This window comes from Zingiber officinale, chromosome 4A (assembly GCF_018446385.1).
Source record: "Zingiber officinale cultivar Zhangliang chromosome 4A, Zo_v1.1, whole genome shotgun sequence".
Taxonomy (NCBI): Eukaryota; Viridiplantae; Streptophyta; class Magnoliopsida; order Zingiberales; family Zingiberaceae; genus Zingiber; species Zingiber officinale.
In genome coordinates, this window is record NC_055992.1 from 94,763,700 (window position 1) to 94,834,856 (window position 71,157).

The following is a 71,157-nucleotide window of genomic DNA, read 5'->3' on the forward strand; positions in this document are numbered from 1 at the left end:
TCTACCTAACATCTCCACTATAAATGTTATATCTGGTCGAGTACAAACTTGTGCATACATGAGACTTCCCACTGCTGACGCATATGGGAATTGCTCCATCTCCTTTATTTCAAGTTCAAGCCGTAGACACTGCTACAAGCTGAACTTGTCACCTCTTGATACAGGTGTGTCACAGGGTGTACAGTTTTGCATACCATACCTTATAAGTACCTTTTCAATATAGGCTTGTTGTGAAAGTCCAAGAATACCTCTTGAACGATCACGATAGATTTGTATGCCTAAAACAAAGGATGCTTCACCAAGATCTTTCATTTCAAAATTACTAGATAGAAATGACTTGGTTTGATGCAGCATACCCTTATTATTGCTCGCAAGCAATATATCGTCCACATTCAAAACAAGTATAACAAACTTGCTCCCACTGAACTTGACATATATGCACTGATCAACAGGGTTCTCTTTAAATCCAAATGAGATAACCACTTGATCAAATTTCCGGTACCACTGACAGGATGCCTGTTTTAAACCATAAATGGATTTCTTTAATCTACATACTAGGTGCTTTGAGTTATTAGACTCAAAGTTCTCTGGTTGCACCATATATATAGACTCCTCTATGTCTCCATTGAGGAATGCAGTCATTACATCTATTTGATGTAGCTCCAAATTATAATGAGCTACAAGTGTCATGATTACTCTAAGGGAGTCTTTCGTCGACATAGGTGAGAAAGTCTCCTTGTAATCAATGTCTTCTTTTTGAGTGAATCCTTTGGCAACAAGATGAGCCTTATACTTTTCGACATTACCCCTTAAATCCCGCTTGATTTTAAATATCCATTTGCAACCAACGGGCTTCTTTCCTTCAGGCAATTCGACAAGTTCCCAAACGTCATTGTCCGTCATAGACTTCAACTCTTCTTACACGGCGTTAATCCACCTTTCAGGATCAAAGCATTGTTTGACTTCTTGGAGAGATGTAGGATCACCTTCTAACCCTATGTCAAAGTCATGCTCTTGGAGATAAACATAATCACGAGAATTCGTGCTTCTCCGTTCCCTTGTGGATCACCTTAAAGGCACTTGTATTTGAGGTGGTTGAGACATTTGCTCATCAATATGAAGCAATACTTCAATTTCAGTGGCAGGTTCCTCCAATTGTATTGGAGATGTCATGGGAATATCTTGGTTCACTACGCTTACTGGATGTGTGATACCCATAATGTGAGGTATGGTAATCATACCGCTACTTATCGCACTAGTAGTAACCATAGGAGGATTGTCATCGCATTCCTCAAAAGATATTTTCCTGATTTTATCACTTCCATTATTCTCAATGAACTTGACATTTTCCATTTCGAAGAAGGATCTATTAGAGGGATCATAAAATTTATATCCTCTTGACTTTTCAGAGTATCCTACAAAATTACAGCTAACCGTTCTTGAGTCCAGTTTCCTTTCATTAGGCTTGTAAGGCCTAGCTTCAGCTGGACAACCCCAGACATGTAAGTGCCTAATGCTAGGCTTCTTACCCGTCCACATCTCAAATGATGTTTTAGTTACTGCTTTACTAGGTACTCTATTGAGTAGGTAAACTGCAGTCTTGAGTGCTTCACCCCACAAGGACTCTGGTAGAGAAGTGAAAGCCATCATATTTCTTATCATATCTTTTAGGGTTCGATTGCAATGCTCAGCTATACCATTCTGACTGGGTGTACCAGACATGGTATATCGAGGTAAAATTCCACACTCAGCAAGGTAATTCGCAAAAGGTCCTGGATGTTGTTCACCTGATCCATCATATCGACCGTAATATTTACCTCCACGGTCGGATCGGGCAGCTTTAATTTTCTTACCTAGTTGAAGTTCAACTTCGGCTTTGAAAATTTTGAACATGTCCAAAGATTGTGATTTCTCATGAATAAAATACAGATAGCCAAATCTGGAATAGTCATCTATAAAGCTAATAAAATATATGTGTCCATTCCAAGATGCCTTAGGGAATGGTCCATAAATATCCGTATGTATTAGCTCCAAAACATCACTACAACGACTAACCCCCTTATTCTTTTTGTTAGTGGTCTTCCCCTTGATACACTCTATGCAGACATCAAAGTCTGACATATCAAAAGAATCGAGAATTCCATGTGACATTAACATTTGTAGACGTTGTTTGGATATATGTCCTAAACGCCTATACCACAACATGGAAGAATTTTCATTAGTCAATTTACGTTTCATACCTATACTATGCATTATCACGTTGTCAACTGTAGGAGTAAAGATATTCAATTTATAAAGTTTATCAACCAAGGAACCATTGCCAACCAACACTAAATTTAAGAAAATACTAAAAATTTCATTTCTAAATGAACAAGAATAATCTGATTTATCCAAACAAGAAATTGAAATTAAATTTCATTGAAAAGACGGTACAATAAATGTATTTTCTAAATCCAAAAAAAATTGGTTCTTAAACAAAGCCTAAAAACACCAATAGACTCGACTTTAGCCTTCTTTCCATTTCTGTATAGATGTATCTTTTACCATCAAGCGGAAGTCGGCTCCTGAGACAACCCTGCATAGTAACACTTATGTGAGTAGTAGCACCGATATCTATCCACCAACTGTCAGTAGACACAATAGCTAGATTGACTTCCGAACTAACAAAGTTGAGAAGTTTACCTTTCTTTACACGCTAGTTGGCGTACTTGGGACAGTCTTTCTTCATATGACCTTTCTTCTTGCAAAAGAAACAAGTGGATTCCTTATTCTACTTTTTGTGCTCCTTATGGTCATTGCCTCCAGAATTTACAGTTTGTTTTCCTTTTCCTTTGTTGTTGATCCTCTTTTGTTTCTTGCTCGTACTTTGAGAACCATATGCTAAGTGAGCATTCTCAGATGTCTCAATCTTTAGACTCCCCTCCTCTTGCACGCATTGAGCAATAAGCTCATTTAATGTCCACTTTTCCTTTTAAGTATTATATGATATCTTAAAAGGAGTGAACCATGTAGGCAGAGACATCAAGATGAAATGCACTAACATACCCTCAGACATATCGAGTTTTAGTGCTTTCAGATTTGTCGCTATATTGGACATCTCCATAATATACTCCCTTATGTTTCCTTTACCATTATACCGCATGGTTACTAACTTCGTAAGAAGTGTGGTAGTCTCGACCTTTTCATTTGAGGTGAATCAGTCTGCTAATTGGTCTAGGAAACTCTTAGCATTTTCTCCCTCTGTTATTGAGCCCTTTATTGGTGCCGGTATGGAAAGCTTCATGATACTCAGACACATGCGAGTTGATTTCTCCCACAGCTGAAATTCAGCCCTCTGCTCTATAGTGCTAGCACTAGTCAGAGGCGCGGGACGATCATTTCTTAATGCATAGTCTAAGTCCATGCAGCCTAAGACTACGATTACGTATTATTTCCATTCAGCAATCGAACAAGTTAGTGTTGGGATGTTATTAATGCTGGCAGTTACAGATTGCACTGAAATTAAAGAGAGAAATTTATTTAAGTTCACAATTTTACTAAAGTCAAGAACATATTAAGTAATATAAAATTATGCAAATAAAATAAAATTTTAAATGCATATAAATGAGCTCTTTATGAGATACCAAGTATAACATAATGTGCTTTCCTTTGGGCCGACACATTATTCGTTAGCAATACTCTCTAATATAACTCAAACTTTAGTTGGCCACACAATGTGCCTTCCTTTGGGCCGACTCATTGTGCGCATAATATGATACTTTATATGAGTTATATTTTGGTCCATAGTTTACAACGACCTTAATCAGCCACATAATATGTCTTCCTTTGGGCCGACATATTGTGTGCATGATCTGAACAAAATAATATTTTGTTCTATAGTTGTAAGCTACTTTATGCATATATTTGGCATAAAAATAACCTTCCTTTGGGCCGATTACTTTTAGCATAGATATACGTCTATCAACACAAAATGCATTAAACCTACCTAAGGTGCCTTCCTTTGGGCCAACACATAAGTTCAACTTAGTAGCATGTTGTGTAGATAGACTCAAGAAAATGCTAGGAACTTAATTTGAACAGAAATTACTTAATCAGCCTTAACAACAGAAAATTAGACTTATTAATCGATTGATACCTTATGATAATTGATTATCCCAATCAATTTGAAAGCCTATTATACGTGACTACATAATTATATATAATCCTCCCTTAAGAAGCTTAAGCTTCTTTTAAGTTATGTAATTAAATAGTATTATTTAATACTATTTAATCCCTTAATTATTTTTTTTCGTTTACTGTTTCAGGTTGTTGAAATAACCAACGAAAACAGTTTTTTTTGCTTCATGTTTGAAACAGTATTTGTTTTTTAGCGAACATTGTTTCGTTGAAACCGTGAAATCGATTAACAATAAATTTAATCGAATTGATTTTAAAAAAACTTAATTGAAACAGTAAATAATCAATCGATTAAAAATAATTTTAATCGATTGATAATTAACGTAGTCACAAGTTTAAGACTGAGAAATTATTTAAGAAAAATTCTTAATCAATTTCTATCGATTATGTTCGATGTTTTAGGCTTGGTAATCGATTGGTCGACTAAACCAATCCATTAAACCATTGCTACATGGAAGATCCAACCTTTCCTAGATTTTTTATACAAAAGATTTCGATGATCAAATAATTGTATTATATTAGGAAAACTTAATCTAGCATATAAATAATAAATCGACAAAAAATTTAAACTTTATTGCCAATGAAAACGACGAAACAGAAACTTTGCTCTCATACCAATTGATGGTTCTCGTAAAACCTAAGCCGCATGAATTCTAGACAATCAAAGTAAGAATTTGAATAGGAAAAATAAGAACATATGAGCATGAATCTTCGTTTCATCGAGAACACGGCATAAGGAAATAAATACTGTAATTACAAAGAACTTGAATGTAGCGGAATTGTCATGGTTCTTCGTGCATAGCTCATCAATCTAACAATCCTGCGGAAGAAGAAGGAGGAGAAGAAGGTTGGCCTTCCGGAGGAGTTAGGGTTGACGACGCCGGATTCTCTTCGTCAATGGGGAACGAAGAGACGTCTCAAGATTTCCCTAATCCTCTGGGGACCAACCCATTATATGGTGCACATCTATTATCATCCCATCGATGATAATAGATGTGGACTATAAATCCATATATACTAAACATCTATTATCAGCAAATAGATGATAATAGATGCGGGACTATAGGTTCTACACATATGAGATTCACATCCAATTACCCGGAACCCACTAGGCATAAGTTAGATCACTTTAAAGGGTTCAGATCGTATTCACGTGTGCAACTTACAAATAAGCCCACCAAATGAGGATAATTATATCCAACACCGTGGACCTATTGATGAGTGATCCACTAAAATACCTCTTTATGCTCTGCAACCGAAAAGGTAAGCCCCTGAAAAAGGAAATCAAGTACAATGAAAGTCGGAGAAGTGTAACACACTACACTTCTCGTATGCAGAAATTAAGTACAATAAAAGAACTTTGGTTACAAAATAATGTTTGAAGTCGATCAGCTTGAGCTCAATGTTTGGTAGGCTTCCCGACGAGCGTAGTAGAGTCGTAGCAGGACAGTAGCAGAAGGCCGGAGCAGTTGGAAAGTCGTTTGGACGTGTAGAAACTCGTATAGAAGATGATATTGAAGCTTAGCTTGAGAGCCCTTTATAAAGGCAATGGAAGGCGCTTTCAATGCCTTTGAAGGTGCCTACAATGCAAGAACTTTGATCCAAAACTAGTTGGCTCTTATCCGCGACAAGGTCCAAACTTTATCTTGCAGAAGACGCCTTCTATAAACAATGCTAAGGTGTCTTCCATCACTTGAAGGCGCCTTCCATCCTCTGGAAGACGCCTAGAGTACTATTCACCCAAGGTTTTTTGTGCTTTTTTTGTCCTACAAAATGTGTTAGTCCAAAACTAAAATACATAACCTGTAAAACAAAGTTGGCATAGTAATAATGAGTAATAATTAGTGCATGTCCTCCTAGGACCAAGAACTAATCAAAGTCTCAATTTAGGGATCCAAAATGAACCTAAACTGGACCGACGTCTATTGTCGCCTCAAATCGTGGGCACATCCTCACTGAGTCACTCTCCTCTAGTGACTTACCTTCACTTACTAACTTATAGTCGATTGACTCGTCTCATAACCCACTAGGTCTTCATGCCGGTTGTCAAGTCTCATGGGCCCAATTGGACTTCCTATCAAATATCCATTCGGCCCATTGACCTATTTGGACTTCCCTCCAACTATCCGGTCTCGTGGACCTAGATTGGATTTCGGCCTGGTGTCTGGTTAGACTTATCAATTCCCGCACACTTGACAAAATACTTAGTTCACAGAGATACCTAACTTTACTCACTTGTCATTTATCAAAAACTGAATTAGACCGTTAGTACAAATTGCACCAACACTTCTGTGTAAAACTACTGTGCGTGCTCTTACTCTGCGCTTCTTCTTCACAATCAAGTTGCTCCATCAAGAAGTGCCAACAGAGCTTCATCTCCTACCTATTGTCATAATAATTTTTAGTTAAGCATGAATTGTTTTACTTTCTAAAAGATAGTAGTGTGTTACTATCTTTTCATTTGTACGAATTGCTTCTTTCCGAAGGTTTCAGAAAGAAGAGTTCTAGTGGATTACCCATCAATGCGATCAAAGATTACGGGTCTTGGAGTAGGAGTTGACATAAGCTCCGAACCATGTAACTGAACAAGTCTTATTATTTTTTGCTGCACTCTTATTATGTTTACGATACAAAAGAAAAAGTTTTAACAAGCGTTATTCATCCTTCTCCCCTTTATCACTTCTTTTCGACCCATCAATTAGTATCAGAGCACGTCGCTCTGAAATTACTTAATAGTTTTTTGAGCAATTAAAAAAAACATTTTAAAAAATATTTTCTTTAGCTATAGATTTATTTATTTTTATCTCGCACTACTAATCCCAAGACAAGAGTCTTGAAATTTTTCTTCTGTTAATTCTTTAATTGTAAGAATGTCGAACTCTTACCAAGAGGGCTACAACAATGTTCGTCTCCCACTATTCAAAGGGGAAAACTTCAGCTACTAGAAAAACAGAATGGAGTGCTACCTTAAGTCCGACATCGAGCTTTGATTCACTATACTAAAATGATACACATCTCTAATGGAAGTTGGAAAGCCATTAGAACCAGAAGACTGGACTCCTCCAATGATCAAGAGGGCACAATTGAATTACAAAGTGATTAACACCATCCAATGTGGGTTGACTATGGAGAAACAGAACTGAGTCGGGCCCTACGACGATGCAAAAGAACTTTATGATCACTGGTAAAACTACATGAGGGAACCAACAAGTCAAAGGTTAATAAGAGAGATCTTTTATTAATGATTTATTTAATATTAAAATGCTTCTTGGAGAGATGACCACCCAACTGCACGCACTACTCAAAGACATTCTCAACGACCTCCACCTGGAGAACCACGACAAAATAAGGTATGCTCTAAACGCCTTCTCTCGAAACGCTTTGTGGGCATCGATAGTAGATGCTTACAAAGTTTCTAAGGATCTTTCAATTATTAAATTAGACGAATTATTTTACGAATTAGAATTACATGAGCAGTCTAACCTGAGCCAAGTCGAGAAAGGGATTGCCTTCTATGCAGGACCAAGCAAGGAGACAAAATCTAAAACCAAGAGTAAGGGGCGAAACCAGGCTTTTATTCCAGGAGGGGTTAAGTTTAAAACAAATTATCATTTTTTATATGAAAAAATTTGTTCCTAAAAAAATTAATGCATCATATTATATAAATCATAGTGATAATATTTCAACAAAATATAAAAACAAATAATTACAAAAATAAAAATAGATTAAAAGAGTATAAAGAGAACAACTATATAAGGCAACAAAAATACAATCAATCAAGTTCATTAATACTATATTTTATTCTATGAGACTTCTCATCAAAACCACTAAGCAATCAGTAGACTAGCAAAGTCAGTGAAAAAATGGAGGAGAAGAATGATTAAGAGTTATCACAAAATCTATGGTATAAGCTTATATTATATTTGGGTTTTTTTTGGAATTTGAGTTAAATTTGAAGTCTTGGATATGGAGAAAAAGATATAGAGTGGACTAGTTAAAAAATTTATAATAGACTTTGAGTATTTGGGATATGTAGTATACCCCTATAAGGAGGGGCTACCGGACTAGCCTGGGCTAAAGCCTAGGCTTGCCCCGTCTTATGGCTCGCCATTGCCAAGAGTGAACCAGAAAGTCAGTCAACTCAAACTCAACAAATGAAAAAGAACTGGTCAACATGGTCTGAAGATTACTAACAAAGAAAAAGTTCAAGAGGAGCACCAAGAAGTATCGGTCAACCTAACTTAAAACAAATCAGAAATAATTTGTTACGGATGCAACAATAAGGGGCATTTCAAACACTAATGCCCAAACCGGAAGGAGGAAAAGTCTAAGTTGACAAGAAGGAAGAAAGCTCTCCAAGCGACGTGGGACGAGTCATCTTCTGAGGAATCCAACGCGAAAGAACCGAAGCACTCGAGTTATCTTGCCTTTATGGCAAGAAACAAAAACTCCGAGTGCGAAGAAGAGTATGAATCCGAGACCGAGTCCAAGAGAAATCATGGCTCCATATCCGTTTCCGAAAGTCCCGATATGGTAACTTTTTATTCCAAGTCAAATTTACTTAAAGTAGTAAAATGTTTGTTTAAAAAATTGACAAAATCCGAGGAACAAAATAACTTACTACTTAAGGAAATTGACCATCTTAAGGAGCAAGTTAGCTTGATTCACTTGACTAACTAAGTTCAAGTAAGAACTTAAACTCAAGTTGCAAAACTTAAGGAAGAAAATTTTGAAAGGTCAAGTGGAGCGACTCAAGAAAATGTTAGAAAAGTTCGAATTGGGATCCAATTGTCTAAACATGGTACTTGGATCGCAACGAGACTAGTACAATAAATTCAGATTTGGCTATGACCCAAACAAAGTCAATGAACCATATCTGTCATTAATTAATCAAAATATTAGAAATCAAGTCCAAGCATGAGTTCCTAAATCATGTTTAACCAAACCAATTAAACTAAACTAATATTTGATCCCTAAGAGTCAAATTCATTTCTTAAATATACTATATCTAAGCTATAACTTAGGGGGAGCAAATAGAAAGATTGTTCAACCTACTTGATTGACTAAATATGCATGCTTAGGCTTAGGTTACTTTTCTGTTTAGTTTAGAACAGTTAGTTAAAATGGTTTACCAAATCTTAATAACATAGCATCGGAATGGATTGAGATGATAGTATGCTAAGAAAACTTTACCGAAGGCATATCTAAGCTGAATCATGTGTATTCTACCTGGTGCACTAGACCTAGTGGATCTAGTCGAAGCTACACTAATCAAATATGAGCTAGTTAAACCAAAACCTAGTGTTAAATTCTTTGGGTAGGACTATTTTATAAAGTATTTAGAAAGTGGTCCACTACTGATACATAAAAAAGTCATATGTCTAGCCACTGACTGAAAACTTATCCTCCAGAAGCTTGCTTGATTAATCCAAAGCTAAGTTTGAATTTAATATGAGTTGAACAACCTTTTTAAAATTCTTAATAATTTAAACCAAATTAAAACTTAATTTAAACTTAGTTAAATTAATTTTAACTAAACTAATTTAAAACTAAAATAAAAAACAAATTAAAACTTAATTTAAAAAATAATAAAAAACTAAAAACATAAAAATTTAAACTTAAGTAGAAATTAATTAAAAATTAAAAGAAATTAATTTAAAAATTAAAAGAAATTAATTTAAAATTAAATTAAAACTTAATTATTTTAAAATTAAACTCAATTAATTTAAAGTTAAATTAATTTTAACTAAACAAATTTAAAATTAAAATCACGAATTAAATTTAACTAAAATTTAAGATTTAAATTTAAATTATTTTAAAATTAATTAAAAATTTAAAACTTTTTAAAAACTAATTTAAAAATAAAAATAAATTTAAATTTAAATTAACACTTAATTATCTTAAAATTAAAATTCAGTTAAAATTAATACTTAATTAAAATTAATTAAAAAAATTTAAAACTTAAATTTTAATTAAAACTTAAACCTAACTTAAACTCTAAGTAAAATTTTAAACTAAATTAAAAAATTAAAAGATAAAAAAACTAAAATTTTAAACTTAAGATTTAAACACTTAAAATTCTATTAACCAACCCTTGATCTAACTCCTACATTATATATAGGAATCCAAATTTTTTGTCAAATGGAGTTTGGACAATAGATGCTCAAGGCATATAACTGGGGATCGACACAAATTCACAAGTATCAAGTTCAAAAAACTATTATCAGTTGTCTTTGAAAACAATGACAAACTAAAGATAATTAGTGCTTGAGAAATTCAACTACAATCGAATATATCAATTGGGAAAGTATTGCTCTTTGAACATTTTCATTATAACTTGTTTAGTATAAATCAATTATGCGATTCTGGATTTAAAATAAAATTTCTATCTTCTGAATGACTAATAAGTTACACTAAATTAACAAACATATTATTGAAAAGATTTAGAGATAACAATATTTACTCAATAAATCTACCAAAAGCCTCACCCAAGTGTCTTTTGACACACAATAAGAAGAAACATGGTTGTGGTTTAGGAAATTAGCTCACACCCATGTTAGAAATTTACTAATATTAAACAAAAATAATTTAGTTAAAAGTCTACCTAAATTAGGAATCTTTGAAAATAAAATCGATAACTGTTGTTAATAAGGAAAATAAATTAAATCAACACATAAACTAACTAACTAAAACATAACAAATAAAATACTTGAATTATTACACTTAGACTTATTCGACTCCCATGGAGTAAAATTATTAAATGAAAGTCTTTACTGCCTAGTTATAATAAATGATTATACCAAATATACATGGGTAAAATTCTTAACTTATGGAGATAAAACTTTTGAAATATTTAGTAATTTTTACAAACAAATAGAAAATGGAAAAGAAAATTAAGAAAATTAGAAGTGATAATAGAGACGGGTTTAAAAATCAAAATTTTACAAACTTATGTCTAAAAAATGATTATCATCATGAATATTCATGCCCCAAAACCTCACAAAAAAATTGACTAATAGAACGTAAATTAGAAACTTACAAGAAGCTGCAAGAACAATACTAAATGAATATAATTTACCTAAATATTTTTAGCCTGAAACTATTAATACAACTTGTTACGTCCAAATAGAATTATAATAAACAAATTTCTAAATAAAACATTATATGAAATTTATTTTAATAAAATCCCAAACATAAAATACTTAAAAGTATTTTGATGCAATATACATATTTTAAATCTTAAAGATTACTTAGGAAAATTTACATCTAAAACTCAACAAGGAATTTTCCTTGGATATTCATCTACAAGTAGAGCTTATAGGGTTTATAACAATTCCACTCTAAAAATTAAAGAAACAACAAATGACATTTTTGCTGAAATATTAATAACAATTTAAATAACAAAATAATTAATCTTAAGAAAAATAAAAATCAATCTAATTCTACAAATCAAGAAGAAGAAGAACTAACACAAAATGAAGAGATACTAAAAACGAACCCAAGAACAATACATCTAAAGCTTGATCATTCAATTGAACAAATAATAGGAAATTCCGAGTTAAGAGTTCAAACCTGATCATCCTTTAGGAACTTAAGCCAAATAGCCCTAATGTCTAAAATTGAACCCAAAACCATAAACGATGTATTGTTTGAGCCTGATTGGGTAATTGCAATGCAAGAAAAGTGGGGTTAATTAGAAGGAAATCAGGTTTGAGACCTAGTACCTCCACCAAAATGTAAGTTGATTATTGACACTAAGTGGATCTTTAGGAATAAATTAGACGACAAAGGAGAAATCATTAGGAATAAAGTCTGACTAGTTGCCAAAGGTTCAGTCAAGTCGAAGGACTCGACTACGATGAGACTTATTGCCCAGTAGTTGGCTTGAATCCATAAGGATGTTGCTAGCATATATAACACACAAAGGATTCAAGTTATATTAAATATATGTTAATCTACATTCCTAAACGGGCAAATTAAAGAGGTCTATGTCGTTGGTGCAATATCCCTAGGTCAAGGTTGACCTAGTTAACTAAGCTTGAGTTGGCTCAAGCTTTAGTCTTGATGTTTGGATTTTGATGTTTGACAATACATGGAGATTGCATATGCAATCGTCCAATTGGAGAGATTGTTGGAGCAATTCTCCTCTGGTCAAGGGATGACCAGTTTGATGTGAAGAAGAGTCAAGTAGGTTAAGGTTGACCAGATATTTGATTGGAAAGTCCTAACTGGAAGTTAGGCAAGGATAAATTCTGGTGAGTGAAGCCAAATGAAAGTCTCGGTGAGTGAAATCGGGCAGTGGGAAAATCCTAGTAAGTGAAGCTAGGTAAAAGTCCTAGTGAGTGAAGCCAGATAGATAGAAAGTCCTAATGAGTGAAGTCGGGCAGAAGAAAATTCTAGTGAGTAAAGTTAGATGAAAGTCCTGGTGAGTGAAGCCAGGTAGATGGAAAGACCTGGTGAGTGAAGCCAGACATGTGAAGATCCAAGTGGGTCAAGGTTGACCGGACACCTGGTGTTAGGAAGCCCAAGTAGGTCAAAGGATTGATCGGATACTTGGCATGAGGAAATTCAGATGGGTCAAGGTTGACCGGACACCTGGTGGAAATCTAAATAGGTCATGGAGGACCAAACACTTGACACGAGACGGTAAACCCAAGTGGGTCAAGGTTAACCGAACACTTGGCATGAAAAGAAAAGTCTAAGTGGGTCAAAGGATTACCAGACACTTGGTGAAGAAGTTTTGACAGATCAAGGTTGACTAGATGCTAGACATGAAGAGTTTCAACAGGTCACGAATGACCGGATGTTGGGTTTGGGAACCTTGGACTTGAGTTTAGGCAAGTCAAGGTTGGGGCAATCGATCAGCTGATTGATTGACCTAAGCCCAATCGATCAGCTGATCGATTGGGAGAGTGATGTGACAAGCAACGACTCAATCGATCGGTCGATCGATTAGAGAGAAATTGTCGCGAGCATAAAGAGATGTCCAATCGATCATCCGATCGATTGGGCAACACCAATCGATCGGTCGATCGATTGGGTAGCTAGAAATCACACGAGTCACGATAAAGGATGAATCGATCGGGTGATCGATTCAGGCCTTCTCTAGCAAAGTACAGAGGCGCTCTGAATCAATCGATCGATCGATTCAAGCCTCCCCAATCGATCAGTCGATCGATTGGGATATGACCGTTGTGCAAGATGTAGGTTTTGGATGGCTGGGATCGCGCTGATCTGACATGGCAATCGACTGGGAGTAAGCCCAATCGATTGGGAGTCCTAGAAGCGCAAGGTATAAAGCTGTGGTGAACCTTCGTCTTCGCAACACTTCTTCCGATTCACAGACATTCTTCCTCGACACTCATCGCCAGCTCTTTGAAGCTCTTGGAGATAAGTGCAGGTGCACTTCCAAGGTTCAAGAGGCATCAACAAGTAACAAGTGAGCAAGAAGAAAGTTTTTATTTGTATTCTTATATTTTTCTTCTTGCGTGTGTTGTATCTTGTTGTGTGAGTGTTGTATGAGGTTTCTCTACCTCCGGTAGTTACCGAGAAGGAGTATTTTTCTTAATGGAGAGCATCGTGTATGTGGATTCTTGGATTAGTCACCTTTTTTTGAGGTGAATACTAAGAAAATCTTTCGTGTTACCGTTGTAAGTGTGTTTCGTGTTTCATTCCGCTATATATCATCATCACGAAGCAATACAATGAACGCGACGAGCTATTCACCCCTCTCTAGCTAGAAATCGACCTTAACCTATGTAAGTCAACATCATACTTTAAAAACCTAGAATATCCAAACCAAGTTTTTAAACTAAAAAAGACATTATACGGATTAAAACAAGCACCTAGGACTTGGTATTGTAAGATCCGATAATTAAATAATAAGGATTATTGAAGTAATAATCTAAACTAAAAAAGACACTATACGGATTAAAACAAGCACCTATGACTTGGTATTGTAAGATCCGATAATTAAATAATAAGGATTATTGAAGTAATAATCTAAACTAAAAAAGACACTATACGGATTAAAACAAGCACCTATGACTTGGTATTGTAAGATCCGATAATTAAATAATAAGGATTATTGAAGTAATAATCTTATTAAATTTTTTAGGAATTTTTATTTTTTTTAAATTTAAATGAAGTTAGTATTATCGGTAAATTAGAGAAAAATCCCTAATCACAATCACAACTTTGCATGCAGTCCCCAATCACAAAAAACTTTGTTTCCACTCTCTGCATGTAAAGTATTACTTGTTTCAATTTCCTCATGTAAATTTTGTTACCTAAATTACCCCTCAGATGTTTTAGGTATAAAAAGTTTAAAAACGAGTATAATTCCGGTTAAATTCAATACTTTATAACTAGAATTCAATACTTTATGCTAGAATTGAGTATATTTTCTATCAAAATTAACCCTGATATTTTTTCCGTACAAATAGTTTAAAAATGAGTATAATTCCTATTAAATTCAGCACATTAAACTAGAATCGAGTATATTTTCTATTAAATTGAGCACGACTTTTTTCCTGCTTAATATAATTACTTAAAAATTTAGCACCATTTACCATTTAAAGAAAATATAGTAGATTTTTCATCAAATTGAGTACCATTTAAAAAAAAATCTAATATAGTTTTCATCCAATTAAGGTGAAAAAAGAATCGTACTTAATTTTATAGAAAATATACTAGATTCTAATTTAATGTACTGAATTTAAGAGGAGTAATACTGATTTTTGGACTTTTTATACCTAAAAGTATCATGGTCAATTAGGTAATGTGTTTTGACTAGCGAGTGAAAATAAAAATTTTTACCACTAGGGACAGCATGCAAAGTTTTGTTTCCCAATAGAGAGTGCATGCAAAGTTATCCTAGTATTATACATTTAAGGAATAAATTGAATAGACACGAAGACCTCTTTGATATAACAGGTGGGATACCGTTCATCCTTTTAATGAATATGCAACGGTCCAGGATTGGTCGAGAAATTCTGGACCAGAGGATCCCTGCCCAACCATTATGTGAGAGTTAATTGGGGGAATTAACTTGGGTTAAGTTGATTTAACCCTACGTATATAATCTCTTCATCTTCCCCTAATACCGATCCCCACTCACGCCGACGCGTCTCTGCCCCGACGCAACCCCGACGCCATAGTCTCCGATCGAGCCGGTGCTGTTCCGCTGACCGAGCCCCTCCTCCACCGATCGCTGGAGTTCAGCCGGTGGTTCTTCTTCTTGAACCGTTGTTCCTGCACGGGTAAATCGTTCGTTAAGAGGGGTTCGAGCCCTAGATTTGATCTATCGCCGCCGCACCTCTGCACATCGCAGTTCCGACCACCGGACCGTGCTACTCTAGCCAATCTGTGCCCTAGTTGCGGTGTCACCCTATCATCTGCCTCGGCTTACCATCACAGCGGTATTCCGACTCTCCGTGAGAGATCTCGGATCTGATAAGGGGTAAGTTATGCTTAGTATTAGATAGGCATAGATTTGATTTCGTATGCTGTTTTGGGATGTCAAGCTTAGTGGTGCGACCTATTATTGTAGCTCCAACGAGGAGATTGGCCGCGGGTGGCTAGCCGCTGCCACCAGATCCTTTGCTCCGGCTAGTTCTCTAGCTCTAGCGTCAGTGTTGGACCTTTATCTTGGGTTCGACGTGAGGTTTCTGGCCTGGATCTCCTAAAGAGCGCAGTTCCAGCCAAACAACTCTGTTCCGGTCAATTTCTCTTTTGATTTCCTGACATGGGAAAGTTGAACTGCTGGTGATGCTTCCTATTCCTCTCAGGATGTGGCATAGCAATCTACTAGAAATGACCGAACTATTTCTGCTTGTATGTAGTGGCTATTCAATAGGAAAGATGAAAAGGTTGAAACAGATGCGAGAGTTAAGAGGAGCTAGAGGAGAGGATGAATTGGTAGGAGAGAAGATTAGGCTACAAGTGTTAGATTTGATGGTTATATTGATTTAAACAGAAATGAAAACCGCGTTAAACCTAGTTTCAAATTGTTGGTTGAATCGTGATTGGCATGATTTTTTTAACAGCACTATATCAGGTGCCCATTACATTCTTGTTTGGAACTTATTTAGTCATAGATTTGGTTGGCCCTGGAGAAGCTTCTGCAGACGTTTATTTTCTTCCTAAGAAAGTATAAGATTTTCTTTTTGCAGTAGCAGCAATAGCAGCTTAGTTCAAATTTACCTAGCTTGATCTATGATGATGATTGTAAGCCGATACTGTATCTGGTTAAGCAAATTGTTCTGTAACTGACTTCATCACTATATATTAATACTAGTAGGTAAGTCCTGCCTATTTCTTGCTTTCCAAAATAGAGAAAATAAAATGGAAACCAAATACCTTTGTCCGACTGTTATTGATATGGAATGGAATATTTAGTTTACTTCTGTTCCATTACATTATTGAATGGCACATTCATATCAAATTCTAGAATACTAGGAAACAAATGTGTCAAAGTGTGTACACTATCAAGCCAATTAAATAAAAGGGATACGACTTGACATGACTAAAATGTTTGCAATACTTTTCTTTCCTTATAGATCAGAATTCCAAGTAATTGTTTTGAGCTGAATATGAAGCACATTCTAAAGATCTTGGCTTTACTGGTTGTTGTTGCTGCTACTTGGATCACCTTACTTGAAACATCAGTAGTTCCTCATCACTACACTTGGCTGGTCAGGTTTTTGTTATATGTACTTCCTCTTTAAAATGGTCTAGTTTTTTACTAAGTATTAACAATTTTGTTTTCTCCTTTCCAGCTTCCAGTTTATTTAGTCGTCTCATTAGGCTGTTATGGCCTTCTTATGGTAGGAGTTGGTTTGATGCTGTTTCCAACATGTCCCCAGGAAGCTGTACTTTTGCAGAAGGTTGTTTAAGACCATATCTTCTGTTTCTTATTAATTTCCCTCCCAATATTCATGTTCTTTTTATTAATTTCCACCCAGTCTTCTGTTTCCAACATGTACTTTTGCAGAAGGTTTTTTTTCTGATATTTTACCAACTTCAACCACCAATTTACCTTAACTGAATTTTTAGATGCTAATCCTCCACAAACTCAAGAACTGAATGATCATTGTTAAAGTGTTTGAGAACGAAAATTTTATGCTCTGATCTGCAAGAGGCTTCTTGGTCTTTGGCATTGCCTAAAATTTAGGCGAATGCTATTATAGGTTCAATTATTGCTCTGTTCCTTTTTTCTGATCTTTTACCATTAGATGCTAAACCTCCACAGTTGATCTAGAAAAACTCAGGCAAATGTTAAAATGTTTGAGGATGAAATTGTAACACTGATATGCACAAGGCTTCTTGGTCTGTGGCATTGATTTCTCTTCATCCACTAGCTCGACTAATCCATTGAAGAATCAATGTCTTTATAGTATCATATTTAGTATTTGTAATTCAGTAGAAAATAAGTTGCATTGTTTCTTTGCAAACACAATTTTCTGTTTACTTGTAGTTGCTTGTAGTTTATGGTTAATATTGGGACTTTTGTTTGCATCACTTATAGCATTGTATTTGGACGCCAGAAACTGAATGTTTATTCTGTCAATCCAGGATATTGTAGAAGCCAAGGAGTTCTTGGGACGAAGAGGGGTGGATGTGCGTTCTGATTAAAGTGACTTTCATCATTCATCACTCATCAGTTCATGTTGCTTCTTCATTCATCTCGGTACGGTCTCCAGCTCCATAGATTTGCCCTTTCTCTGTCATTCTATGTATTCATGCAGGATGAAATTTACACATTTCAAGATAATGTTAACTCATTTTGTGTCCATTCTTGTTTTCTCTATCACGTGAAGAAAAAGGGAAAAAAATCCTTTTTCCTATGAATTTTATGATTTGAATGAGATATTGAATTCTGATGGCAGAAAATTGCAGCTCAAGTAAATGAAGTTTTGGAAGTGAATTAAGTACTTATCTTAACCGTATAATATATTTGGTTACTCAAATCAAAGAATTGCTCACTGAATTCAAAGCTCTCAAGAATGGTAGAAATTTTCCTACCAAAAAATGGTAGATATTGTGACTGTCTCTGTCTTCTTTTCTTTCTGTATATTTGAAACGGCATGTGATGTTTCCAAAAGAAGTCTGACTAATGCTACAACAACAATCAAACTTTATCTCACTAGGTGGGGTCAATCTGACTAATGAGGAAAAATTCCTACATCCATTAATTTTCATCCATTTGATAATTTTTTGGATCATAATTCAACTACAAGCTGGAAAGGTTGTTATGGGACATGACACTTGGAAAGTCAGATGAATAGTTTCTCATACCTGTTTTAAGAGTTCATCTTAATAAATTATTTAGTAGGTATTTACTAGAACAATTTTCTATCAGTCTCAGTTCCCAACATACACCAGTCCATACTTTTTCCTTGTCTTCTTCAAAAGCATTTCTCATAATTCACAAAAATTTAGTGATTCTTTCATCGTCTGTTGAATAGCTAATAATTATTGCATCAAGTAGTTTTTTTTCAAAAAATTCTGAGAAACATTTATGAACAATGGACTTATTTATCCTGAGAACTCTGCGTTGCGTGTGTAATATAATAATATATAAATTATTTGAGTCTTTAAAAATCTGAATTGTTTAGATTTTCGAGTGTCATTAATTATTTGGGTAAGATTCGTCAGACCCATGCAATAGTGACGTTAGAGAATCTCAGCAACAAATTACTGTAACGGACTTTCCTATATAAAAAATTATTTTAATTTAATATTATACTTGTCTTAGTAAAAAAAATTTAAGAAAATTATATTTTTTAACATCTTCGACTTAAAATATTTATAGAAATTTTTTTTATCATAGTTTTGTTAATTCTAAGATATGAAACTAAAGAGAATTATATTTTTTTATATAAAATAATCAGAGAAAATTAATGATAAAAAAAATTTATAATAATACGCTGTAATTTAGTTTCGAAATCTACATTACTAATTGTTTCATTTGTGGAATTATACTAATAAATTTTGGAATTTGGAATTATTTTTATTGTAAATAGAAAAAAGAATATTAATGTAAATGTATTTTAGACTTCATTTAGTAAAGGAGGAGAATTTTAATAAAATAGTAAGAAAATGATGATACCTCTTGAGTAATGTCAACCAATTAAGGAGCCGTTTGACCAATTCCAATGTTAAATAGCAGGAGGAATTCCATGTTTTCTTCTTCATTTATGGCTTGATTTTTTCCAAAATGATGGCCACCAACATGGCTTATTGCTAGTAGTTGTTGACTAATCAAGGATTCTCGATGGTGTGATCAATTTGAACATTTAATTAATTTCAGAAGAAAATTAACACACTTCACAGAGTGGAAAACATATATTATGAACAGAATTTGTTTGTTTTTCTCTCAAATTTGAGGGCATTTAATTCGTTTTTTTTTTAATTATTATATATCACATCTAGAACGTTGGTTTTTTTTTGACATTTCGATTGCATGCACGCTGCTGCGTTCTCATGGGGAAGTTGTGAGTTACATTTCTCTCTTTAGTTTCTTGATATGAATATATAAAGTTATCGGAAAGTGTGTGTTAGAGCATCCAGTCTAGATACCCCCTCAAAGAGTTCTTTTAATATCACATCAATATCACGTAAAAATAAAAATTTCTCTATTTTTTTCTACTATTAAAAAATCTCTCATCAACTTCTATGTAAAGGATTCTACAATTTTTTTTCATATATATTCTTTATCTCTATTTTTTTAAAAAAATAATAAATATAAAAAAATTAAAAAAAAAAAAAAAACTGACGAAGGAAGAGGGGGAGTCCAAAAAGATAATTTACAATCGACGATATTAAATGGGAAAAGTTGATGATCGATGACGACAATGTAAAAAATGAATACGGCTATGGTTCAAAAGGGTTTCTGAATCAATAAAAATGTTGATTCTTTGTTTTTCCATTCAAATTCAAAAAAACCTGCGCGCGTATACGCGCAACCCTTCCAAGTCAAACATTCAACACCGACACAGCTCACAATCCACCACCTCCTCTCAGCTCTATAAATTCCACTCATTTCCATCGTCTCTTCTTCCACCTCTCACCGGAACTGAATTCATGGCTCTCCTCGGATCTAACCCCATGGAACTTTTGGTGGCCCTCCTTCTCGCCGGAATCGCAGCCGTGGTTGCCCAGAACTGCGGCTGTTCCGCCGACCTCTGCTGCAGCCGCTACGGCTACTGTGGCACCGGCGACGCCTACTGCGGCGTCGGGTGCCGGGAGGGCCCCTGTTACTCATCTCCGACAAACGACGTCTCGGTGGCCGACGTGGTGACGCAGAGCTTCTTCGACGGCATCATCAGCCAGGCAAACAGCGGCTGCGTCGGCAGGGGATTCTACACGCGCGACGCTTTCCTTGTCGCCGCCGGCTACTACCCCAACTTCGGCCGCACCGGTTCTGCCAACGACTCCCGCCGTGAGATCGCCGCCTTCTTCGCCCAAGTCACGCACGAGACCGGACGTGAGTTTGAATCGGTTTGCTTTCTTCACCGGCCGTTCGGAAGTCTAATTAAAATCTCGATCGACGTCTTTAATTAATTTCCTAAATTCTTTGCAGATTTCTGCTACATCGAGGAGATCAACGGCGCATCGAATGACTACTGCGACGAGACCAACACCGAGTGGCCGTGCGTCGCCGGGATGAACTACTACGGCCGTGGCCCCATCCAACTGTCGTGGAACTTCAACTACGGCCCCGCCGGGCGGGACATCGGCTTCGACGGCCTGGGCGCCCCGGAGACGGTGGCCAACGACGTCGTCATCTCCTTCAGGACCGCCCTGTGGTACTGGATGAACCATTGTCACTCCCTCATCGTCTCCGGGCAAGGATTCGGCGCCACCATCCGCGCTATCAATGGCGCGCTCGAGTGCGACGGCAACAACCCGGCGACGGTCAACGCTCGGGTGGGCTACTACACGGACTACTGCAGCCAGTTGGGGGTTGACCCCGGCAATAATCTCACTTGTTGAGTGAGAGTTTCATAATAAAATATAGTAATTGATCCTGTCTAGAAGCTGAGAAAACGAACCTGCCGGTATGACGTGTCTGGAAGGTTGACCGCATCCCCATGACCCGATGGATGATCTGTCCACTACGTTGACCGAGTCGTCTGGAGTCCTCCTCCGGTCAACTGTACCTGTATCCATCGACCGGGTTCCCCCGGTCTCTGGTACCTCGGTGCTCGAGGCGAATCCCACAAATGTATGAGTATCCAGATAATAACAGAATAGTAGTAAAATAAACAGATATCGAGTACGAGAACGTACCCTAGCCCAGGGGGGCGCCCTCGGATGGATGGATGAGCTGGTCGAGCTAATGATCAAGTCGTCGTGGCCCTGGATCCGGAAAGCGGCATGTAGGCCGAGACATAATGGCTCGTAGGCCGATACGCGGCACGCAGGCCGGATAACACAGATAGCTCGTAATCATAAGAGAAATGCACAGAGTAAAACCCAACGACTCAATGGCCGGAACAACCTCGGCTCGATGGCCGAACCCAACCTCGGCGCGATGGCCGGAATAACCCAAATAGTATCGAGCTGCGGCTATCTGGAAGGTGACGATATCCACTAAAGACAGCGGCAGTAGATGCGAAAGGGGGAAGCTGCGGCTGTCGGCGGCGGCTGTGGCCACGGGAAAAGGCAGCGTTGGCTGCCGGTGGCGACTATGGCCGCGGGGGAAGGCAGCAGTGGCTGCCGGCGGCGGCTGTGGCCGCGAGGAGGAGTCAAAGTCGGTCCAGTGGCGGCGGCGGCGATGAAGCCCGGCTCCTCTTCCTGTTGGCGGCGTTGGGGTGTGGATCGGATGAAAGGAGGGGGAGTAGAGAGGCGGCCGGCGGCCGGCGCCGGCAAGGAGGGAGGAAGAATCTCTTCCTGGCGGCGGACCAAAAAACGCGAGCAGCAGAAAAAACCCCATCTTCACTTCTTCTCCTTCTCTCCCTCGCGGCGGCTCCCACAAAACCACGAGCCTGCCCCTTTTTTCCTCCCACCCGTGCTTGCCTTAATCCCTTAACATGCATAATGACGGAAATGCCCCTCTACTTTCTCCTATCTCCTTTTGAGCCCCTTGACCTATCCGCATCACAAGCCTTCCCTTCAAGTCTAGTCGAAGGAGGCGCGAGTCCGACTGACTGGACAATCAATCCCAAAGAGCTGAATCACTCTCGATGTCAAAGCCAAATCGCTGAACCAATAATATAATGTCGCTCGAGCGGTCGCTATAATAGTGGTGTCGAATGAGATAGTAATCAAGCCGAGCAGATCAAGTCGATAATCGGCCCGAGGCCGAGCGAACGACAAAACATCAAATGAACGACAAAACAACAAGCGCATGACAAGTGCAAGCATAGCAGACCGAACGACATGCTGGACCACAGGTAGACCGAGCGGACGAGAGATGCCTAGTACGCGACCATGAAGATACCGACCGGATGATCGAAGTGCAGTCGATCGGATGGATAGATGCTAGACGAACGCTGTCGTGCGAGCGATCGAAATGACGCCGATCGGTCGGATAAATGCCGGGCGGACGATATCGCGCGTGCGACCGGAATGATGTCGATCGGTCAGATAGATGCCGGGCGGACGATGCCGCGCATGCGACCGTGGTGACGTCGATCGGTCGGATAACTGCCGGGCGGACGATATCGCGCGTGCGACCGGAATGATGTCGATCGGTCAGATAGATGCCGGGCGGACGATGCCGCGCATGCGACCGTGGTGACGTCGATCGGTCGGATAACTGCCGAGCGGACGATGCCGCGCGTGCGACCGGAATGATGTCGATCGGTCAGATAGATGCCGGGCGGACGATGCCGCGCATGCGACCGTGGTGACGTCGATCGGTCGGATAACTGCCGAGCGGACGATGCCGCGCGTGCGACCGGAATGATGTCGATCGGTCAGATAGATGCCGGGCGGACGATGCCGCGCATGCGACCGTGGTGACGTCGATCGGTCGGATAACTGCCGAGCGGACGATGCCGCGCGTGCGACCGGAATGATGTCAATCGGTCAGATAGATGCCGGGCTGCGAGGACTGCTCAACCCCGAACGGGGGAGATAGATGCTCGCGACGGCAACTCGACCCCCAAACGGGGGAGATAGATGTATGATATACTGGTCCGGTATACTGGTCCTCCCGGCCGAACGGCTCGGACCTTCTTCGTCGAGCGCTTGGCTCGTATATAATCCTCCCCGAGGTAGTCTCGGCTAAAATGTACCTGACCGAGCGGCTCAGGCCTTCGCTCCCTGAGGTAGTACTCAGCTAAAATGTACCTGGCCGAGCGGCTCAGGCCTTCGCTCCCTGAGGTAGTACTCAGCTAAAATGTACCTGGTCGAACGGCTCAGGCCTTCGCTCCCTGAGGTAGTACTCAGCTAAAATGTACCGGGCCGAACGGCTCAGGCCTTCGCTCCCTGAGGTAGTACTCAGCTAAAATGTACCGGGCCGAACGGCTCGGGCCTTCGTCGTCGAACGCTGCTTATATTCTATACGCAACCCGACCGAGTGGTCTGGGGTCTTCGGGTTCGAGCCTTTGGCTCGGATATAAACCTCCCGGCCGAACGGCTCGGGGGCCTTCGTCTTCGAGCCTGTGGCTCGGATATAAATCTCCCGGCCGAACGGCTCGGGGGCCTTCAGTGATAACTCGACCCCGAACAGGGGAGAGAATATATGATATGCTGGTCCGTGCAGAGGTCTTCAGCCCGGGAGGTTTATAGTCGCCGGCCCGACTGCGTCCCGACTCTTGGTCGGTCGCCCGGGAGGTTTATAGTCGCCGGTCCGACTGCGGCCCGACTCTTGGTCGGTCGCCCGGGAGGTTTATAGTCGCCGGTCCGACTGCGTCGCGACTCTTGGTCCGTCGCCCGGGAGGTTTATAGTCGCCGGTCCGACTGCGGCCCGACTCTTGGTCGGTCGCCCGGGAGGTTTATAGTCGCCGGTCCGACTGCGGCCCGACTCTTGGTCGGTCGCCCGGGAGGTTTATAGTCGCCGGTCCGACTGCGGCCCGACTCTTGGTCGGTCGCCCGGGAGGTTTATAGTCGCCGGTCTGACTCTTGATTTTTAACGACGGTGCTCGTCGGTCTCCAAGTGAGACTATACACCCGGCCGAACGGCTCGGGCCTTCACATCGAGCGCCGGGCTCGGATACCATATACCCGACCGAACGGCTCGGGCCTTCACATCGAGCGCCGGGCTCGGATACCATATACCCGGCCGAACGGCTCGGGCCTTCACATCGAGCGCCGGGCTCGGATACCATATACCCGGCCGAACGGCTCGGGCCTTCACATCGAGCGCCGGGCTCGGATATCATATACCCGGCCGAACGGCTCGAGGGTCTTCGGTCGAGCGACTAATACAGATCATATAATTAACAAAGAACAGGTAACAGAAAAACTGACCGAAGTCATGAGGATGGCAGAACTCTCCGACATCGTCCATCTTCACGTTCCAGATCAGGCACGTTCCCACAGACGGCGCCAATTTGATCCTGTCTGGAAGCTGAGAAAACGAACCTGCCGGTATGACGTGTCTGGAAGGTTGACCGCATCCCCATGACCCGGTGGATGATCTGTCCGCTACGTTGACCGAGTCGTCTGGAGTCCTCCTCCGGTCAACTGTACCTGTATCCATCGACCGGGTTCCCCCGGTCTCTGGTACCTCGGTGCTCGAGGCGAATCCCACAAATGTATGAGTATCCAGATAATAATAGAATAGTAAAATAAATGCATAGAAGGTACGAGAACGTACCCTGGCCCAGGGGGGCGCCCTCGGATGGATGGATGAGCTGGTCGAGCTAATGATCAAGTCGTCGTGGCCCTGGATCCGGAAAGCGGCATGTAGGCCGAGACATAATGGCTCGTAGGCCGATACGCGGCACGCAGGCCGGATAACACAGATAGCTCGTAATCATAAGAGATGCACAGAGTGAAACCCAACGACTCAATGACCGGAACAACCTCGGCTCGATGGCCGAACCTAACCTCGGCGCGATGGCCGGAATAACCCAAATAGTATCGAGCTGCGGCTATCTGGAAGGTGACGATATCCACTAAAGACAGCGGCAGTAGATGCGAGATGGGGAAGCTGCGGCTGTCAGCGGCGACTGTGGCCGCGAGAAAAGGCAGCGTTGGCTGCCGGTGGCGGCTATGGACGCGGGGGAAGGCAGCAGTGGCTGCCGGCGGCGGCTGTGGCCGCGAGGAGGAGTCAAAGTCGGTCCAGTGGCGGCGGCGGCGATGAAGCCCGGCTCCTCTTCCTGTTGGCGGCGTTGGGGTGCGGACCGGATGAAAGGAGGGGGAGTAGAGAGGCGGCCGGCGGCCGGCGCCGGCAAGGAGGGAGGAAGAATCTCTTCCTGGCGGCGGACCAAAAAACGCGAGCAGCAGAAAAAACCCCATCTTCACTTCTTCTCCTTCTCTCCCTCGCGGCGGCTCCCACAAAACCACGAGCCTGCCCCTTTTTTCCTCCCACCCGTGCTTGCCTTAATCCCTTAACATGCATAATGACGGAAATGCCCCTCTACTTTCTCCTATCTCCTTTTGAGCCCCTTGACCTATCCGCATCAGTAATCATAAATAATAATAATAATGTATTTTTCTCTTTCAAAATGAATAATAAAATGTTCGAACAAAATAGAAACCAAACGTGTCCGGGTAATGGTGGCTAAATAAATAAAAAAATAACCGATGATTTTTTTAGATAGACTGGTTTAAGAAAGTTGGATTGATTATATGTTTCGATTACTTTCGAATTTATTTCGATGGTACGTAAAATTAATAAGTTTAAAAACTTAATCGTTAAAAGTTAGATACTTAATATTAATTAGAAAAATAGAAATCTAATAAATAAAAAATAATAATATTGAACAACAGATCAAACTTTCATACTAAAACGGAATAAATCAAATCGATTAAAAATTAATTAATTAAATCGAAAAAATAAAATAATTAATTTTTTTATTGACAGGTGAATAGTCGAATCAAATTTCTAAATTAATCGTACATTTCGTTCGATTAATACACTTTGATTGATATTTTACTAACCCTACGAATGACACTAATAAACTTAGTTTACATTCATAAATAATTTAGTTTCACATTCATAAATAATTTATAAATAAATATATTTTAAAAAGTAAGTATAAATCTATTTATTTTTAATTTTTATTTCAATTTATAAAAAGCATATAATTTATAAACTTTTATAATTTAAACTATTCATAATATATTATAGATAAAAAACGGTAGGGTACTATAAAAAAAACCTTAGAATTTAATTTAGTATTTGATAGATAATCAAATTAACTAATGAAAATAAATTCAATTAAAATATCTTTTATTATTAATAATAATATTAATGACACTAATAGATGAAAAAATAAATAATAAATAAACATATATTTTTAATAATTTTAATATATATATATATATATATATATCTTTTATTAATAATAATAATATTAATGACACTAATAGATGAAAAAATAAATAATAAATAAACATATGTTTTTAATAAATAAGATTTTAATTAAAAATTAAGGACGAATATTTATTTATTTATTTTGTTAATAAGTCTAAAATTTAATATGCGAGTGTTTTATTTCCCAAAAGGCCAAAAAAAACGAAATTAAATGAAATTGCAATGAGATAATTGCAGATAGAAATATCAATCAGTCAATGTTTCTTGACAATTGCAGTTGAATTGCAATGAAATTGTGGACAAACAGTCAATCTCAACACATTTTTGACAAGTGCAGTGAAATTGTCAAAAAAAAACAAAATAAAAAGATAATTTTGTAGTTTAATCACTTTTATAACATTTTAAATGATTAAGTACAGAAATATTAACAGAATTTACAAAAACTAGTTAATCACAATCACTATCCACAAACTAAAGCAGTAATTAATCAAACTCATTGCCCTAAAATGAAATTAAAGCAGCGAGGAGAGGAGGAAATTGATCGGCGGCCAACTCCCACCGCCGCCTCCTCTTCCATAACCCTAATCCATTCCTATCGCCGGCTGGTTGAGGTCGATGCTCAGTCCCTTCTTTGGCGAGCACTCCGTCAGTGAGGCCGATGACATCGCCATTGCTCTTCTCGCCTTGACATGTCTCCTCTGCTTTTCTGTCCGGTCGTTGGCCGCCCGACGCTTCCGGTGAATGCTTTTGTGGCCGCCGAGGGCCTGGTACGAAGAGAATGCTCTTCCGCATTCCGAGCACTCGTAGCTACGCAGATCGGCCGTTGAAGGCGTCGCAGGGGAAAGCCTCTCATTCTTCTGCTGCCGTTGTTGTTTCAGCGCTGTGGACGGAAGCAGAGGCTGGCTTTTCTCCGGCGGAGGCAGAAGCGGCATTAGCCCAGGGAATGAGATCAGATACGGCGATTCTTGCTCCCGCGCCTCCGCCGGCGGAGTCGTCGGCGATCGGGGAGGAAGAAACAGCAGCTGCTTTGGGGATTGCGGAGGCGGAACCCCGCGGCGAAGGTCGAGCAGGGCACCCGACAGCATGAGGAGCCCGAGGATGCAGTCCTCCTCATCTTGACTGATGAAAACAGAGGGCGGAGGCGAAGGGCGACGGCCCTTCGTTCGCCGGCGCTTTATCCCCCAGGAGGCAGCTGGCAGCGTGCATCGGAGGAGTCTACCGGCCATGGCGAAACAGAAACGGAATTTGCGAAGCAAGCTCTTCTTGAACCCTCGCCGTTTCGGACGGAGGAAAAGCGAGAATGTAGAGCAAGTGCGGGTGACGGCGCTATTTATAGAAGCGATCGGAAATGGGCCATTTCAGTCCTAATTCCCTAACGGTAATAAATTTGTTTTTAGTTCCTTCTTATAAATTGTAGTTTTAAACTCTTCTTAAATTAACTCTTAAAGGAGTCTTATAATATCTATAGATAATCATACTACATAAATAATTTAGTTTTACATTCACAAATAATTTATAAATAAATCTATTATAATTTTATAAAAAAAAATAAATTATAAATTTATTTTATAATTTTTTATTTAAATATATGAAAAGTATAGTAATTTATACACTTTAGGATTTTAAACTATTTATAATATATTAAGGATTAAAAAAATACTATAAATTTCATTAATATGAACATTGATAGTTCAACTCGCTTACCCACTTATTCGCAAAGCATAAAGAGTGTGGAGGCCCTTCACACCGACTTCGCAATTGCAAAGGACACTCAATAGATTCATGGTTTGCAAAATGCATAATAAATTCTAAGGATAAACTATCACAGCAGTAACAATTATACTGAACCAAAGTAATTTGATGTAACGCCCATCATCGTATCACAACCAGGCCATAGCACCTTACAGATAATCGAATCGAACGAGTGAAAAGTCACTCGACTGTTCAAAATTTACAAGTAACACAGTTGGGTTGAAACATTTCGATACTGAGAAAAAGAAATTGAAGAGAACTTGAAGAATTAGAGCCTCCTTCCTCTCCTTCCACCCTTTCTTTCTGCGAGTGCTGTCTGTGGGTATGGGAGTTACATCCTCTGTAGTACCAGGAAAAACAGAATTAAAAGAGGCTATATTTCGTGCCACAAAAACAAATAACTTTTTTAAGTTTTTAAAATCCCAAGCATGATGTAAAGTGAATAAATAGATTTTACTGAATTGATTTTGAAGATGCCGACATGAAGTGAATCAAGGAGTGATTTTGACCAAACAAGAACACTAGCAATTATGCACAAGACAAGGGGGAAAAGTTTGAATAATAATAGGAAAAGAACTTGCCTATACGCCCAATTTTCATGCCAGCTCGAGCAAGTGCCCGAAGAGCAGATTGAGCACCAGGACCAGGTGTTTTTGTTTTATTCCCGCCAGTGGCTCTTAGCTTAATATGCAAAGCAGTAATACCAAGTTCCTACAAAGAAATGCAGGAGAAGAAAGTTATGAGAATCAGTTTAAAACAAAGCATGGATATCGAGGAAAAAAAACAAGTTGAAGGACATACTTTGCATCGCTGGGCAACATCTTGGGCTGCAAGCATAGCTGCGTATGGAGATGATTCATCCCTGTCAGCCTTGACTTTCATTCCACCTAAAACAGCAAAAACTTTTCAAGTCCAAACTCATTTATCAAATAAGATAATAGAACAGGCAAGAGTAAGAAGTAAGCTTGTGTGAATGAGAACAAAAGTAAGGAAAGAGACCAAATAAAGGACAAATTTTACATCTCATGTAGATAAAATGAAGCTTCCAAGATTGCATGAGATGATGATTTATTCATTCAAGCATGCACCACAATTATTCAATACTCAGAAAAATGTTGCATTAATAGTCCTTCAAATTAATTGCTTCTACTCTGTTCTGGAAACAAAAAAGAGAGGAATCTATCTCAACCTTGTTATTTCATGATTCAGTAATTCTTCTAGGAGATAGTGGTTATCAAAAGTATGCTAAAAACTTACCTAGGGGAGTAGGCTTAGCTTTTAAGTACTCCTCAAGCTTCATAGAAAACTCAAAAAAGATGTGCATAAATATTCTTGGACAGTTGGATTTCATAAAATGGACCACTTGAGAAAATGAACATCAAATTCCAAGCACCATCAGATTGATAATTTTGAAGATAAATCAACAAAACTTTTTCATATGAGTTTAGGTATTAGTTTAAATAGCATAAAAAAGGAATGAATATGAATGTGCTCCTCATCCATAAACTAAGCACCTTCACAAGAAAGTTGGCAAGCGGTATCCATTGAAGAAAAAATAGATGAACAACATAAAAGATGTAGCACATCTATAATGCACATATTTATGGATAATCCAATGCCACATCAGAAGGGCCTAAGATTCAATGAAACAAGGAAAGCTCTCAAAGAAAAACTCTCTGAAACCAAAATATTCATATTGCATGGCTATGACTCGAAACACTTCCACAAGGTACAACTGTACAAGGAAGGCGATCTTAAGGGCCGTGCTTCAGAAACTGGAGAACAAGAGCAATAATCATTGACCAAATTGTTGAGCTCAACCATGCACAAATAGAGTAATAACAATATAATACATAAAGAGGCAACTTGTTCCAACCAAAATCATGTCTAATAGCATTAAGCACAACTACTAAAAAGCCCATTTTATGACCATCAAACATGTTCATGCAGCTTAAGAATAATAAAATGAATCACTTAAGAAAAATAAACATCAAATTCAAAGCACCATCAGATTGATAATTTTGAAGATAAATCAACAAACCTTTTCAGATCACTTTAGGTTTTAGTTTAGATAGCATAAAAAAGAATGAATATGAATGTGTCCCTCATCCATAAACTAGGCGCACTTCACAAGAGAGTTATCTTAATATTTATTAATGGAGATTTAATTGGGGCAATTTAAATATTTATTTGTCCAAATTATACTAAAGAGTACCATTGCCAAAATTAAAGATCAATTTGCACAATTGGACAGATAGATCAAATGGAAAAATTAATTAAAAGGCTAATTGAAATTTCAATTAGAATTTAATTAGAGAAATATATGGATACAATCTTAATTTTCTACGAGCTTTAAGATCCAATGGATGAGATTTGAGCTCAATAACAAATGTTGGATTCAATCTTAATGGATTATAGGTTTAAAAGGCATCTTCTAGATGATTATTCTAAGGAATGCTCTCCATATCTTCAAGAGAAGCAATATTCCACTGTATGATACAAGATGCAGTGGGTTGTGGATGGGACCTTATAGACTTACGTCTCTAGTTCATGATCTTGTGCTAAAGAAAAGCAAAAGCATGGCTTTCCCTAGCCCCTAGTTCATGATCTTGTGCTAAAGAAAAGCAAAAGCATGGCTTTCCCTAGCCCCGTTGCTCCCGACCATCTAATGCCTTTCCTTCTTATGTGGTCTAATAAGTAATTAAGTAATAAGATACCAGACATATGTGCAGTTTTTCAAAACCATCATCCTATTGAAATTCCATTTTGCCTTATTTTTTGAATATTTTCAGTAAATCCAATGTCAAAGAAAGTATCACTGCAAAAGAAAGGCCTGTTTATGCAGAGAACAAACGAATCATGTCATCAATCTGAAACTCTCCTAGAATCATAACTTAAGTCATCACTCTCCCTTTAGAAAGAAACCCTTGCACAAGTTTATCTGATCAGCATCTTGATAGCGAGCGAAGCATGAAGATAAAGTTTATAGGGAAGCAGGAGACTAGTATTTTTTTAGAACCAGGCGTTATTCTTTCCGAACAAAATGACAAATTGATTCTTATAAGTAGAAGAACAATAAGAAAAATACAGATTGGATAAAAAAAAAATAGTTAATACAGAAATGATATTAGTTGTCGACAAAAGTTCTGAAATTGACGGAAAACCCTATGCACACACTCTAATCCGACCCTGAATAAAATTTCCATGTCAAATATCAAATAATTCAACGATCAAATCAAAGCGATTATCCATGCCGATGCTCCAATTACCAAAAGGGGCGAAATTTAGGGGCTAATGGTGGAATTTGGGCATCCCACTCACATCTTATTGGCGATTCTCCGCCGCGCATCGGGCTGGAGCTGGGTCCTCCAATCAGCGGAGCTCCCATCTGGCACGGCTGATGGCTTCCTCTGATCCGGCCTGCAACTGTTGCCCTCCATCCAACCGACCCGAACAGTTAACCACTCTGCGCTAACTTTGTGAACGAAAAAGGCGCAACCCCTTGAAATAGTCTCACACAGAGTAGATCATAGCAGAATCGAATGTGAGATAGAGAAGGAAAAGGAAGAAAAGTAGATCAGAGAGAGAGAGAGGGGGAGAGAGAGAGAGTTTGTGTGTGTGAAGGAAGAAGGAAGAAGGAAGGAGGAAGGAGGAAGAAGGAAGAAGGAAGAAGGAGGCGAGGAAAAGTGACGAAGTCGTCAAGACTCAATCAGCTGTTATCGAGAGTAAACCAAATGGGCCGACGTCGCTGTCGGCCCACTAATCGCCAAATGGGTCGTATCGGTCCGAACGCGACCCATGAGTGTAGTCAAAACCTAGCCCGCTACGTTCAGAATATCTCTCTCTAACATCCGCTCAACTCCCCCCTCTTCTCTCCCCGGACAGAAGATCACCGACGGCGATCGCCTCCTCTTCACGATCTTCTCCTAGCGCCTGATCATCCGGATTCTCTGATTATCCGGATTCTAAGATTCTCTTCTTCTCTTCCTTCCTTGTTGGTGAATCTTTCTCCTTTGTGCTGCTTATTCCGATCCCTGGTCTCCCCTACTGAGCTAGATGGAAAGCCAATTTCTCTTTTGATTTCCTGTTATGGGAAAGTTGAATTGCTGGTGATGCTTCTTATTCCTCTCAGGATGTGGCATAGCAATCTACTAGAAATGACCGGACTATTTCTGCTTGTATGTAGTGGCCATTCAATAGGAAAGATGAAGATAGATGCGAGAGTTAAGAGGAGATAGAGGAGAGGATGAATTGGTAGGAATGAAGATTATTAGGCTACAAGTGTTAGATTTGATGATTATATTGATTTAAACAGAAATGAAAACCGCGTTAAACCTAGTTTCAAATTGTTGGTTGAATCGCGATTGGCATGATTTTTTTAACAGCACTATATCTGGTGGCTGTTACATTCTTGTCTGGAACTTATTTAGCCATAGATTTGGTTGGCGCTGGAGAAACTTCTGGAGAGGTTTATTTTCTTCCTAAGCAAGTATAAGATTTTCTTTGTGCAGTAGCAGCAATAGCAGCTTAGTTCCAATTTACCTACCTTGATCTATGATGATGATGTTGGTGCAACATCCCTCAGGTCAAGGTTGACCTGGGTGACCAAGCTGAGTCTTGGTTTGAGTTTAGATGTTTGACAATAAGAAATTGATTGAAGAAGAGTCAAGTAGGTCAAGGTTGACCGGATACTTGACAGGGAAGTCCTGGTGAGTGAAGCCAGGCAGAAGGAAAACCCTAGTGAGTGAAGTTAGGTGAAAGTCCTAGTGAGTGAAGCTAGGTGAAAGTCCTGGTGAGTGAAACCAGGTGAAAATCCTAGTGAGTGAAGCTAGGTGAAAGTCCTGGTGAGTGAAACCAGGTGAAAACCCTAGTGAGTGAAGCTAGGTGAAAGTCCTGGTGAGTGAAGTCAGGTGAAAGCCCTAGTGAGTGAAGCTAGGCAGATGGAAAACCCTAGTGAGTGAAGCTAGGTGAAAGTCCTGGTGAGTGAAGCCAGGCAAGGGAAAATCCAGATGGATCAAGGATGATCGGACATCTGGTGTTGGGAAGTCAGTAGGTCGAAGGATTGTTGGATGCTTGCACGAGGAAATCTGAGATAGGTCGAAGGGATTGACTAGACATCGATGGAAGTCCAGTAGGTCAGTGGTGACGGATACTTGGCATGAATAGAAAAGTCTAAGTGGGTCGAAGGATTGACCGGACACTGGTGGGAAGTCTGGCAGTCGAAGGGTGACGGATGCTGGCGTGATGTACCAACAGGTCGAGGTTGGCCGGATGTTGGTTTGAGAGGCTTGGAACTTGGTTTGGGCAAAACCAAGTGTTGGATCGATCGATGGATCGATCGGAGCTTCTGGCGAGCAGAGCCTCGGATCGATCCGTGGATCGATCCGGATGTTCAATCGATCGGTGGATCGATTGGGACGCGGCGGTCGGCGGATCGATCCGTGGATCGATCCGGGCGTTTTCCAGAGCACGGATGCGCTCCTCCCGATCGATTGGGAACATTCAATCGATCGGGATCCGACCGTTGGCGTCGATAAAGGCCGCAGGCGTTCGTTTCCTTCGGCGTCTCTTCTCCGATTCACTCCAGTTTCTCGCCAGCTCCTCCACAGTTCTCAAGCTCGGATCGCCAGTTCTTGAAGGATCTTGGAAGTTTTCCAAGTCGAGGCGGATCAACCAAGAAGAAGCTAGGGTTAGGGTTTATACTCATTGTAAGCTTGTAAACTTGTATTTCTTGTATCCTTTCCCTCTCTTCTTGTATTGAGTCTTGTAGGGCTTCTCCGCTTAGTAGTTACCATAAAGGAGAGTTTTATTTAGTAGAGGGTGTGTGTGTTGATGTGGATCCTTGGATTAGTCACCTCTTGTGAGTTGGATACCAAGTAAACCAACCGTGTTAGCGTTGTGTGATTGTTTACGTATTTTCCGCTTGTGCACATCATCAAGAAGCAGCAAGACAACGAATGCGACGAGCTATTCACCCCTCACTCTAGCTACAAATCAACGGTACGAGGCCGCTCTTCACCGGAATCATCATCGGAAGGGTCAAGCATAACAAGAAGAGCTAGAGGGTGAAGAAGTTGAGCAAAGTTGTCAAAGTCAAAGAAATTCAAAAGCTCAACCTCAATGGAATTCGAGATGGGCTCGGATTCGACACGGTGGCTCCTCCATACACTTCCACGAGCTTGATTCTTGGAAATCAAGAATCGAAAATTTTCTTATGATGGAGATAGAGCAATGGTTTGCTCTTAGTGAAGGAAGACTCGACCAACTCAAGGGCAAAGTTCTCAAAAGGAGCAAGTGGAGCCAAGAGCAAGTCCAGAGGAGGCCAATGGTAAAGTGACCAAGCTTTTGGTTAACTTATTGCAAACACCATCCTTTGCAAAATTGGAGAATTTGAAGATCTGAAGGAACTATGGAGCAAATTGGCCAAGTTTCACACTGTACAAGAGCAGAAGAATCAGGAGGGTGACTCTTTGGAGCAAGATCAAGAGAGGACTCGAGGTTGAGAGATGCTCGACCTCAGAAGAAGAAGAAGAAGCTTCATCCTCGAGGGAATGCAATGAAGGGAACAAGGAGGAGCATACTCCTTGTTTCATATTTAAGATGATGAAGCCTCCACCTCTAGGATTGAGCAAGAGGATGAAGAAGAAGGAGAAGCTTTTACATCCGGGTCGGAGATGAAGAGATTGAAGAAGCTTCACCTCCACGAGTCAAGAAAAATCAAATGGAGGAGAATCGAGATCGGATCGAGAGGAAGCTTCCACCTCCGGATCCAAAGGGAAAGATGCCACCCCTACAAGCAAAATATTTCAATTAAAATAAAAATCATATTATATGCTTTGAGTGTAGGGAACATGGGCACTACGAGAGCAAGTGCCCTAAATTGGCCGAAGAAGGGCCGAGTGGCACAAAAGGGCAAGGAGAGGCCCAAGGAACGAAGAGAAGGAGCACATTGTGTGCTTCTCTTGCAATCAGGCATTGTCAATGCCCCAGGGAAGAAATGGTTAAGGCTCGGAGGCGTTCGTCGAGGGAGCCTCAAGGTAAAGAAGAAGGTAACATTTATTGAGCCTGCTCCTTTACATTATGGTAAAAGCATGATAGTTCTAACTTTTATCATTTTAATGCAATTTACCATAAGAATAGAAGGCATGAGAGCATATGGCCCTACATGCCAAAACTACCCAACCTAAGGTTAGGAAGGTAGATAGACACTTGGGCAATAACTCTAAAGATTTTAGATACAAGCCCAAGAACAAATATGCTCGTGAATCGAATGAAAATCTAAAACTAAGGACTTAGTGATAGAAAATCAAGTCTTGAGGTCAAGGCTTGATAAAATGGAAAGGACCCTAAAAGGATGGAAAATATCCTAAAAGGGCAAATGAGCATAGCCTAGGTCTAGGAGCACAAAGGTCATCTAATGGCCGTGAGGTTTGGGATACAAACCAAAGGCTAAGAAGGATGTGCCTCTTACCATAGAGTTCCGTATAGTTATGGAACCGAGTCCAGTGGTCAAGCCAAGAATACTAGGGAAGTCATCCCTAAAGTATTTTTGCAATAAATGTGACTAAGACTTCAGAAGTCTAAGAAGTCGAGGTTCTAAGGAAGCTATCCCTAGAGTTGACCTAGAAAATGTGACGAGGCAAGAAGCCAAACAAGGTCACCAGGAAGGTATCTAGGGAAGTTATCCCTAGTGAATACCTAGAGCATCCAAGGAGCACCAACAGGTTTTGGGTTCCTAGGAGCATCTTCTCTACCCCATAGATGGGTTAGAGAGTGTCAACTCCGATTAGAAGGGTAGTTAACCCAACTTTGAGGAAATTGACACTCAAGGAGCATTTTCAAGGTTTTAGTTAACCTTTGAAAATGAAATGGACCTATTGATTACTCCTTGAAAGAGTAAAATGTGCCTAATGGTGGAAGAATTGATTTTAATCTTAAATGGCACATATTGGGAAATTCATAAGAACTATCAAGTTGGGATTTTGGTATGTTCTTAGGCAATTTAAGGCAATCCGGGCCTTAATTTAAAAGTGCTACTCTTGTGGAAAAATGGAATATGCCAACATTTGAGGACATGTTTATTTTCAATTGGCATACATTAAATCAAGGAAATTAGAAATACCAATTTAGGCTTTGGCATTCTCTTGAAGCACTTTAGGGCAATCTAGGTTTAAGTTGTAAGTTTAGCTAAGACTTTAAGGATACTTAGATAGTTAATCTAAGTATATTTTATTTATGCTAAATCTTGCCATGATTGTTTGCCCATCATATGCCATGACATCATGTCTATTTTTGAATTCATTGTTTTAGTATGAAAACTCCAAAAAATACCATGTCATGACATTCATACATCATGTAGTAATAGGATATTTTCTTTTGATGTATGCCATAACATAATCATGCATTAAGTTTAATTCCTTGTAATTAAGGACGAATGGCATTTAACGACACTCATTGACAAGTGACATCCTAGGTGGATGACTAATATTTCTAAAATGCCTAGATAGATATGCATGATCCCTAGATTAGGGCAAAAACCAAAATCTACATCTCACAAAGACTATAAGGTGACTTGTATGTGATTAGTGCACATTAGATACAAGTGAGATGTTAGAAAGATGAACAAAACTCAAGATGCTGATTTAGTGCATTCTTTTGAGTTTTAGGTTCATCAAAACACATAGTTATGTGTTTTCCCATCATTGGGAAAGCTAATGTACAAGTCATGTGCATTATGCCCAAGGAACATGATGGGATATTGGTTTTGAAAATGTTTTTAAAATGTTTTTGGAAAACCTTGGTGAAGGCTATCTTTTGATAGTAATCACCATTGAATAGTTAGACCAAACTTGAAGAAAAACACTAAAGTTTTTCAAGTTTTCGAGTTTGTGTCGATCTTTGAAAATATGATGTATTTTCATGTAAAGCTATTTTCCATGATTAAGTATGCCTAAATAATGTCTACACGAAATTTTATGATTTTGGATTTTGTAGAATTTTCTAGGGGTTTACGAAGTTGACCGAAATGGAATTTCATCAACTATCAGAGCTCGATCGATCCATGGATCGATTGGAGTGCCGAATCGATCCGTGGATCGATTCGGAAAGCAAGTCTCCACAGAGAGCTCTGGATCGATCACCGATCGATCGGTAGTCTGAATCGATCGGTGGATCGATTCGGAAGGTTCAATCGATGGGAACCCAACTCAATCGATCCAGTTGCTGATTTTGGCTGGGAATGCTTGATTTCAGCGTCTTTGAACCTCTTTGAGTCTAGGTAACCATTCAAACCCTAAAATACATTTGTATACATCTAAGGGTGTTTTCATGTGAAACAAGGATGGATTGGTTAAGGAAGGCTTCGTTGAAGTTTAGGTTGAGGTTTGTTTCAATTTTAGTATTTGAACCTCAAAACTTCTAAATTTGGGTTTCTAAAGGTTTAGGGATTCCAAGTCATTGTTGGTACAATGATGTCTTTAGAGGGAGGGACTCTTTAAAGACATGAAAAATTACTTTTCATGAACCTTGGAAGGTGGTTAACCTTCTTTAAAGAAAATGCTCATGTATGAGCTTTTGAACTTGAAATGGGGAGTGGATGTCCTCATTATTTCAAGTGGGAACTCAAGTGGTTAGATAATGCTCAAGGTTGGGTATTTGTCTACATTGAGGGAGAAGTTAAGGAAAAATGAAGGGTATGGGACCTTCATTATCGTGTTGATCACAACGAGTGATGTTGTGAACAATGATGAGTAACTCTTCAGGAGGAGAGTCGTCAACAAATGGATTTGTTGATGTGTACCCAAAATTGGGGCATGGGTTGATGTGTGCCCAAAGATGGGTTGATGTGTGCATAGGGGAGAATGAAAGGACTATGAATGGGTGTAAGTTAGGCTTTCATTACCTAGAGGGAGTGGGGAGAATGAAGAGCTTAATTTATATGTTCATTACCTAGTGGCATGAAGATTGAGGCTATAGGATTAGCTTAACTACATGTGGTATTGTAAGTGTTGTTGTGGTATTGTCAAAGAAGGGGAGATTGTTGGTGCAGCATCCCTCGGTCGAGGTTACCTGGGTGACCCAGCTGAGTCTTGGTTTGAGTTTAGATGTTTGCGATAAGAAATTGATTGAAGAAGAGTCGAGTAGGTCGAGGTTGGCCGGATACTTGACAATCCTGGTGAGTGAAGCCGGTGGAAGGAAAACCCAGTGAGTGAAGCTGGGTGAAACTCCAGAGATGAAGCTAGGTGAAGTTCGGTGGTGAAACCGGTGAAAATCCTGGTGGTGAAGCTGGGTGAAAGTCCGGTGAGTGAAGCAGGTGAAAACCTAGTGAGTGAAGCTGGGTGAAAGTCCGGTGAGTGAAGCCGGTGAAAGCCCTAGAAGCTAGGCGGATGGAAAACCCTAGTGGTGAAGCTGGGTGAAAGTCACAGTGAGTGAAGCGAGGCGAGGAAAATCCGGATGGATCGAGGATGATCGGACGTACGGTGTTGGGAAGTCAGTAGGTCGAAGGATTGTTGGATACTTGGCACGAAAATCTGAGATAGGTCGAAGGGATTGACCGGACATTCGATGGAAGTCCGTAGGTCGAGAGTGACCGGATACTTGGCATGAATAGAAAAGTCTAAGTGGGTGAAGGGATTGACCGGACACTGGTGAGCTAGGCAGGTCAAGGTGACCGGATGCTGGGCATGATGTACCAACAGTCGAGTTGACCGGATGTTGATTTGAGAGGCTTGGAACTTGGTTTTGGGCAAAACCAAGTGTTGGATCGATCGATGGATCGATCCGACTGGATCGATCGGTGGATCGATCCGACTTCTCCAAGTGAGCCGAGGCTCCGGATCGATCCGTGGATCGATCCGATGTTCAATCGATCGGTGGATCGATTGGGGCGTCGCGCGATAAGGGCTGGATCGATCCGTGGATCGATCGGCCGTTCGATGAGCGAGCCCGGATCGATCCGTGGATCGATCCAAAGCCTCCCCGATCGATTGGGAACATTCGAATCGATCGGGATCCGACCGTTGGCGTCGATAAAGGCCGCAGGCGTTCATTTCCTTCGGCATCTCTTCTCCGATTCACTCCAGATTTCTCGCTAGCTCCTCCACAGCACTCACAAAGCTCAGATCGTCAGTTCTTGAAGGATCTTGGAAGTTTTCCAAGTCAAGAGGCGGATCAAAGCCAAGGAGAGAAGCTAGGGTTAGGGTTTATACTCATTGTAAGCTTGTAAGCTTGTATTTCTTGTGTCCTTTCCCTCTCTTCTTGTATTGAGTCTTGTAGGGCTTCTCCGCCCTTGGTAGTTACCATAAAGGAGAGTTTTATTTAGTGGAGGGTGTGTGTGTTGGTGTGGATCCTTGGATTAGTCACCTCTTGTGAGGTGGATACCAAGTAAACCAACCGTGTTAGCGTTGTGTGATTGTTTCTGTATTTTCCGCTGCACATCTTTGAAGAAACAAGCAACGCCGAACAACGAGCGAATGCGACGAGCTATTCACCCCCCCCCTCTAGCTACTTTTGGACCTAACAGATGATTGTATGCTGATACTGTATCTGGTTAAGCAAATTGATCTGTAAGCTATGTCCTGCCTATTTCTCGCTTTCCAAAATATGGAAAATAAAATGGAAACCAAATACCTTTGTCTGACTGTTATTGATATGGAATAGAATATTTAGTTTACTTCTGTTCCATTACATTATTGAATAGCACATTCATATCAAATTCTAGAATGCTAGGAAACAAATGTGTCAAAGTGTGTACACTATCAAGCCAATTAAATAAAAGGGGTACAAATTGACATGACTAAAATGTTTGCAATACTTTTCTTTCCTTTCATTGTTTTGAGTTGAATATGAAGCACATTCTAAAGATCTTGGCTTTACTGGTTGTTGTTGCTGCCACTTGGATCACCTTACTTGAAACATCAGTAGTTCTTCATCACTACACTTGGTTGGTCAGATTTTTGTTATATGTACTTCCTCTTTATAATGGTCTAGTTTTTTACTAAGTATTAACAATTTTGTTTTCTCCTTTCCAGCTTCCAGTTTATCTAGTTGTCTCATTAGGCTGTTATGGCCTTCTTATGGTAGGAGTTGGTTTGATGCTGTTTCCAACATGTCCCCAGGAAGCTGTACTTTTGCAGAAGGTTGTTTAAGACCATATCTTCTGTTTCTTATTAATTTCCCTCCCAATATTCATGTTCTTTTTATTAATGTCCACCCAGTCTTCTGTTTCCAATATGTACTTATGCATAAGGTTTCTTGTCTGATATTTTACCAACTTCAACCGCCAATTACTTTAACTGTATTTTTAGATGCTAATACTCCACAAATTGTTCTAGAAGTTGTTAAAGTGTTTGAGAACGAAATTGCTATGCTCTGATCTGCAAGAGGCTTTGGCATTGTCTAAAATTTTGGTGAATGCTATTATAGGTTCAATTCTTGCTCGGTTCCTTTTTTCTGATGTTTTACCATTAGATGCTAAACCTGCATAGTTGATTTAGAAAAACTCAGAGGCAAATGTTAAAATGTTTGAGGATGAAATTGTAACAGTGTGATCAACACAAGGCTTCTTGGTCTGTGGCATTGATTCCTCTTCATCCACTAGCTCGACTAATCCATTGAAGAATCAATGTCTTTATAACATCATATTTAGTGCTTGTAATTCAGTAGAAAATAATTTGCATTGTTTCTTTGCAAACACAATTCTATGTTTACTTGTAGGTGCTTGTAGTTTATGGTTAATATTGGGACTTTTGTTTGCATCACTTGCAGCATTGTATTTGGATGCCAGAAACTGAATGTTTATTCTTTCAATCCAGGATATTGTAGAAGCCAAGGAGTTCTTTGGACGAAGAGGGGTGGATGTGGGTTCTGATTAAAGTGATTTTCATCATTCATCAGTTCATGTTACTTCTTCATTCATCTCGGTACGGTCTCCAGCTCCATATATTTTCCCTTTCTCTGTCATTCTATGTAGCTATTCATGCAGGATGAAATCTACAATTTTCAAGATAATGTTAACTCATTTTGTGTCGATACTTGTTTTCTCTATCACTTGAAGAAAAAGAAAAATCCTTTTTCCTATGAATTTTATGATTTGAATGAGATATTGAATTCTGATGGCAGAAAATTGCAGCTCAAGTAAATGAAGTTTTGGAAGTGAATTAAGTACTTATCTTAACCATATAATATATTTTGGTCACTCAAATCAAAGAATTGCTCATTGAATTCAAAGCTCTCAAGAATGGTAGAAATTTTCCTACCAAAGAATAGTTGATATTGTGACTGTCTCTGTCTTCTTTGTCTTCCATATATTCGAAACGGCATGTGATGTTTCCAAAGGATGTTTGATTAATGCAGTAACAACAACAACCTTATCCCAGTAGGTGGGGTCGGACAAATGCGATGAGGAAAAATTCCCACATCCATTAATTTTTCTCCACTTGATAAGTTTTTGAATCATAATTCAACTACAATCTGGAAAGGTTGCTATGGGACATGGCACTTGGAAAGCCAGATGAATAGTTGTTCATACCTGTTTTAAGAGTTCATCTTAATAAATTATTTAGTAGGGATTTACTAGAACAATATTCTATCAGTCTCAGATTGAGAAAATTCCCAACATACACCAGTCCATACTTTTCTTTTCTTCTTCAAAATCATCTCTCATAATTCACAATAATTTAGTGATTCTTTCATCTTCTGTTGAATAGCTAATAATTATCGCATCAAGTAGTTTTTTCTAAAAATTCTGAGAAACATATATGAACAATGGGCTTATTTATTCTGAGAACAATGGTGATGCCTCTTGAGTAATGTCAACCAATTAAGGAGCCATTTGACCAATTCCAATGTCAAATAGCAGGAGGAAATCATCCGTGCTTTCTTCTTCATTTATGGTTTGATTTTTCCAAAAAGATGGCCACCAACATGGCTTATTGCTAGTAGTTGCTGACTAATCAAGGATTCTCGATGGCCTTATCAATTTGAACATTTAATTAATTTCAGAAGAAAATTAACACACTTCACGGAGGAGAAAACATATATTATGAACAGAATTTGTGTGTTTTTTCTCTCAAATTTGAGGGAATTTAATATGTTTCACATCTAGAAAGTTGTGACTTATAGTTGTGACTTATAGTTCTCTCTTAGTTTCTTGATCTGAAGAGACAAATTTATCGGAAAGGAGGTGTCAAAGTCCAAAAACATAATTTAACAATCTATTGATGACGATAATATTGAAAAGGAGTACGGCTATGATTCAAAATGGTTCCTCGATCAATAAAAGGGTATGTCGAGAGTAAACAGACCAAGATTCAGGTCGTCATATTGAGCTGTATCTATAATCTTCAACCTAACGTCTAATAGTCATTCAAGACGTGTTGTATGTTGATCAAAAATTGACGAGATAAACAACTTATCTTTAGTTCTTTTCAGTCTAATTTTCAAAATATAGATTGAATTAACATATCATAAATTTATTATTTTTTTTTTGACAAAAAAAACCTTTGACATCTTTGTAACTCATTCATTCTTTGACTTTTGTTTTCCATCCAAATTCTACAAAACCTGCGCGCTTATACGCAACCCTTCCAAGTCAAACATTTTTAATAATCAACGGCGGCACGGCTCACAATCCACCACCTCCTCTCTGCTCTATAAATTCCACTCTTCTCCACTCATTTCCATCGTCTCTTCTTCCACCTCTCACCGGAACTGAATTCATGTCTCTCCTCGGATCTAACCCCATGGAACTTTTGGTGGCCCTCCTTCTCGCCGGAATCACAGCCGTGGTTGCCCAGAACTGCGGCTGTTCCACCGACCTCTGCTGCAGCCGCTACGGCTACTGTGGCACCGGCGACGCCTACTGCGGCGTCGGGTGCCGGGAGGGCCCCTGTTACTCATCTCCGACAAACGACGTCTCGGTGGCCGACGTGGTGACGCAGAGCTTCTTCGACGGCATCATCAGCCAGGCAAACAGCGGCTGCGTCGGCAGGGGATTCTACACGCGCGACGCTTTCCTTGTCGCCGCCGGCTACTACCCCAACTTCGGCCGCACCGGTTCTGCCGACGACTCCCGCCGTGAGATCGCCGCCTTCTTCGCCCAAGTCACGCACGAGACCGGACGTGAGTTTGAATCGGTTTGCTTTCTTCACCGGCCGTTCGGAAGTCTAATTAAAATCTCGATCGACGTCTTTAATTAATTTCCTAAATTCTTTGCAGATTTCTGCTACATCGAGGAGATCAACGGCGCATCGAATGACTACTGCGACGAGACCAACACCGAGTGGCCGTGCGTCGCCGGGAGGAACTACTACGGCCGTGGCCCCATCCAACTGTCGTGGAACTTCAACTACGGCCCCGCCGGGCGGGACATCGGCTTCGACGGCCTGGGCGCCCCGGAGACGGTGGCCAACGACGTCGTCATCTCCTTCAGGACCGCCCTGTGGTACTGGATGAACCACTGTCACTCCCTCATCGTCTCCGGGCAAGGATTCGGCGCCACCATCCGCGCTATCAATGGCGCGCTCGAGTGCGACGGCAACAACCCGGCGACGGTCAACGCTCGGGTGGGCTACTACACGGACAACTGCAGGCAGTTGGGCGTTGACCCCGGCAGTAATCTCACTTGTTGAGTGAGACTTCTTCGTAATAAAATATAGTAATCATAAATAATAATATAAATAATAATATAAATAATAATGTATTTTTCTCTTTCAAATTGAATAAAATGTTCTTTCGTAGTAGAGAACAAAAATAGAAACCAAACGTCCGGATGTTTTTTTTATTTTTTTTTTATCAATGATTGAGTCTCAAGGATTAATTTTTTTTAACACCGCGTTTTCTAATTTATCCTGATAACACGTGAATTGATCAGTTTAAAAATTAATCATCAAAAATTGGATATTTAATATCAACTAAAAAATAGAAACTAAACAAATAAACCGGCCAAACTTTCTTACTAAAACTGAATAAATCCAATCAATTAAAAATTAATTAATTCTATCGAAAAATTTAAATAATCAATTTTTTATTGACTGATGAATACTCCGATCTATTAATTCAATTTGATTGATATTAATGACACGAATAAATTTAGTTTACATTCCTAAATAATTATACTTCATAAATAATTTAGTTTCACATTCATAAATAATTTATAAATAAATATATTTTAAATTTATTAAAAAACTAATTATAATTTTTTTATTTAAATTAGAAATAAGATTTCGATTAAAAATTAAGGATGAATATTTATTTATTTTGATTATAAGTCTAAAATTTGATATGCGAGTGTTTTGTTTCCAAAGGGCAAAAAATAAATATTTAAAAAATTAAAAAAAAAAGTATACCTTATAAATCATCTCTTATTATAAGAAATCAAAACCAACACATTGTAGATAATTGCAGATAGAAATATCAGTCAGTCAATGTTTCTTGACAATTGCAGTTGAATTGCAATGAAATTGTGGACAAACAGTCAATCTCAACACATTTTTGACAAGTGCAGTGAAATTGTCAAAAAAAACAAAACAAAAAGATAATTTTGTAAATATTAACAGAAACTACAAAGCAGCGAGGAGAGGAGGAAATTGATCGGCGGCCAACTCCCACCGCCGCCTCCTCTTCCATAACCCTAATCCATTCCTATCGCCGGCTGGTTGAGGTCGATGCTCAATCCCTTCTTTGGCGAGCACTCCGTCAGTGAGGCCGATGACATCGCCATTGCTCTTCTCGCCTTGACATGTCTCCTCTGCTTTTCTGTCCGGTCGTTGGCCGCCCGACGCTTCCGGTGAATGCTTTTGTGGCCGCCGAGGGCCTGGTACGAAGAGAATGCTTTTCCGCATTCCGAGCACTCGTAGCTACGCAGATCGGCCGTTGAAGGCGTCGCAGGGGAAAGCCTCTCATTCTTCTGCTGCCGTTGTTGTTTCAGCGCTGTGGACGGAAGCAGAGGCTGCTTTTTCTCCTGCGGAGGCAGAAGCGGCATTAGCCCAGGGAATGAGATCAGATACGGTGATTCTTGCTCCTGCGCCTCCGCCGGCGGAGGCGTCGGCGATCGGGAAGGAAGAAACAGCAGCTGCTTTGGGGATTGCGGCGGCGGAACCCCGCGGCGAAGGTCGAGCAGGGCACCCGACAGCATGAGGAGCCCGAGGATGCAGTCCTCCTCATCTTGACTGATGAAAACAGAGGGCGGAGGCGAAGGGCGACAGCCCTTCGTTCGCCGGCGCTTTATCCCCCAGGAGGCAGCTGGCAGCGTGCATCGGAGGAGTCTAGCGGCCATGGCGAAACAGAAACGGAATTTGCGAAGCAAGCTCTTCTTGAACCCTCGCCGTTTCGGACGGAGGAAAAGCGAGAATGTAGAGCGAGGGCGGGTGACGGCGCTATTTATAGAAGCGATCGGAAATGGGCCATTTCAGTCCTAATTCCCTAACGGTAATAAATTTCCTTCTTATAAATTGTAGTTTTAAACTCTTCTTAAATTAACTCTTAAAGGAGTCTTATAATATTTATAGATAAACATACTACATAAATAATTTAGTTTTACATTCACAAATAATTTATAAATAAATCTATTATAATTTTATAAAAAAAAAATTATAAATTTATTTTATTATTTTTTATTTAAATATATGAAAAGTATAGTAATTTATACACTTTAGGATTTTAAACTATTTATAATATATTAAGGATTAAAAAAATACTATAAATTTCATGAATATGAACATTGATAGTTCAACTCGCTTACCCACTTATTCGCAAAGCATAAAGAGTGTGGAAGCCCTTCACACCGACTTCGCAATTGCAAAGGATACTCAATAGATTCATGGTTTGCAAAATGCATAATAAATTCTAAGGATAAACTATCACAGCAGTAACAATTATACTGAACCAAAGTAATTTGATGTAACATCCATCATCGTATCATAACCAGGCCATAGCACCTTACAGATAATCGAATCGAACGAGTGAGAAGTCACTCGACTGTTCAAAATTTACAAGTAACACAGTTAGGTTAAAACATTTCGATACTGAGAAAAAGAAATTGAAGAGAACTTGAAGAATTAGAGCCTCCTTCCTCTCCTTCCACCATTTCTGCGAGTGCTGTCTGTGGGTATGGGAGTTACATCCTCTGTAGTACCAGGAAAAAAGAATTAAAAGAGGCTATATTTCGTGCCACAAAAACAAATAACTTTTTTAAGTTTTTAAAATCCCAAGCATGATGTAAAGTGAATAAATAGATTTTACTGAATTGATTTTGAAGATCCCGACATGAAGTGAATCAAGGAGTGATTTTGACCAAACAAGAACACTAGCAATTATGCACAAGGGGGAAAAGTTTGAATAATAATAGGAAAAGAACTTGCCGATACGCCCAATTTTCATGCCAGCTCGAGCAAGTGCCCGAAGAGCAGATTGAGCACCAGGACCAGGTGTTTTTGTTTTATTCCCGCCAGTAGCTCTTAGCTTAATATGCAAAGCCAGTAATACCAAGTTCCTACAAAGAAATGCAGGAGAAAACAGTTATGAGAATCAGTTTAAAACAAAGCATGGATATCGAGGAAAAAAAAACAAGTTGAAGGACAGACTTTGCATCGCTGTGCAACATCTTGGGCTGCAAGCATAGCTGCGTATGGAGATGATTCATCCCTGTCAGCCTTGACTTTCATTCCACCTAAAACGGCAAAAACTTTTTAAGTCCAAACTCATTTATCAAATAAGATAATAAAACAGGCACGAGTAAAAAGTAAGCTTGTGTGAATGAAAACAAAAGTAAGAAAAGAGACCAAATAAAGGACACATTTTACATCTCATGTAGATAAAATGAAGCTTCCAAGATTGCATGAGATGATAATTTATTCATTCAAGCATGCACCACAATTATTCAATACTCAGAAAAATGTTGCATTAATAGTCCTTCAAATTAATTGCTTCTACTCTGTTCTGGAAAAAAAAGAGAGGAATCTATCTCAACCTTGTTATTTCATGATTCAGTAATTCTTCTAGAAGAGAGTGGTTATCAAAAGTATACTAAAAACTTACCTAAGGGAGTAGGCTTAGCTTTTAAGTACTCCTCAAACTTCATAGAAAACTCAAAAAAGATGTGCATAAATATTCTTGGAAAGGATTTCATAAAATGAATCACTTGAGAAAATGAACATCAAATTCCAAGCACCATCAGATTGATAATTTTGAAGATAAATCAACAAAAAATTTTCATATAAGTTTAGGTTTTAGTTTAAATAGCATAAAAAAGGAATGAATATGAATGTGCTCCTCATCCATAAACTAAGCACCTTCACAAGAAAGTTGGCAAAAGGTATCCACTGAACAAAAAATAGATGAACAACATAAAAGATGCAGCACATCTATAATGCACATATTTATGGATAATCCAATGCCACATCAGAAGGGCCTAATATTCAATGAAACAAGGAGAGATCTCAAAGAAAAACTCTCTGAAACCAAAGAATTCATATTGCATGGCTATGACTCGAAACGCTTCCACAAGGTACAACCGTACAAGGAAGGCGATCTTAAGGGCCGTGCTTCAGAAACTGGAGAACAAGAGCAATAATCATTGACCAAATTGTTGAGCTCAACCATGCACAAACAGAGATAACAAAATAATACATGAAGAGGCAACTTGTTCCAACCAAAATCATGTCTAATAGCATTAAGCACAACTACTAAAAAGCCCATTTTATGACCATCAAACATGTTCATGCAGCTTAAGAAAAATAAAATGAATCACTTAAGAAAAATAAACATCAAATTCAAAGCACCATCAGATTGATAATTTTGAAGATAAATAAACAAACTTTTTCAGGTCACTTTAGGTTTTAGTTTAGATAGCATAAAAAAGAATGAATATGAATGTGTCCGTCATCCATAAACTAGGCACACTTCACAAGAGAGTTGGCAAGACGTATCCACTGAGCAAAAAACAGATGAACAACATCAAAGTGCAGCACATCTATAATGCACATATTTATGGATAATCAAATGCCACATCAGAAGGGCCTAAGACTCAATGAAACATGGAAAGATTTCAAAGAAAAACTCTCTGGAACCATAAAATTCATATTGCATGGCTATGACTCAAAACGCTTCCACAAGGTACAACCATAAAAGGAAGGCGATCTTAAGGGCCATGCTTCAGAAACTGGAGAACAAGGGCATAATCATTGACCAAATTGTTGAGCTCAACCATGCACAAATGGAGTAATAACAATATAATACGTAAACAGGCAACTTGTTCCAACCAAAATCAAGTCTAATAGCATTAAGAACAACCACTAAAAAGCCTATTTTATTACCATCAAACAAGTTCATGCTGCTTAGATAGCTTGCTAGTGTCAACTGAAGCTAAGAATTCACAATCATATGCAAAGTGAGAAAAAAGAAATATAGATTAAGTTAATACCTGTAATACGAACAAGTGTTTCCCTCCCAGACAAATCTGTAACATGCTCCAAGTCCAAAACAGATGAGAAAAAAATCAAAGCTTTAGTTCCTTTTCTAAACCAACAGATCAGAAAGTGGACTTATTTGACTCACAATGAAAGTATCATTAAAAGAAGCAAAGATGTGGGCAACACCGAACACTTGCTCCCCCTCCCGTACAGTAGGTCCAAGCGTCACATTCTCCTCCTTGGGCTCCCTAGTCTTCTTTCTTCCCGACTACAAAACCAACAGGCAATAAGCAAAAAGAGAAGGGGAAAAAAAATTGACTACACACTAAATCTGAAGTTACATAGGAGAAGAACATATCAAGTAAGTTCATGCAGGTGCAAATCTGCAACCTCGTGAATCCGCAGTTAACAGATTTCGACTAAAAGGGAAATCATTCGAGGTCGCAACACCATATTCTGTTGTGCAAACTGACGAATAACTCACCATGGTGGTAGTGAGACGAGAGAGCAAGTGCAACGAAGCCGGCGAGGGCGAGAAGCGGATCGAGCTCGGCTGGGAGGATGAATAAAACCTAATCGATTCACCCTATTTGTAGTGCTTCTGCGAGATTGGCTCGTAGTCGTAGATGGGTTAAATGATTCAAAAAAGGTTAGGCCATTCTTTATTTATTGGGCCGAGTCCAAGAAAAGGTTTAAATGATTAAAAAAATCATTTGACAGCTGTGGGATTTGAACCCACGCCCTTTCGGACCAGAGCCTAAATCTGGCGCCTTAGACCACTCGGCCAAACTGTCTTACATTTTTAAACAATTTTTTGTAATATAATATTATCTTTAAATTGTTTATGAATTGAGATTAATTATATTCAAATTTGTTTTTATTGAACTCAAACGCCTTGAGAATGGTTTACCCAACTTTCATCCCATCGAAAAATATCATGTAATCCTACTATTCGAACCGCGTGGGTATTATGAGAGTTGCTGGATTTTATTTTATTTTTTTATTAGTAAAAACGATGATTATATTATATTTACAATTCGTCCTTAAGTTAAATTCAGATGGGTCGAAGGGCTGATCGGACGTCTAGCAGGTGAGTCACTGGAAGGGAGTGACTGTGAGGACGCGTTCTCGGGAAGGGAATATTAGGCGTCGATCCGGCTTAAGATCCATTTCGGATATCTAAGTTGAGATCGTGACTAGATTTCGATCTCGAAAAGACGAAATCTAAGTCATACCTTTTATATTGAACTTATAAACTGTGCTAACACTTTGTTTTGCAGGATATACATTATCTATTTGCCTCGGACTAACCTTGTTTTGCAGAAAGGATGTTCCCTGGAAAAAGGTGGCCCGGAGGTCCGGGCGCCCGGAAGGGATCCGGGTGCCCGGGAGGCAACTTTTATCTTGATCGCGCGTCGCCACATGGAGCTCGCTGGTTGGACCTGCCACGTCTCACCAGGGCGCCCGGAAGGGATCCGGGGCACCCTGAGCCTCATATAAAAGGAGGGTTAGAGATGGAGCAAAAACACAATAACTGAAAAGAAGATTCTCTACTGCTTGCCTTACTGCTTTGCGCTCCTGCGACGCCAACAAAACTCCGACAACACTTTTCTTTTTCGATTTATTCATTTTTCGGTACTTCTTTTAGTTTCATTAGCATTTCTTGTACGTAAATTGTAACAAATTACGAATTGCTAGTGATTGCCCACCGAAAGCACTCAAAGAGTGCGGGCCTTGGAGTAGGAGTCGACACAAGCTCCGAACCAAGTAAAATTGGTCTGTGTTAGCATTGATTAATTTTTTCGCTGCATTTAACTTTGATCGAAGAATTTCTCGTAATCGATATTCAACCCCCCCTCCCCCCTATCAAAACATCACGATCCAACAAGGGGTATCAGAGCAGGTACCGCTCTGATTTAGTGCAACCACCAATCAGGCAAGGGGGTGATTTGTTTTTAAAGTTTTTTTATTTTTCGGCTTTCATCTTTTCGCATATCTCCAAACTGGTACTATTACCTTTTTGAATTTTTTTCCGTCGTAATTAAATCTAAATTGGTGCAACATCAATTTAGTTATTTTTACTTAATTCTTCCCGCACTACTAAATCCAAGACCAAGTCTTGGAACATCTCCATTTATTTTTTTGTACAGATTAAAAATGTCGCAGATCGAGGGCTTCAGCACAGTGCGACCTCCCCTTTTCAACGGGGATGATTTCTCGTACTGGAAGAAGCGGATGGAAGTATATCTAAAGACAGACTTCGATCAATGGCTGAGCGTCACAAGAGCCTACAAAATACCAGTAGATAGCTCCGAGAATCTACTGGATCCTGAAGAATGGACAACAGACTTAAAGAAGAAGGCATCAACAGAGAACAAAGCAATCAACACATTACAATGCGTATTAACCAGAGAATAACTGAACCGGGTCGGATCACATAAAACGCTAAAGAGCTGTGGGACAAACTGATCGAGTTGCACGAAGGAACGAGCGACGCCAAGGTAACAAAACGAGACTTGCTTTTAAATAGAATATTTAACATAAAAATATAGGAAGGAGAAACGGCAAGTCAGCTACACGCGAGGATCAAGGACATCCTCAACGGGCTCCACGCGATAGACCACCAGATGGAAAACAGGGATCTGATAAGGTACGCCCTAAATGCCTTTCCGCGTAATTCCTTGTGGGCATCCATCGTGGATGCCTACAAAATTTCTAAAAATTTGTCAAAACTAAAATTAGACGAATTATTCTGTGAATTAGAACTGCATGAGCAAACTAACGCTGGGCTCAAGAAAGGTGTAGCCTTATTTGCAGGTTCCTCAAAAGAAAAGAAGAACAAGTCTGAATCTGAAGAAGATTCTGACCAGAACTCTGAAGATGAAGAACACCTGGTGAACCTGGTAAGGAAGATGTTCACCAGGAGGAAAAGAAGCTTCAGCAAGAAGGACCTTCAAAAGATCAATTCTCCAACCGAATCGAGGAGTGTGACGTGCTTCAGATGCAACAAGAAGGGCCACTACAAGAACGAGTGCCCGAGATTGAAGATCGACAAACCGAAGCCGACCAAAACGAAGGCCCTCAAAGCGACGTGGGACGACTCCTCCTCAGAAGGATCAGAAACAGAAGATCAGAAGCACCAGAGCCACCTCTCACTGATGGCCTGCGAAGCAGAGTCGGAAGAAGAATCGGAAGACGGATCCGAACCCGAATCAATCCAGAAGTCCGTACTCGTTTTCGAAGGTTCCGAAGAGGTATTCCTAACCTTAAACCGGAAATTTTTTAAAATTATTTCGTGCTTAAATAATAAATTAGTTAAATTAGAAAATGAAAACAAATTGCTCCTCGAGGAAAATCAAATCCTCAAGGAACAAGTTGTAAATAATAAACCACCTCAAGATCTAACACTTGAGGAGGAGAATTCATCATTAAAATTAGAAATTAATAATTTAAAAAATATGTTAGAAAAATTTACAACCATATCCAAAAATTTAGACTTAATTCTAAATAATCAAAAAGCATGTTATAATAAAACCGGACTCGGATATAAGTCGAACTCGAATAAAACTTTTAAATCATTAGTAACTCAATACAAATCAACAAATAAAGCCTGGGTTCGGAAAGCGTGTTTAACCACTCAAATAGGACCTAACCAATATTATATCCCTAAAGATAAAATATACTACGTAAATTCAAATAAACCAAATAAAAAACCAGAACACAAACCTAAACTAAAAAATTTAAAATCTAAACATATTAGAACTCAACAAAATTTGAACTATCACCAAGTAAAATATAATTATAAAAGAAATAGACATAAACCAAGAACTAAAAATTAAATTAATGACCATTAATTCAGGGGGAGGCTCCAAAATAGCTGGCACCTCCAAAACTAACCTACCCGGCAGGGTAAACCTAACCAATTTACCCGATAGGGTAATTAGGATTAGTTAAAAATGGTTCAAGTTTAACTTGAAAAATGGTACTGGTTAAATATTGGATGATAGTACGTTAGGGAAGCTTAGTCTATGCATGTCTAGGAAGATATGGCTTCGACCTAGTGCATTTGGCTAAGTGGAACTGACCGAAGCTACCCTTTATGGATCTTAACCAGTTAGACCAAGGTTTTGTACTAAGTCCAGTGGATAGGAATATTTGGAAAACCTCGAAGGCATGGTTACTTTAATGATGTCCAAGTGACTCACCATAGCCCAGAAATTTATCCAGAGAACGCCTATTTGTTGAACCCAAAGCAAAATCTGAATCTAACACAAGTTAAAAACAAACCTTAAAATTGAACCTAATACATCTCACAAAAATATAGGATCCCTGATTGAAAATTTAGATCGGGTGAGTTGACTAAGGATCAAAATTAAATTTAAATTTAAGATTAAAATTAAAATTAAAATAAAAATAAAAATAAAAATAAAAATAAAATAAATTAAATAAAATTAAAAACTAAATTAAAAACAAAATTAAATTAAAATAAAAATAAAATAAAATAAAATAAAATAAATTAAATTAAATTAAAATAAAAATAAAAATAAATTAAATTAAATTAAAATTAAATTAAAATTAAAATTAAAATTAAAATTAAATTAAATTAAATTAAATTAAAATAAAATAATTAAATTAAAATAAAATAATTAAATTAAATAAAATAAAATAAAATAAAATAAAATAAAATAAAATAAAATAAAATAAAATAAAATTAAATTAAATTAAAATTAAAATTAAAATTAAATCTTGAAATTTAAAAATTTATTTTAATCTAAAAAAATTATTTTAAAATTTTATTTGAAACTTAAAAATTTATTTTAAAATTAACGTTAAAAACTATTTAAACTTAAAAAGTATTTTAACTTAAAAAGTATTTTAACTTATAAATTATCTTAAAAACTATTTTATCTTAAAAATTATTTTAAAATTAATTTAACTTAAATATCATTAAAAAAATTATTTTAAAAATTATTTTAAAAAAAACTTTTAAAAACCATTTTAAAAACACTTTTAAAAATTATTTTAAAAACTTAAAAAAAAAATCATTCTAAAAAGTCTTTAAAAAAAAACTTAAAAAAATCATTTTAAAAAAAAATCTTTAAAAAAAAATATATTTTAAAAAATTTAAAAATCATTTTAAAAATTATTTTAAAAACTTTTAAAAATTATTTTAAAAATTAGTTAAAAACTCTTTTAAAAAGTCTTTTATAAACTTTCAAAAACCATTTAAAAAACTCTTTTAAAAAAATATTTTAAAAATCATTTCAAAATTCTTTTATAAATTATTTTTAAAATTTTTAAAACTCATTTTAAAAATTATTTTAAAAAAAACTTTTAAAATTATTTTCAATTCTTTTAAAAATAATTTTAAAAACTTTTAAAACTCATTTAAAAAATTCTATTAAAAATTATTTTCAAAAACTTTTAAAAATTATTTTAAAAATTATCTTTAAAACTTTTAAAATTCATTTTAAAAATTATTTTAAAAAAACTTTTAATTTTTTTTTAAAAATTCTTTTAAAAATTATTTAAAAAACTTTTAAAATTAATTTTAAAAATTCTTTTTAAAATTATCTTTAAAAAAACTTTTAAAAATTATTTTAAAAATTATTTTAAAAACTTTTAAAACTCATTTTAAAAATTCTTTTAAAAATTATTTTAAAAACTTTAAAAACTAATTTTAAAAAATATTTTGAAAATTATTTAAAAACTTTTAAAACTCATTTTAAAAATTCTTTTAAAATATTATTTTAAAAACTTTTAAAACTCATTTTGAAAATTATTTTAAAATTCTTTTAAAAACTTTTAAAACTCATTTTAAAAATTATTTTAAAAAAACTTTTAAAAATTCTTTTAAAAACTTTAAAACTCATTTAAAAATTCTTTAAAAAACTTTTAAAAATTATTTTAAAAATTTTTGAAACTCATTTTAAAAATTATTTTAAAAAATTTTAAATCATTTTAAAAATTCTTTTAAAAATTATTTAATTTTTTTTTAAAAAAAAATTATTTTAAAAACTTTTATAAGTCATTTTAAAAATTCTTTTAAAATTATTTTAAAAGCTTTTAAAAATTCATTTTAAAATTATTTTAAAAACTTTTAAAAATTAATTTTAAAAATTAATTTTAAAAATAATTTTAAAAATTCTTTTAAAAACTTTTAAAATTTTATTTTAAAAATTCATTTTAAAAATTCTTTTAAAATTCTTTTAAACATATTAAAAATTCATTTTAAAAATTCTTTTAAAAATTCATTTTAAAAATCATTAAAAAAAATTCTTTTTTAAACTTTTAAAAACCATTTTAAAAATTCTTTTAAATTCTTTTAAAAAATTCATTTTAAAAATCATGTTAAAAAAATTCTTTAAAATTCTTTTAAAAATTCATTTAAAAATTATTTTGAAAAATAATTTTAAAAATCTTTTAAAAATTATTTTGAAAAATCATTTTAAAAATCTTTTAAAAAATTATTTTAAAATCATGTTAAAAATATTTTAAAAAATTATTTAAAAAATTTAACTTAAAGTAACCACTAATATTAATTTAAATTTATAATCAAAACTGAATTAAACATATGTTAATTGCCATTAAATATATTGTAAAAATCATTTTAAACTCCTTTTAAACACTGTTTTAGAAATCCCTTAAAATTATAATAATAAAAAAAATTCTTTTAAACTCATTTAAAACTTAGACACCTAACCAAAAAAAAACTTAAATTCCATTATCTCAAACCTTAAACTTAATTATGTAATTAATAAGTAGTACTTAATTGTTAAAGTCTAATTTTATTTGAGAACTAAAATTAACTTGAATTAAACCTTAAGTGTGTTTAATAACTTTAACTTCAGGCTACTTCAAACTAAATTAATCCTACTTAAAAGGAAGTATATAAATAAATAAATAAAAATAATTATAATTAACACTTTCATTGACCAACTCAATCAATTAATACGAAATTTAAATTATGTTATTAAGTATTAAATTATTAAATCAAGTAAAAATTAATCAATAAATTATTGATAATGGCTAACTATTATTGATTTAATAAAATCTAATCTTATTTAACCTTAAACTGAAGCTTAAGCACCTGAATCTAAAATTAATTATTGATTAATCAAACTCAAATAAACAATTATATCAAGGATACAGAGATAATTATGTAAAACACTCAGGTAGAAAAATGTGTTAGGGCTTTGAAATTTAACACACTCAAACTTTAGCATTATATTAAGAGGGAGTAATAAAATAAGGAGGATTAATTCAGGGGGAGATTTATTTTTTTAAGTATCTCCTTAAGTGTTATTTTTTTTAAAAAAATATCCCTTTAGAAATTTCTACCTCAATTTATTTAAAAAAAAAATTGAAAATCTTATATTAACTATTCTTAGCAAATATTTTCAAAAGCTTTATTTTAATAATGTCAGATTTAGGGGGAGAATTAAATCAACTTATTTTCATACTTAGTACAAAAATTATTTTTTCCACTTTAAAAATAATGCCTTCTCTTAAAAATTCCCTTTTAAAATCTGATCTTTGGAAATCCAATTTGATAAACCTTAATTTTTCACAACTTAATTTTTGAAAATAAAACTTTGAAATTTTATTCGCAAAGTTTGAAATTTTACTCTACTTACACTTTGAAAACCAACTTTTGAAATTTGATTTTATAAACTAAGGCTTTCAAAAATTGAAGATTTTTCAAACTCAGTGTTGAAAATTTAATTTTAGAAATTAATGTTTGAAAATTCTTTTGATAAATCTATTGTTGATAAAACTAAGCTTTTGAAATTGGATTTTATAAACTAAGGTCTTTGAAAATTAAATCTTTTACAAACTTAGTATTGAAAAGTGTTTTAAAGGTAAAACTATTTTGAAAATTTAAACCTTGATCTTAAAACCTTGGTTTTGAAAACTCATGTTTGAAAAATGCTTCAAAGTTGCAAACTCAGCTTAATCAGTTTTGAAAAGTAAATAGTTTTTAAACTCAGCTTTGAAAATTTTGATTCTTCATGTTTGAAAAGTGTTTCAAAACTGAAACTTAGTTTGAAAATTTAAACCTTAATCCTAAACCTTGGTTTTGAAAACTGGCTTTGAAAATTGTATGTTACAAACTTATATTTGAAAACCGGTTTTGAGAATTGAATTCTACAAACTTAGCTTTCAAAATTAGATTTTTCAAACTTAATGTTGAACATTAAGTTAACCAAATAGAAACTTAGTTTTTGGAAATTAAATTTTATAAACTGAGTTTTGAAATGAGTACTTTACAAACTTAAATTTGAAAATTGAATTTTACAAACTTAATTTCGCAAATTGGAGTTTAAACTTAGTTTTGAAAATCATAGTATACTTAAACTTGAAAATTTAATTACTACTTAGCTTCTGGAAAACAATTTTAAACTCCCCCAAGTTAACTTGATATCAATTCTTAAAATTCCTTTTCACTCTGTTTGTACTCTGTATTGTTAATGATGTCCTTATTTGATGAATGCCAAAGGGGGAGGGATAGGTGGTTAAGTTAGAGCAACTAAATGTAAATTTGAAAAACTAACTTAAAACCTTAAAACCCTCAAAAATCATGCTTGATTTTTGCATATGTTTTAACTAACTTAATCCGGTTGTCATTCCATCAAAAAGGGGGAGATTGTTGGTGTGGTTAGCACTAACGGTCTAACTCAAGTTTTGATGAATGATAAATTAGGTTAAGTTAGGTTTGTCGTTATCTAACACTTTGAACGAGTGTGCAGGCTAAGTCCAGACAGGTCGACGGGCTGACCGGATGTCTGGCACGAAGTCCAAGCGGGTCAACGGGCTGACCGGACGCTTGGCGAGAAGTCCAGCTAGGTTGACGGGCTGACCGAATAGCTGGCGAGAAGTCCAAGCGGGTCGACGGGCTAACCGGACGCTTGGCGAGAAGTCCAGACGGGTCGAAGGGCTGACCAGGCGTCTAACAGGTGAGTCACTAGAAGGGAGTGACTGTGAGGACGCGTTCCCGGGAAGAGAACATTAGGCGTCGATCCGGCTTAAGATCCATTTCAGATATCTAAGTCGAGATCGTAACTAGATTTCGGTCTCGGAAAGACAGAATCTAAGTCATACCTTTTATATTGAACTTATAAACTGTGCTGATACTTTTTTTTACAGGATATACATTATCTATTTACCTCAGACTAACCTTGTTTTGCAGGAAGGATGTTCTCTGGAAAAAGGTGGTCCGGGTGCCCAGAGGTCCGGGCGCACGGGAGGCAACTTTTATCCTGATGGCGCGTCGCCACGTGGAGTTCGCTGGTTGGACCTGCCAAGTCTCACCAGGGCGCCCGGAAGGGATCCGGGGCACCCCGAGCCTCATATAAAAGGAGGGTTAGAGGTGGAGCAAAAACATAATAACTGAAAAGAAGATTCTCTACTGCTTTGCGCTCCTGCGACACCAATGAAGCTCCGACAACACTTTTCTTTTTCAATTTATTCATTTGTCGATACTTCTTTTAGTTTCATTAGAATTTCTTGTATGTAGATTGTAACAAATTACGAATTACTAGTGATTGCCCATCGAAAGCACTCAAAGAGTGCGGGCCTTGGAATAGGAGTCAACACAGGGTCCGAACCAAGTAAAATTGGTCTGTGTTAGCATTGATTAATTTTTTCGCTGCATTTAACTCTGATCGACGAATTTCTCGTAATCGATATTCACCCCCCTCTATCGAAACATCACGATCCAACAATCCAGATAGGTTGATGGGCTGATTGGATATCTGGAAAAAAATTCAGCTAAGTCGACGGGTTGACCGGATAGCTGGTACGAAGTTCGGATAGGTCGACGGGTTGACTGGATATCTGGTACGAAGTACAGCTAGGTCAACAGATTGACCGGATAGCTGGCATGAAGTCTAGACAGGTCGACGGGCTGACCGGATGCCTGACAAAATGATAAGTTAAGGTAAGTCACTGGAGGGAAGTGACTTGGTGAGGACGCGTTCTCCGTTTGAGGGAACAGTAGATATCGATCCAACCTAGATCTATTTCAAAAATCTAAGTTAAGATCTTGACTATATTCTGGTTTTGAGGAGACAGAATCTAATTACTACTCTATTTGCTATATTATGCTAACTTTGTTTTGCAGGGTAATATAATTTTTGTTGTCTCAGACTAACCTTTTCTTACAGGAAAATGAGTTGCTGGAAAGCCAGGTCCGGATGCTCGGAATGCAAAAATCTATCTCAACGCCAATTTGGAGCACGCTGATTGGATGGGTTGACATCACGGTCCAAGCGCCTGGAAGGGATCAGGTGCCCGGAATTGCTTATATAAGAAACCTTCTGTTGGGGTAATTTCCCTAGGTCAAGTTTGACCAGTTTGACTAAGCTTGAGTTGAGTCAAGTTTAAGTCAGGATTTGAGTTTTGATGTTTGACAATATAATGAGATTGCTGGATCAATCGTCCGATTGTGGAGATGGTCAAAGGGTTGACCAGGTTGACAAGAGCACAAGTCAAGCAGGTCAAGGTTGACAGGAGACTTGACGGGAAAAGTTCTAACTAGAGGTTAGATATTTGGAAAGTCCTAGTGAGGAGCTAGGCAAGAGAAAGTCCTGATAAGGAGCCAGGTAACGGGAAAGTCCTAGTGAGGAGCTAGGCAGGAGAAAGTCTTGATGAGGAGCCAGACAACGGGAAAGTCCTAGTGAGGAGCTAGGCAGGAGAAAGTCCTGGTGAGGAGCCAAGCAATTGGAAAGTCTAAGTGTGATCTTGGCAAAGGAGAAAGTCTTGGTGAAGAGCCAGGCAAGTGGAAAGTTCAAGTGTGATCATGGCAAAGGTTGTAAGTCCAAGCATGTGGTCTTGGCAAGGTAAGTCCTAGTGTGACTTGGCAAGGAGAACTTGATAACTAAGATGAGGCCGAAGGAAGCTCTTAAAGGCAAGGCGTGAAGGATGGGGAGATATCCGAGGGACGCAAGACTGATGGAGGAGGCTAGAAGGCTAGTTCGAGGTTGGTCAAGTGTGGTGGTATAATCCGACAACTAGGATGAGGCCGAAGGAAGCTCCTGAAGGCAAGGTGTGAAGGATGGGAGATATCCGAGGGACGCAAGGCTGATGGAGGAGGCTAGAAGGCTAGTTCGAGGTTGGTCGGGTGTGGTCAAATACTAGACATGGAGACCCAACAGGTCACGGTTGACCAGGAGTTGGGATCAAGTCCAAACTGGTCAATTGATCTAGCGATCGATTGAACCAGGGTCCAATCGATCAGTTGATCGATTGGAGTGTGCTGCGATTGCGGGAAGGCCCAATCGATCTGTCGATCGATTGGGATGTGGAATCGCGAGCACAGAGGCTTTCCCAATTGATCGTGCGATCGATTGGGATCTGTCAATCGATCGGTTGATCAATTGGGCAGCAGAAGCTCTCACGCGGACGCGAGAGCACAGAAAGGTGCTAAATCGATCAGGCGATCGATTCAGGCAGTCTCGACCGATCAGTTGATCGATTGGGAAGTGACCGTTGCACATGATGCAGGTGATGGACGGTTGCGATGGAGCGGTGCTGACGTGACAATCGATTGGGGATGAATTCAATCAATTGGGAGCACTGTTTAAAGCCCGGGTGGAGCGTTTTCTTCGCTAGAACTTTTGTTCTTCTTCCTGCGATCTTCAGCGATTTTCACACGAGCTTCTTCCGATCTTCACCGTCAGTTCTTGAAGGCGCTTGGGTGCATTCCCAAGGTTCAAGAGGCAACAACAAGCAACAAGTAAGCAAGACGAAATGTGTATTTCATTTATATCTTGTATTTTCTTCTTGTGTGAGTTGTGTTGTTGGGTGTGAGTTTGTACGAGGCTTCTCCGCCTCCGGCTGCCACCGAGAAGGAGTTGGTTTTCATAGTGGAGGAGCGTGTCATGTGCTGATCTTTGGATTAGTCACCTCTTCTTGAGGTGGATACCAAGTAAATCTACTTGTTAGCATTGTGTGAGTCTTGTATTTTATTTCCACTGCATATCATCATCAAGACGCAACCGACGAGCGAGCGACGAGATGTTATTCACCCCCCACTCTAGTGGACACGATGATCCCAACAATTGGTATCAGAGCGAGGTAGCTCTTCTACGGACTAACTGCCAAGAGAGCAAGAAGGTAGAGAAAGAAAAAGATGGAGCTTGAAGGACCGCTCGGATGGGTTATCCGAATTCCACCTCCGTATGACAAAGAAGATGTAACACCCCAAATTTCATCATTTGGAGTTTTAAACGTGCTTATAAAAACTTAGAAATGTCATAGAAATATTCTAGAGATTTTTAGAGTATTTTTACGTAATTTTTAGAGTTCGTTTGGTATTTTTACCAAAAGGAAGAAGTTTAAAAAAAATAAAGAGGTTCAGCCAAGATTCGAACCGGAAACCTCCGGTTAAGCAAAGCTTTAAGTTGTCTTGGCTGACCAGGAGCCCAAGCAGGCGGTGATGATTAAATAGAGAGCGAAATATATTTAAGTAGTACTAGTTAACAGAAACATTAGAGTATTAAAAGGAGAACTTAGGTGTTAATTGTCGTGACCTAATTTTCTCTCCTCTCCCTCACGAACGGCGTCGGTGATGACTGCTTGGGCGAAAACGAAAAGAGGGAAGCAAGGGCCTCTCCAGCAGTCGACCAAAGGGACTTCTCCACAAGCTCTTCTCGGATCTGAGCCCTCCCGTCGAAGAGAACACGTGGACACAGAGGAATCGCCGAGTTTTTGAGCTCACCCGAAACTCTAGAAGCTTCTTGTTCGGCTGTGAGTTCAAGAACACAAGGTAAGTGCTTTCACCTGCAGTAAGAGTAGTTCCTCGATTGGTTTTCGACTGGTTTTGGTTCCTTTTGGTTTCCTTGTCGTGGCACAGAACAGGAGAATTAGTTGTGGTTTTGGTTTTTCTTCCTTGCGTTCGGAAGTAGCATGCTTTAAGAATTGTTCTAGGGATTTAAGAGAAATTCTGAGATTTGCTTTATCTCCTTTTTAATTCGGCGGTAGCATGCTTAAAGAATTGGAAGCTTGAAGGGATTTAGGTTTGTTTCCTTGTTAAGATATTTCGATTTTAATGAAAGGTGCATGTTTCAATTATGGAAGTGCTTTAGTTTAGTCTATGTAGCCTCATATTATTTCGGATTTTGCTTTCTTCTTGATTCTGAAGCATGCAGTAAAGATGTTGTGCTTACTGCCGTGAGTTTCATGAAGGAAATGAAAGGGGATGGCTTAGTTTGAAATATGGTTATCTTTTGTTATTAGTCTCCTTATACATACGGTTTGGAGTCATTGTATGTGGTGTAGTATCCGGTTCCTTGTTTGGTTTCCTTGCGTGGCACTGATTAGTTAAGGGAGGAAGAGTAGTGGTTCGGTTTGTTTGGAGTTTGTTGCCATGAAAACCTAATCCAGATTAGTAGGTTTGGGATTTTAACATGGAAGGGTATAGTTGTTTGAGTATGTAGCCTTCTCGGTTCCTTTTTGTTTTCTTACAGTGGCATTGAACAGGAGTTTTGAGCTTTGAGTCGTGTTATGCAAAAGGCATGAATAGCTTTACCTTTGGGAGTGCTCTGTTGGTTCCCTGTGGCTTAATTAGACCCTTTTGTTATCAATTGTTTAACATGCTACTAGATTCTTTGTTAGTGATCCTTTAACATGCAGTTATAGTTTTAAGTTTAGCATGTTAGTTTCAGATTTCATGAAAATATTTCAGATGTAGATTTTTAGTTTTTGTTTATATATATATCTATGCAACGAACTGCCTTTTATTCCAAGTATATAGTTAGATTTTTCTTTAAGCTTTTAGTTTCCCTTTGTTATGCTATTAGGCAATGAACATAGAATGGCTTGGATTAAGTATTGGTTTATTAGGTTAATTGGAGGTTGATCCGGTAGTGATTTTGGTTTATTTTATGATGAAGTAGGTAGTGTAATCTCTTTCGTGCAGAAGTGTGGATGAAAGAGTGAAGATGAGCATATGTAATATGTTGTTTTGGTGAGTATCATGTATTAAGACTGATCCGGCGGTAAGAATGGGGGACCCACTTCCTGAAGGGTCCCAGCCTGAGGACGGATGGAGGGCTGACTAAGCGGGTAATGGCCGCGTCAAGCAGTTGAGCAGGTCCGAGCGGAGCCAGAGATAACCTAGCCATAGGCTTGGGTTTCCGACGCCAAGGCGGGAGGACTGAATGGCCGAGCGGGTGTCTGCCCGGCTGGAACCGAAGGGCCGAGCAGGTAGTCCGTTCGACCAGGATAAGGGCGAGGATACAAAGGTTAGCCGAGCGACCTATTCGTTCGGCTCGGGATATGGGATGTCAGCAAAGGCATGTCTGATGATTATGTCGTACACAAGATTTCACGATAGAGGGTCTTGCCGTCACATCATGGAGAGGTCGATACAGTAGCGGTATGGCCTTATGGATGCCCTTCTGACAGACCCATACCTGGGCATGGTCGAAAGCAGGTGATTGCTTTGATTGGCGCGCCCAGGCTCCTTCGAGAGGTCTATATAAGGTCTCCATTTCTTCACCGGAGGTACGCTGGTCTGAATCTCGGAAGCCACCTCTTTGTTATTCCTCGCCTGACTTGCCGGGACGCCCCCCCCGGCTCGGTTTTGTTGCAGGTTCGCCGGAGCACTCGAGGATCCAGCAGGGAGCGCCACATCCCCAGCGCCCGTTGACCCAGGTTCGGACAGGATCAAAGACTAAAGATGATTTGAATTGATGTAATGAATTTAACAGGTGAGAAGTATGTGAGTAATTTAGATATGCAAGTAGTAACTTCAGAGTAGAAGTTTAGTTTAGAAGATGAGAAAAGAGATTTATATGTTGATCAATATAGATTTTATTAGGGCTGTAAACAAGCCGAGCCGAGCCAAGCCGAGCTTTGCGGTGTTCAAGCTTGTTTGATAAGGTAACCAAGCCGAGTCGAGCCGAGCTTAAAATGAACCAAGCTTTTAAAATGAGTGTTCAAGCTTGGCTTGATTTATTTTTTATGAGCTTGAGATTGTTTGAAGCTTGGCTTGAGCTTGGTTCGTTTAGATGTTATCAAACTCTCAATTCAAGCTTGGCTTGAGCTTGGTTCGAGCTTGGCTTGAGCTTGATTCGAGCTTGGTTCATTTAGATGTTATCAAGCTCTCAATTCAAGCTTGTTTGATTGTTTGAAAGTTTTAATTGTTTGATTGGATATTGAGCTTGATAATTTAAATTTATTTATTTATTTAATTTTATTTTATTGTTTATTTATCATATTGAAAAGAGCTTTATTAATGAATATTGTTCATGAACGTTGTTCACGAACATTGTTCACGAACGTTGTTCAGGAACGTTAACGAGCTGAACACATATGTGTTCAAGCTTGTTTGTTTAGCTTAACGAGCTATTCAAGCTTGTTTGTTTAATTAATCCTATGTATATTGAACGAACATAAACAAACTCTTACCAAGCCGAACACCAAGCTTGTTCACGAACACTTAGTTCATTTACAACCCTAGATTTTATACAGAGAATTCCTTTCTGACCATAAGTTTAATGACATAATTGATGTTCAAAATTAAAGTACTTGGATGTGTCAATATCAAGGATTCCATTTGGTCTCAGCCGGTTATTAGAATACGAAATTCTAGGTTTATAATTGCCATGTGAGAATTTTAGTGCAGTTTAGATCTCCTTGAAGTGCAGAATTTTAATGCAGTTGAAATCTCCTTGTAGTGCAGAATTTTAGTATAGTTTAGTTCTCCTTGTAGTGCAGAATTTTAGTGCAGATTTTTATTAAGTATTAGTGTGCAGATTTTATTAAGCATTAGTGTGCAGATTTTTATTTAACATTGCAATGCAGATTTCTGTTAAGCATTGCAGTACAGAATTTTGTTAAGCATTGTAGTGTAGATTTGCTTTAAGTATTTAGTTTCTTTAGCAGTGCAGATTTGCTAATAGATAGTTTATGGATAGCATTGTAGAGCAAGGCTTTAGATTTCCCTTAAATATGCATGATTGTGTGTTACCTAGTTGATTTCACTTATAGATGCATATGGAAAAATACCCTAACAGTATTTTGAGTTTAAACAAAGTATAAGAAAGATAAATAAAAGAAAGAAAAAAGGCCAAGGCTTTAAGTAGATCCCAAAGTCAAAACTTTAGGGATTTTGGCACACAAGGTGCTTGATAAAATGCCAAGACATTTAAAGAAGAAATAATTAAGATAATAAGATATTTTACTTTGAAGAGGCTAGTACCCGACTTCTAAGGTTGTCGTTAAACAAATCCAGGTGTTCAATTCCAAGGTCTTGGCCCTGGTAGATCAATGTCTGCTCTTTTAGGATTGGTGGCTCGCTACCCTAACCTATTAGGGAACGCACATAAGATGGTACTAAGCTTGAGTCCAAGAAGAAAGTTGATTATTATTTTGAAGTATTATAAGTATAAGCGTTTGAACGTGTAAAAAATAAGTTTTACATAAGAATAAAAGTATTAAAGTATAAGTTTTAAACAAGTGAAGTAAAAGAATAAGTTTAGAACAAATGAAATAAGTTTCACTTTGTTTTAAAATAAGCAAGTTTAGTTTCCTTTATGCTAGCATGTTATCCTGAATAGCTTTACATGTTTAGCATTCCAGTATGCATTGTTCTTTGCTATTAGAAGAGTATGAGTAGCTTTACATGTTTAGCATTTCAATATGTTTGATTCCTTTGCTATTAGAAGAGCATGAGTAGCTTTACATGTTTAACATTTCAGCCTATTTGTTTCCTTTACTATTAGATGAACATGAGTAGTTTTCAGTAAGTATTCAGTTAGTTCATGTTATAGATATATGTACATGCATATCGAGATTTTGTGAGTTAGATAGCGCTTACTAAGCATTTTGCTTATAGATTGCATTTTCTCTTACTACAGATACAGGAAAGGAAAAGTTTTAGCAAAGGAAGGCGACGAGGAGGTGTTCGAGGATGTGTGATGCCAAGACTATGGGAGAGAGACTTGGGGCATTTTTTAGTTTCTGCATTTTAGTGATTAATAAATATTTGAGATTGTATCTTACATTTCTTGTCATTGGAGATTATTTGTTTTAGATTGTATGCTGAGATGAGTTTGACACTTATTTAATTGTGTGGTTGTTTGATATATGTTCCAGCCGCTTATAGCTGATGTATACTATGTATGTATCTCAGTTTATGGTCATCAGTACAGGGGAGATGCTGTCGAAATTTTTCGGTAGAGACTCCTCGTGGTTTCGATCTTACCGGTTAAGTAAAGTTAGTAGTTAAGTAATGATCACCCTTAGAGAGTAGTATAGTAGTGAGAAGGGTGGTCGTTACAGAAGACTTCAATTATTGGAGGACACAGTTGGAGACATGGTTTCAAATGGATTGGAACCAATGAGTTGCATTGGAAGACCCATTTGAAGCTTCTAAGGATAAAAAGGGTAAACGCCTCCGACCTCGACATTGGATCGAGGAATAAAAGGAGCAAGCGGAAGCGGATAAGGAGGTAATAAAAATCTTGTTAAATTTATTACCTTCTAATATCCTTTTGAGTGTAGGTGAATACACAAGTGCATGTGATCTTTGAAAAAAGATCATTGCCCATCATGAGACCCTACAAAACTTCAAGGAGTGGAGGAGCCCAAGGAGAATGACTCATTGGTCCAAGAAGAGAATGACCAATCTGATGTTGACACAAGGTCAACATTCGAGGAGGAGAAGGAAAATGAGGAGAGATCGTCTACATCTTCAAGAGAGGAAGAAGTGGAAGCATCTCTATCTTCAAGTGGAGAAGAAAAATTAGATGATAATGCTACCTCCATAATTCAAGCTATATCAAATGGAGAATCGAGCATCATCCCTACTAGCAAAGGTATAGAAATTTCAATTGTAAATAATAAAAATCATATCATTTGCTTTGAGTATAGGGAACATGGACACTATAAGAGCAAGTGTCCAAAATTGGCCAAGAAGAAGGGCCAAGTGGCAACCAAGGCTAAGGAGAAGCCTAAAGTGGTTGGTCCCACGGAACACAAGAGCAAGGAACATATTGTGTGTTTTTCATGCAATCAAAGAGGACATTATAGAAGTCAATGTCCTAAAGAGAAGAAGTCAACTAAAGTCAAAGGAGGAAGCACAAGTCTAGGGGGAGCTTCCAAGGTAAAAATCAAGGTATCATTTAATGAATCTATTCCTTTGACACATGATAAAAAGCATACTAGAAATAATTCGTATCATCTTAATACTATTTATCATGAGAATAGGAAGCATGATGACTTTAAGGATAAATACATCCCTCCTCATGCTAGATTTACCACACCTTATATTTACCACACCTAAGGTTAGGAGGTACATCCCTCCTCATGCTAGATAAATGCATCCCTCCTCATAACTCTAAGGATTATAGATATATGCCGAAATATAGAAATACTTATAGGGATCAAGAAAAATCCAAATCTATGGATTTAATGACGGAAAATCAAGTCATTGATAGAAATACTTAGAAAGAATCCTAGCAAGAATGGAAAATATTCTTAAGGGTTAAAATAAGCATAACCTAAGAAAAGCTAGACAAGAGTCATCCAATGGCTATAGAGGTTTGGGATACAAACCTAAAGCCAAGAAAGATGTGACTTCCTATCATAATTTTACAACTAGATCCGAAAACTTAGATCTAATCCTTAAAAGTCAAAAGGTTGTATACAACAAATCTGAGCTTGGATACAAGTCCAGTTCAACAAATACATCATTTATATCACTAGTAACTCAAAATGAAACACAAACTAAAGCTTGGGTTCCAAAACCGTACCTAACCACGCAAGTAGGAATTAACCAATACTATATACCCAAAAATAAAATATATTATGTAAAATCAAATAATTCAAATCTAAATCCAACACCTAAATCTAAATCAACTAACCAAAGTCAAACCATAGAAAGAACTACATAACCAACTCAAACTCAAACTATCATAAAGTCTATTATAATTACAAAAGTAATCGACATAAACCCAAAACTAAAACTTAAGAAATCTAGATCAATAATTCGAGGGGAGGTTCCAAACTAGTTGACACCTCCAAAAATAACCTACCCGGCAAGATAATTAGGATTAGAGTAAAATGGGATAAAAATTTAACTTGATCTAAGGTATTGGTGAAGTTTTGGATAATAGTAGGTTAGGGAAGCTCTGTCTATGCGTGTCTAGAAAGATATGACTTTGACCGGTACATTTGACTTAGTGGAACTAACTGAAGCTACGTCTTACGGATCCTAACTAGTTAGACCAATGTTTTGTATTAAATTCAGTAGATGAGACTATTTAGAAAATCTCGAAGGCATGGTTACTCTAATGATATCCAGGTGACTCATCATAAGCTAGAAGTTTATCCAAAGGATGCCTGTTTGTTGAGCCCAAAGCTAAACTTGAATCTAACAAAAAGTTAAACCAAATCCTGAAATTGAACTTAACTCATCTCATAAAATTATAAGATTTCCAGATTGAAAACATAGATTGGGTGAGATGACTAAGGATTTAAATTAAAATTAAAATTAAAATTAAAGTTAAAATTAAAATTAAAATTAAAGTTAAAATTAAAATTTAAATTAAATTAAAGTTAAAATTAAATTAAAGTTAAAATTAAAGTTAAAATTAAAATTAAAATTAAATTAAAATTAAGTCAAAATTAGATTAAAATTAAAATTAAATTAAAATTAAACTTAAATTAAAATTAAACTTAAATTTAAATTAAATTTAAAATAATTAAAATTAAATATTAAATTAAAAATAAATTAAAATTAAAATTTAAATAAAATAAAATAAAAGTAAATTAAATTAAAATTAAAGTTAAATTAAAATTAAAATTAAAATTAAATTAAAAATAACTTAAAATTAAATTAAATTAAATTTAAATTAAAGTTAAAATTAAAATTAAAATTAAAAATCTTTTACCTCGAATTGTGCATTTAAGTTGCTGTTTCGATGACAAAATATTCAGACATTATCTTCTGAAACATATATAAAGTTTTCATTCCCTTAAAGACTAACTGAGGATCGACTAGCCAGATAGATTATATTGTTTAGCGACGTTCGACTTCTAGTAGGTTAACCGATATTTCTTATTTTTCAAGTGATATGTGATGCTTCTGGCGTCCGATTGCATGCTGGAAAGCAGGCAGAGGTATGTAGTAACTAGTAGCATCATGACTTAAATTGTTGTTTTCTTTTGAACATTCAACAATTTGTTGCTATCAACACTACACTGAATTTAGAGCCCAGTTTTAATTCATTCTGAGCCTGGAAAGCTTAAAAAATAGAAGAAAACATAACCGAGGATTAGGCGTATCGACTATGGAACTAAATCTAATGTGAGCTAAACGATCCTAGAGAAAACCAGAGTGAATCCTGTGTGTTCTTTGATGGTGCTAACTTACCACACCCTCACTCAAATGGAAGCTTGTATATTATTTGTGCGAGCTGAATGCTCTCTGAACAACTTGTTTAAACACCATGAATGTTTCTTGGGAGATCGTCTGAGGCCGTTGGGTGACGGATTCCACCTTCTGCTACTATGAATGTTTCTTGGGAGAGTAAGAAAGTTTCTGTCACGTGCAAATTTAGCTTTTTAAAAGATTGGAAATTCATAGAAAAAGAAGGAACTACCCATGTTGTGATTCTCTGCAGTTACTTTTTTACAGTGAGATATTGTGCTAATACAAAAAAGTGTCATTCTTATCAAATTCTCGAGATGTAAAATTCTTTTCGAAGGCCAAGTAAATATGCAGATTTTATTACAACATACTAAGGGCCAAGGTATTACATGATACCTTGATGAATAGTTGCAGGACTTGATCTTGTAAGCATGCGTCTTGGTTGGCTAGGTTCATCTCATGTGATTAATAGAATTATTCTTTCTTGCCCATTTCAGGTGTTAAATCAGCTTCTATATGCACTTCCAGAAGGACATCCACTCTATGACTACAGACCACTGCGCAAACTTCTCGGCCATACTCCTTTTCAGGTTTGATCGGATATGCAAACACCTAGTTCATCTTATTCTACACAGACATCCATTGCTCTCAGGTCGCAGTGGGTGCGGTACTGGGCTGTGTTGTAGCTGTAGTAGATTAATTAGTATGCACATTGGCTCGAAGCTCATGGCAAACAGAATTAGCGGGCACACTGGTTGATATCAATTGACATTAAGCTGTGCCTAAATCTAAAGAAATATTAGTTTTGGATAGTTAAGTTGTTCATACAAAGAATGAAATTTAATACACATACTTCACTGTACCATTCTTTCTGTAATATATCAGGGTTTGTTGAAATTTGTGCTTTGCAATATCAAGTTTTAGAGATGTAAACAACCAACAAGAAGAAATGTCTGTATGATTGAAAATGTTTGTCCATACTTTGAACGATTGATAACATTTCCATTTAATACCATGCAAAATGGCGTTGGACTATGCAAAAACTGGAAAGCTCTTTTCAAAATGACGAGGCTTATGCTTGCTGAAAGATTGATAAACATGTTTGAAATTACTGAAAACAAATATAATCACTGAAAGATTGACATAATCTTTAAAAAACAATGCTAATACAAAATTAACAAGTGATTCTTACACAGTTACAGCATCGACAGATGAACCATTATCAAAGAATAAAAAGGTTCATATTCAAAGGTACAAGTTTTATCAATGATGTTGTCTATGCACCATTTACTAGAGCAGAGTTTTCCTCCTTTTTGTTCAGATTTTTCACTCGAGCAAATTTTTTTAAAAAAATTGTTTATATGCTCATCTTTGCCTTGATTACCACAGTGGTCAATAGCCATACACATACCTCTTCCTATGGTATTTCAAGTTCTCTCTTTGCCACATCTTTGGCCTTTAGTCACAAGTTTCAAGCTACTGTGACCATCATCACTTCTCCCTAAACCAAACACCAGAAGTTATATGCTCTTTAAGCTCTCGCAACCTCAACTTTTCATGATCCATGACTCTATAAACCGAAACCATCACCAATTCTCCATCTGTGCCAACTAGGTGTAATCAACTGGAAGATGCACAAGACTAAGCTTACTAGGACAAAAATGAGGTAAAGTTACACAAAATTAAAGATAATATAATAAGATAAAAAAACTGCATGTGTTGAGAGCAAATATAGATCTACTTAATACAAGTATTAAAACTCTGTCAAACATTTGACAAGCATTAAAAACTCTGAAAAATTTGACAAGCAGGAAGACATTTTAATGATTAGGCATTAAATGCATACATCAGTATTCAATATCTTGTTTGGACTTGCTTTCCTTTATGGAACAGAGCTCACCAAGTTTGCAGTAGTAGCATTCAATTATTCTTGTCCATCGAAACATGAGAAAAATTATTCAGTTCAAAGATAAGACAGACAACTGCCAGATATAAGCCTTGAG

At 37.7% G+C, this 71,157-nt stretch overlaps 6 protein-coding genes, 1 non-coding gene and 2 pseudogenes across 18 annotated transcripts in view; 3 read left to right on the top strand and 6 right to left on the bottom strand.

The window, feature by feature from the left end:
* Positions 1-15,261: 15,261 nt before the first annotated feature.
* LOC121970219 (dolichol-phosphate mannose synthase subunit 3-like) lies at positions 15,262-17,986 on the top strand. Of its 3 annotated transcripts, XM_042520774.1 has the most exons (5): positions 15,263-15,637; positions 15,728-15,942; positions 16,737-16,871; positions 16,956-17,063; positions 17,752-17,986. In XM_042520774.1, exons 3-5 carry the CDS (start codon positions 16,770-16,772, stop codon positions 17,809-17,811), a joined length of 270 nt encoding a protein of 89 aa, XP_042376708.1. In that variant the 5' UTR covers positions 15,263-15,637; positions 15,728-15,942; positions 16,737-16,769; the 3' UTR covers positions 17,812-17,986. The 3 variants fall into 3 exon arrangements, with proteins under 3 accessions (XP_042376709.1, XP_042376708.1, XP_042376707.1); XM_042520775.1 differs by lacking the exon at positions 15,728-15,942 and having other exon boundaries at positions 15,262-15,637; positions 16,742-16,871; XM_042520773.1 differs by lacking the exon at positions 15,728-15,942 and having other exon boundaries at positions 15,264-15,637.
* A 2,260-nt stretch (positions 17,987-20,246) lies between these two features.
* Positions 20,247-21,174, top strand: LOC121970220 (chitinase 6-like). Its single transcript, XM_042520776.1, has 2 exons — positions 20,247-20,665; positions 20,762-21,174. The coding sequence occupies exons 1-2, from the start codon at positions 20,263-20,265 to the stop codon at positions 21,172-21,174; spliced, it is 816 nt and encodes a 271-aa protein (XP_042376710.1). The 5' UTR covers positions 20,247-20,262.
* Positions 21,175-27,195: 6,021 nt separating this feature from the next.
* Positions 27,196-27,840, bottom strand: LOC121972507 (zinc finger protein AZF2-like). The gene has a single exon (XM_042524167.1). It carries the CDS (start codon positions 27,838-27,840, stop codon positions 27,196-27,198), a length of 645 nt encoding a protein of 214 aa, XP_042380101.1.
* A 617-nt stretch (positions 27,841-28,457) lies between these two features.
* On the bottom strand, positions 28,458-32,058 carry LOC121970224 (annotated as a pseudogene).
* Positions 32,059-32,189: 131 nt separating this feature from the next.
* On the top strand, positions 32,190-44,123 carry LOC121970221 (chitinase 6-like). Of its 4 annotated transcripts, none has more exons than XM_042520779.1 (5): positions 32,190-32,475; positions 40,286-40,307; positions 40,396-40,503; positions 41,179-43,486; positions 43,583-44,123. In XM_042520779.1, exons 4-5 carry the CDS (start codon positions 43,084-43,086, stop codon positions 43,993-43,995), a joined length of 816 nt encoding a protein of 271 aa, XP_042376713.1. In that variant the 5' UTR covers positions 32,190-32,475; positions 40,286-40,307; positions 40,396-40,503; positions 41,179-43,083; the 3' UTR covers positions 43,996-44,123. The 4 variants fall into 4 exon arrangements, with proteins under 4 accessions (XP_042376713.1, XP_042376712.1, XP_042376714.1 ...); XM_042520778.1 differs by having other exon boundaries at positions 40,289-40,307; XM_042520780.1 differs by lacking the exon at positions 40,286-40,307.
* Positions 44,124-44,996: 873 nt separating this feature from the next.
* On the bottom strand, positions 44,997-45,641 carry LOC121972508 (zinc finger protein ZAT9-like). Its single transcript, XM_042524168.1, has one exon. It carries the CDS (start codon positions 45,639-45,641, stop codon positions 44,997-44,999), a length of 645 nt encoding a protein of 214 aa, XP_042380102.1.
* Positions 45,642-46,210: 569 nt separating this feature from the next.
* LOC121970223 lies at positions 46,211-49,380 on the bottom strand (annotated as a pseudogene).
* A 108-nt stretch (positions 49,381-49,488) lies between these two features.
* On the bottom strand, positions 49,489-49,568 carry TRNAL-UAG. Its single transcript has one exon. It is a non-coding gene; the product is annotated as a tRNA-Leu (tRNA).
* A 20,710-nt stretch (positions 49,569-70,278) lies between these two features.
* Positions 70,279-71,157, bottom strand: part of LOC121970225 (phosphatidylinositol N-acetylglucosaminyltransferase subunit C-like) — a 7,981-nt gene continuing 7,102 nt past the window's right edge. For all 7 annotated transcript variants that reach the window (XM_042520788.1, XM_042520785.1, XM_042520784.1 and 4 more), the window contains one exon: positions 70,279-71,157. This exon is cut by the window's right edge and continues 941 nt beyond it. The gene's annotated coding sequence lies outside the window, so the exon portion shown is untranslated.

Excerpts from the sequence above, each read along its gene's own strand:
- LOC121972508 (XM_042524168.1), bottom strand. The coding sequence starts at position 45,641 with ATGGCCGCTAGACTCCTCCGATGCACGCTGCCAGCTGCCTCCTGGGGG.
- LOC121970219 (XM_042520775.1), top strand. The coding sequence starts at position 16,770 with ATGAAGCACATTCTAAAGATCTTGGCTTTACTGGTTGTTGTTGCTGCT. Across the intron at positions 16,872-16,955 it reads CTCATCACTACACTTGGCTG|CTTCCAGTTTATTTAGTCGT; the intron begins GTCAGGTTTTTG and ends TCTCCTTTCCAG. Across the intron at positions 17,064-17,751 it reads AAGCTGTACTTTTGCAGAAG|GATATTGTAGAAGCCAAGGA; the intron begins GTTGTTTAAGAC and ends CTGTCAATCCAG.
- LOC121970220 (XM_042520776.1), top strand. The coding sequence starts at position 20,263 with ATGGCTCTCCTCGGATCTAACCCCATGGAACTTTTGGTGGCCCTCCTT. Across the intron at positions 20,666-20,761 it reads AGTCACGCACGAGACCGGAC|ATTTCTGCTACATCGAGGAG; the intron begins GTGAGTTTGAAT and ends AATTCTTTGCAG.
- LOC121970221 (XM_042520779.1), top strand. The coding sequence starts at position 43,084 with ATGTCTCTCCTCGGATCTAACCCCATGGAACTTTTGGTGGCCCTCCTT. Across the intron at positions 43,487-43,582 it reads AGTCACGCACGAGACCGGAC|ATTTCTGCTACATCGAGGAG; the intron begins GTGAGTTTGAAT and ends AATTCTTTGCAG.
- LOC121972507 (XM_042524167.1), bottom strand. The coding sequence starts at position 27,840 with ATGGCCGGTAGACTCCTCCGATGCACGCTGCCAGCTGCCTCCTGGGGG.